At 45.0% G+C, this 69,236-nt stretch overlaps 8 protein-coding genes and 1 long non-coding RNA gene across 14 annotated transcripts; 4 read left to right on the top strand and 5 right to left on the bottom strand.

Annotated features, from left to right (window-relative positions):
• The first annotated feature begins 17,577 nt into the window (after nt 1–17,577).
• On the top strand, nt 17,578–18,796 carry LOC120660496. Its single transcript, XM_039939038.1, has 2 exons — nt 17,578–17,947; nt 18,269–18,796. Exons 1-2 carry the CDS (start codon nt 17,579–17,581, stop codon nt 18,461–18,463), a joined length of 564 nt encoding a protein of 187 aa, XP_039794972.1. The 5' UTR covers nt 17,578; the 3' UTR covers nt 18,464–18,796.
• Nucleotides 18,797–20,287: 1,491 nt separating this feature from the next.
• Nucleotides 20,288–21,720, bottom strand: LOC120660493 (glucan endo-1,3-beta-glucosidase, acidic isoform-like). The gene is made up of 2 exons (XM_039939037.1): nt 21,509–21,720; nt 20,288–21,335 (listed from the first exon to the last, which is right to left on the bottom strand). The coding sequence occupies exons 1-2, from the start codon at nt 21,618–21,620 to the stop codon at nt 20,410–20,412; spliced, it is 1,038 nt and encodes a 345-aa protein (XP_039794971.1). The 5' UTR covers nt 21,621–21,720; the 3' UTR covers nt 20,288–20,409.
• Nucleotides 21,721–34,644: 12,924 nt separating this feature from the next.
• Nucleotides 34,645–36,068, bottom strand: LOC120662622 (glucan endo-1,3-beta-glucosidase GV-like). The gene is made up of 3 exons (XM_039941732.1): nt 36,041–36,068; nt 35,528–35,906; nt 34,645–35,036 (listed from the first exon to the last, which is right to left on the bottom strand). Exons 1-3 carry the CDS (start codon nt 36,066–36,068, stop codon nt 34,793–34,795), a joined length of 651 nt encoding a protein of 216 aa, XP_039797666.1. The 3' UTR covers nt 34,645–34,792.
• Nucleotides 35,911–38,849, top strand: LOC120660491 (protein FAR1-RELATED SEQUENCE 5-like). The gene is made up of 5 exons (XM_039939034.1): nt 35,911–36,394; nt 36,663–36,924; nt 37,033–37,720; nt 37,927–38,384; nt 38,480–38,849. The coding sequence occupies exons 1-5, from the start codon at nt 36,288–36,290 to the stop codon at nt 38,774–38,776; spliced, it is 1,812 nt and encodes a 603-aa protein (XP_039794968.1). The 5' UTR covers nt 35,911–36,287; the 3' UTR covers nt 38,777–38,849.
• Nucleotides 38,850–39,368: 519 nt separating this feature from the next.
• On the bottom strand, nt 39,369–42,070 carry LOC120660492. 6 transcript variants are annotated; one of them, XR_005669625.1, is made up of 9 exons: nt 41,506–42,070; nt 41,236–41,397; nt 40,944–41,081; nt 40,706–40,846; nt 40,416–40,571; nt 40,155–40,300; nt 40,006–40,052; nt 39,799–39,888; nt 39,369–39,709 (listed from the first exon to the last, which is right to left on the bottom strand). XR_005669625.1 is itself a non-coding variant. In XM_039939035.1 (9 exons), the coding sequence occupies exons 1-6, from the start codon at nt 42,007–42,009 to the stop codon at nt 40,275–40,277; spliced, it is 1,152 nt and encodes a 383-aa protein (XP_039794969.1). In that variant the 5' UTR covers nt 42,010–42,070; the 3' UTR covers nt 39,369–39,709; nt 39,799–39,888; nt 40,006–40,052; nt 40,155–40,274. The 6 variants fall into 6 exon arrangements, 2 of the variants coding, with proteins under 2 accessions (XP_039794969.1, XP_039794970.1); XR_005669626.1 differs by having other exon boundaries at nt 40,706–40,843; XR_005669627.1 differs by having other exon boundaries at nt 40,706–40,871; nt 41,236–41,380.
• Nucleotides 42,071–42,104: 34 nt separating this feature from the next.
• Nucleotides 42,105–43,111, bottom strand: LOC120660494. Its single transcript, XR_005669629.1, has 3 exons — nt 43,001–43,111; nt 42,729–42,818; nt 42,105–42,233 (listed from the first exon to the last, which is right to left on the bottom strand). It is a non-coding gene; the product is annotated as an uncharacterized LOC120660494 (long non-coding RNA).
• A 70-nt stretch (nt 43,112–43,181) lies between these two features.
• On the top strand, nt 43,182–48,952 carry LOC120662621. Its single transcript, XM_039941731.1, has 5 exons — nt 43,182–43,342; nt 43,838–44,566; nt 44,675–44,836; nt 46,260–46,566; nt 48,900–48,952. The coding sequence occupies exons 1-5, from the start codon at nt 43,265–43,267 to the stop codon at nt 48,950–48,952; spliced, it is 1,329 nt and encodes a 442-aa protein (XP_039797665.1). The 5' UTR covers nt 43,182–43,264.
• A 695-nt stretch (nt 48,953–49,647) lies between these two features.
• Nucleotides 49,648–50,436, top strand: LOC120662620 (glucan endo-1,3-beta-glucosidase GII-like). Its single transcript, XM_039941730.1, has 2 exons — nt 49,648–49,796; nt 49,898–50,436. The coding sequence occupies exons 1-2, from the start codon at nt 49,724–49,726 to the stop codon at nt 50,434–50,436; spliced, it is 612 nt and encodes a 203-aa protein (XP_039797664.1). The 5' UTR covers nt 49,648–49,723.
• Nucleotides 50,437–51,603: 1,167 nt separating this feature from the next.
• LOC120662619 (amino-acid permease BAT1 homolog) lies at nt 51,604–53,120 on the bottom strand. Its single transcript, XM_039941729.1, is given in 5 exon segments — nt 51,604–51,933; nt 51,936–51,962; nt 52,066–52,195; nt 52,276–52,568; nt 52,641–53,120. Coding segments are annotated over 5 exon segments (1,260 nt in total).
• Between the last annotated feature and the right edge of the window lie 16,116 nt (nt 53,121–69,236).

Below are 69,236 nucleotides of genomic sequence, written 5' to 3'. Positions count from 1 at the left end.
ATCGGAGTCGGGGTGCTCACGGTAGCCTATGGGCGCGTCTTCCTCGGTCTCCTCTTCCTCATCAAAGATCTCTTGGCCACTTGGAGGAGCACGGCGAGAGGAAGTAGAAGTACGACGACGAGGAGAACAGGCTTGGCGACGAGCACGAGGAAGTGGGGCATGAGCAGCAGCAACAGCAGCCTCATCGGCGGCATCCCACTCAACAAAAGGATCATCAAAGTCCAGGAGCTCGCGGTGAGAATCCAAAGGAAGCCCCAAGTGACCCCGAATTTCAATGATCGACCTTGTGTTCTCATGAACATCTTGTGCAATGTTCCTGCACATTCCAAACAAGCTGCGGAGGGCCCTCTTCACAAAAGAGTCATGGTGACGGTGACGAGACGATGAAGAGGCACCCACAGAAGATGGAGCAGGATCATGCCTTGGATTTCTTGTTGCACCGGCATGAGATGGAGGAGGAGGTGGTGCATCACCAGAGCGGGCACGCAGGTGTAGAGGTTCATGCTTGACTGTCTTTGGAAATGTGACCTTCGTCACCCTCTCTATCATGTACATGATGTATGGTGCTGCAGGAGGTGACTTCTTGGCCTCAATCACAGTCCTTCTTAGCTCATTCCAAATGAAGTCCATGATGCAAAAAGGTCTTCCACTGGGCAAAGTATGGGCTAGAAGGTTTACTGCATAGTATCTTAGTGCCACGGAATCACCATCCTTTGCATCAATGGTGGCTCTGAAGAATTGATTCATTGCATAGTATACCGGTAGAAGATGGTTGGCCTTTCCTTCTTGAGCACAAATAGGATTGTAGAACAAAGTAGGTACTTGATATGGCTTTAGTTATTCCTCAACATGAATGGGATCTCTTTTCTCATCCTCAGTGCCCCAAGTAACCTAGAGAAGGTCATGTAATCCACTCCATATTTGGCTCCCTCGGTGGTCCAATAGAATGCAATCTCCCTTTCATCATAGTATAAAGAGGAGTGAAATTGAGCTAGGATCTCTTCATTCCAATCATAGTGAAAACCCATGATATCATAAAGACTCATCTCCTTGCACTTTTCCATAGCCTCATTAAAGAATGGATCCTTCATATTTTCATAATATTTCCAATCCACATACTTGCATGGGACAATGGGAGCACGAGATTTATGCATCACCACTGAGGAATAGAAGTCTTCATGAAGCTTGCACCAAAAGCGCCTCTCAAGACCTTCACTCTTGTCATATTTGTAGACTTCCTCCTTGCGTGCCTAACGAAGTGCTACATCTTGATTGTAGTAATTTCTTTCCATCTTTACGGTAAAGCCAGGAACAATTCTCGGACAATGAAGCCTCGGAATGCTTGGATAGTTACGCTGCTCAGAGGAGTATTCAACTCGCAAGCGAGGAGGGGTCTTATGACAAATGTCATGAGCAATACCCTTGCTTGTTGGAGTTGGACGGGATGGAGGAGCTGTGGGTCGGCTTTGCATAATGTAAGGAGCTTTCCTTGGCTCCTTTCCTGAACTGCTACCGGCGGGTTCCTTGCCCGCACAATGACGTGGATGCAGCTCCCTTGGAGGATTTCGAGGGGGATCCTCCCTTTGAGTGCGAGGATCATGACGCCGCTTTTGCCTTCTTTGTTCCGCATCCTCCAAGGACTCACCAGCACATGGCCTCACCATGCCTAAAGAACAGATAACTGAGATCAAGACCAAGCTGGAAAGGATCAGGAAGAAGAAGATGTGCCAGTGGTGACCTAGTCCGGAGACTCCGGGTATACCACCGGAAACTCCGGGCCAGAGGGTCCGGAGTATCCGGGTGTATATCCAGAGTATCCGGATTCGAGCACCTAAAACCCTAAGTTTCAAAAATCTAAGGATTTGACCATGGGATTTGAAAGAAACTTGAGCCAAAGGTTCCTACACATGCTATGAAGAGATACCCTAAAGATCTTTCAAAGAAACCTACGGCATTGGGAGATGGGGCGATCCGAAGTTCAAAATACCTTTGAGACCGATGAGAGCACGGGAACTTCAAATCCACGGCCTCCCCGGAGTTTCCGGAGGGGAGGAGAGCCTTCCTTCAAAGATTGACAAGTTCGTGATGCTTGGAAGGTAGAAATCTCCCCTAGGGTGAGAAAGAGGGAGAGGAGAAGAGAGAGGGTGGCGTCGGCAGTGAAAAGGAAGTGAGGAACCGTTTACCCTGACCTCCCCCGCGGTATATATAGGAACATTTTACTACCCGGAGTATCCGGCCTCAGGGCCGGAGTATCCGAACAGTCCGGAGTATCCGGGCCCTGGGCCGGAGACTTCGGCTCCCCCCTGAGACTGAGCAGAAAAAAGTTCAAAAGAACTTGATCTAGATGGATTTGGTAGAGATAGATTTTGAAGATCTAATGGTGTGAGAGAAATTACTCAACTCAAGATCAGCCAACAATCAATCAAGGAGAACAATGATCTTAAGTGAGTAAAGTGAAGAACCAAGCTTTTTATAGAACAAAAGTCACCCATTTTTGAAAGTTTTCAAGATCTTTTCATTTTGATAATCACTTAATCTATAATCACTCAAGTGTATGCAGTAATTCAAGCTAGGTTACGAGAATCCAAGATGTTTAGTTCACTTCTCAAAGCACAAAATCTTGACTCATCTAGAGGCTTAGTAAAGATATTGGCAAGTTGCCCGTCGGTGCTTACATGTTGTAAAGCAATATCTCCCTTAGCCTCATGACCCCTTAAGAAGTGATGACGAATATCTATGTGCTTTGTTCGGGAGTGTTGTACAGGGTTGTTTGCTAACTTGATTGCACTCTCATTGTCACAAAATAGAGGAATTGCATCAAAATGACAACCAAAGTCACTCAACGTTTGTCTCATCCACAAGAGTTGTGCACAACATGCACCGGCGGCGACATACTCGGCCTCCGCCGTGGACAAGGCAATCGAGTTTTGCTTCTTAGAGCTCCAAGCTACTAAGGACCGGCCAAGAAATTGACAAGTCCCCGTAGTGCTCTTTCGATCCACTTTGCAACCGGCATAATCCGAATTGGAATAGCCAAATAAGTCGAAAGATGAGCCCTTGGGATACCATAAACCAAGGTTAGGAGTGAAGACCAAATATCTTAGGATTCTCTTAACCGCCATCAAATGACTTTTTTCGGATTAGCTTGAAATCTTGCACACATGCACACACTAAGCATAATATCGGGCCTAGATGCACAAAGGTAAAGAAGAGATCCAATCATGGAGCGATATACCTTTTGATCCACGGCCTTTCCATCTTCATTGATGTCGAGATGCCCATTGGTTGGCATGGGAGTTTTGATGGGCTTGGCATTTTCCATGTCAAATTTCTTGAGCATATCCTTGATGTACTTGGTTTGACTAATGAAAGTGCCATCCTTGAGTTGCTTGATTTGAAATCCGAGGAAGAATGTCAACTCACCCATCATAGACATCTCAAATCTCTTTGTCATAATCCTACTAAAATCATCGCACCAAGTTTTGTTAGTAGAGCCAAATATAATGTCATCGACATATATTTGGCACACAAAGATATCTCTATCAACTTTGCGAGTGAAAAGAGTAGAATCGGCTTTGCCTATTTCAAAGCCTTTCCTTAAGAGAAAGTCCTTAAGGCATTCATACCATGCTCTAGGGCTTGCTTGAGCCCATAGAGAGCCTTATGGAGCAAGTAGACGTGGTTTGGGAATTTTGGATCTTCAAAACCCGGTGGTTGCTCAACATATGCTAATTCGGAGATCGAACCATTAAGGAAAGCACTCTTCACGTCCATTTGATATAGCTTGAAATCATGGTGAGTAGCATAGGCAAGCAAAATATGAATTGATTCAAGCCTAGCTACGGGTGCATAAGTCTCACCAAAATCCAAACCTTTCGATTTGTGTGTAACCTTGAGCAACCAACCTTGCTTTGTTTTTTGTCACCACGCCATGTTCATCTTGTTTGTTTCGAAAAACCCACTTGGTTCCAATTATATTTTGCTTGGGTCTTTCTACTAAGAACCAGACTTTATTCCGAGTGAAGTTGTTCAATTCCTCTTGCATAGCCATCACCCAATCTGGATCATCCAATGCTTCCTCCACCTTAAGAGGTTCCAAAGAAGAAACAAACGAGTAATGTTCACAAAAAGTAGCCAAACGAGATCGAGTGGTTACCCCTTTACTTATGCTTCCAAGGATATTATCCACGGGATGGTCCTTTTGAATTATGTGATGAACTCTTGGATGTGGAATGGAGGATTGATGTTGGATTGATTCAGTTTCTCTATCGTCTTGAGACTGGCCTTGATGTTGAGTTGGTGCTTCAGCTTGAGTTTCCCGGATACTCCGGTCTGGAGTCCGGATACTCCGGTAAAGATGTCCGGAGTCTCCGGCTTCGTATCCGGAGTTTCCGGGTTTTGCAGCGGGTGTAGAGGTAGATGGCCCTTGAAACATCAACTCATCATCATCATCATTGTCCACTTGTTCTTGAGGCTTTATTTCACCAATCGCCAACTTCTTGATAGCTTGACTTGATGATTTTTCCATTCCTACAACATTATCAACTTGCTCCCCTTGAGAGCCATTAGATTCATCAAATGTCACGTCATACGCTATTTCAACACAACAGGAGGTTTTGTTGAAAACACGATAGCCATGAGCATTTGAGGTATAACCAAGAAGAAATCCTTCATCAACTTTAGGTGCAAACTTAGAGTTCTTGGGCTTCTTGTTAAGAATGAAGCACTTACTTCCAAAAACTCTAAAGTAAGACACATTATGCTTTTTACCAAGTAGAAACTCGTATGCCGTCTTGTTCAAGATCTTGTGAAGACATAGACGGTTGATGGCATGACATGCCGTGTTGATTGCTTCCGCCCAAAATTGATCCGAGATCTTGTACTCATCAAGCATTGTTCTTGCGGCCTCAATGAGAGTTCTATTTTTCCTCTCAACAATTCCATTTTGTTGAGGGGTGTATGGAACCGAGAACTCATGACCAATTCCCTCTTCATCTAAAAACTCTTCTACGTTAGTGTTCTTGAATTCGGTGCCATTGTCACTTCTCACTTTCTTGATCTTAGTCTCAAATTCATTTTGAGCTCTTTTTGCAAACTTCTTGAAGGTCTCTTGCATTACACTTTTGTCATACAAAAAGAATACCCTAGTGAAATGAGAATAATCATCAACAATGACAAGACCATATTTGTTACCACCAATGCTAATGTACGCCACCGGACCAAAGTGATCCATATGTAGAAGTTCAAATGGCTTGACGGTAGTGACAATACTCTTCGATGGATATGGAACACCAACTTGTTTCCCGGCTTGGCATGCACTACAAACACGATCTTTCTCAAAAGAAACATTTATTAGTCCTAGGATGTGATCCCCCTTTAGAAGTTTGTTGAGATTTCTCATCCCAACATGAGCTAGTCGGCAATGCCATAACCAACCCAAGCTGCACTTTGCTATCAAGCAAGCGTCAAGTTGAGCCCTCTCTTGAGAGAAATCCACAAGATAGAGCTTTCCCTTGAGCACTCCCTTGAAAGCAACGGAGTCATCGCTTCTTCTAATGACGGTTACACCCTCGTTAGTGAACAAACAATTGAAGCCCGAATCACAAAGTTGTGAGATGGACAACAAATTGTAACTAAGTGACTCAACTAAAAGAACTTTTGAGAGAGTGAACTTTGAGTTTAAATTAATGTTACCGGTACCAAGCACTCTTCCCTTTTGATTTCCCGCAAAGGTAATGAAATGATCTCCACTTGATGCGGTTATAGTTTCGAACATACTCCTTTCTCCAGTAATATGATTTGTGCATCCACTATCAATCACCCAAGTTGATCCACCGGAAGAGTATCCCTACAAAACAAAGTTACTCTTTTCTTTTAGGTACCCAACAATACTAGGGTCCTTTAATGTTAGTCACAAGAATTTTGGGCACCCAAACATGACTTTTTACTTTTGTGTTCCATGTACGACGTCCTACAAACTTGGCAACCACTTTACCACGGTGGTTCCTTGTCAAAACATAATCGGCATAAAATGATACATGAGATGATTCTTGTGCCTTGATCTTGGTTGAGTTAGAGGCCTTGAACTTATCTTCTTTGAATGAAGATGCAACAATCTTAGCACCCTCATCACATGTTGTGCCTCTCTTGATGAATTTGACATGACCACTTTCTTGAATCACATCATTTGTCTTGTGAACGGGAGTGGTCATGTTCACTAGACCTCCTTGAGCACCCAAGGCTGTCTTGTCCTTGTTCTTGGTAAATGGAATGGCATGTGGAGTACCTTGCCCATTCCTACCAAGTCCCTTACCTTTTTCGAACCCAAACTTGCTCATGTATCTTGACCCAAATCCCTTGGTGTGTTTCTCAAACTCACCTACCCTTGTTGAGGGATTTTTCTTTGGGACTTGAGTGTGTGGTGAAGCTTCTTCTTGCAACAAATGAGTGAGTCTAGAAATTTCCTTCTTCATTGCATTCATCTCAACAAGGTTAGTAGCACAATTTTGAATATCAATATTAAAGCACCGTGCACATCCATTCCTTGTAGAAGGACTAGATGAATTAGATGTCTCTCTAGTCTTAGAAGTACTTTCCCAAAGAGTATTAAATTGAACTTCAAGTGCCGTGTGATTAGCTTGTAAGCTTGTCATGCTCTCTTGAAGTTTCTCATTATCCTTCCTTAGGAAAGTGTTAGTGTCATTGACAAAGGAAAATTTTCTAGTCAAATCATCCACTATTTCTTTTTCGCTAGAGAGTGACTCTTTTAACTCAAGAAGAGTGTCATCCTTGACTTTGATTGAGTTCACAAGCATCTTGTTTTCCTCCCTTTCATAGGCGAGGTCCTTTTCAAGAGCTTTGAATTTTTCTCTCTCAAGTCTAAGCAATTCTTCTTGTGTTTCAAGAGTCTCATCCGCTTCGTCTAATTTCATAACTAATTTCATCATTTTAGTTGCGGCCCCTTTACCATATTTCTTGACTAGTTTAGCAACTTCTACTACATTATCCATTTCATCATCCGATGAGTTTAGAGATGTTACCTTGGAGTTTTTAGCCATGAGGCACATGATAGGAGCTTCATCCTCATCGTCAGTGAGATCTTCAAACAAACTTGTAGGATGTGGAGATGATGCCTTGAAGGCCATGGTTGCAACATCTTCTTTCTCGGACTCACTTTCTTGTTGTGAATCCCATTCTTGGCCAAGATGAGCTTCTCCGGCTTGCTTCTTGTACCTTGATCTATCTCTCTTGGATGAGCTTTCTTTGGTGTCTTTGTTCTTTTTCTTTTCTTCCGGGCAATCGGCAATGAAATGCCCAACTTTGTTACACCCGAAACATGGCCTATTAGATCTTCTTATTGGCTCATACTTCTTGTTCTTCCCAAAGTTTCTAAAGTTGCTCTTCTTCATTACTCTTGTGAAGTTCTGGATAAAGAAGGTCATTTGCTCATCATCAAGCTCATTATCATCATCACTACTAGTGCCTTCAATTTTTGAGGATTGGTTTGCCTTTTGACTTAGCTTGAAGTGCCAACCCACTATTCTTGGCTGCTTGTTCTTGAAGCTCGGCTAGATCTTGGTTAATCTTGACTCTCTTCAATTGATCATGGTGAGCCTCAATTCTTCCAAGAACATTCTCAGTGGTGAAGTGCTTGAATCCTATTTCGGCTCTAATCAAGCTAGGTAGAGTAACATCCCTAGCCATATACACGGTCAAGAGCTTGTCCACGATCTCACGGTCACCCCACTTGTCACCACCAAGAGATTTGATTTGATTTGTGATCTTCTTCATGCGGTTATACATCTCTTTCACACCTTCATCCTTCTTCATGGAGAACAAGCTCAATTCATATTCCAAAGTTTTGATTCTTGATTCACGTACTTTTCTTGACCCTTGATGATTCACTAGGAGAGTTTCCCAAGCATCTTTGGCGGTTGATGCATCCTCTATCTTGTCAAACTCTTCGGGACTCACGGATGTGTGTAGGATGTTCAATGCTTGAAAGTTCCTTTGTAGCACATAGGCTTGAATCGGTGTTGGAGTTTCATCTTCATCCGGAATTTCACATCCAACCTCCACAACTTTTCAAAGATCCTTGTGAATTGCATTCATATAACCGAACATCTTAGTCTTCCATTGGTTATATCCGGTGCCATCAAAGAAAGGTGGTTTGCCCATATGAATTGATGCATTGTGCTCACTAGGTAGTGAAAATGTATAGTCATGAGCAACTCTTCGATAGTCACCTTTGCCTTTTGACCTTGATGAGCTGCCCTTGTTTGAAGAACGTGAGGCTCTTCTCTTGGGATCGATATCGGAGTCATCACTAGAATCTATGATAACTCGGGAGCTAGACTTTTTCTTCCTTTGCTCCTTCTTCTTTTTCCTCCATGCCTTCCACTCCTCATAAGACATCTCATCATCGGATGTCTCTTCTTCACTTTCTTCTCCACCATTCTTATAATTTCCCTTCTTGTTGTTGTTGGATGGCTCTACATTCTTGTCTTTGTCTCTTTTATCACTGGGATCACCTTTTTCACCTTCATTAACCGGATTCTCTGGATTCTTCTCATCATCCGACATCTTGACCTCTCCGGACGGTTAAGCCCTTTGAATGGAGAGCCTTGCTCTGATACCAATTGAAAGGATCTTAAGATGCCTAGAGGGGGGTGAATAGGCAATCTGCAATTTAAAACACTTAACAAAAATGTCAGACACAGACCAGCCCAGATACTCCGGGTAAGATCCCGGATACTCCGGGTTTTGTAATCCGGAGTATCCGAAGATATATCCGGAGTCTCCGGGTATGAACGACCTGAAAGAAAACTGCAAGAATCTATGTATTAAAAGTAGATCGAGCTAAAGTGAGAGTACCAGGGGTTCCTTAAGATTGATATCCAACAAACAGAACTCACTAGAAACTCATGAGTGAGTAGATCGAGCTCAAACCCTAGAAATGAAGTCTCACAATCAAATAGTAAAGAAATCAAGTAAACTAACACAAAGGAGACAAGGATTTGTTTCAACAAGTTCACACCTGAAGTTGCTACGTCTTCGTTGAGGAAGGATTCAAGAGACGGTGCTCAAGAACCCCTATTCTCCTCTTCCAAGGGCGAGATCACCTCTCAAGCCCAATGTTACTTACTATGGATTCCTCGGCGAGGAATGGAGCTTACAAACTTCTTGTGTAGCTCACAATCTTGATTGAGCAATCACAAGCATGCCTAGCCATCTAGGAGCACAAGGCTCCAAGAGTAACAAACTTGAATTCGCGGACTTAACCAAAACCAAGTGCTCAAGAGATGGGAATGAGGCTCACTTGCACTAATCCTTGCTCTTGCTTGCTTCTCACTCAAAACCCTCAAGGGAATCACTCAAGAATGGAGAAAAGGGAGTGGGAGAGCTCTTTCTTGGCTTAGGTTTGAGTTCAGCTTGTCAAAGTGGCAAGACAGAGGGCTGAAGGGGTATGGTGGGGGTATTTATAGTCTTTAGCCCAGAAATAGCCGTTGGGCGAAAGGGTACCCGGAGACTCCGGGCGACACAAGTTTTTCAGTCCGGAAATAGCACCCGGACACTCTGGGCAAAAGGGGTCCGGAGTATGCGGCCCTATACCCGGAGTATCCGGGTTAGGCAGGGAAACTTCGATTTTTGCTCTCTTGAATTGTTTTGTGGCTCACAAGTATTTGTCTAGGTTCTCTTGAGCACTAGTTTCAAGTCAACATCTTTGAATTAAGTCCCTCTTGATAGTACGGCGTCTCTATACTCAAATTTCAAAAATAAAATCTAATTTCATGAGTATGCTTGAACATCGCCTTTTTCATTTCCTTTTTGAGGGGTCATACGCCATTACTTAATTCACCTATACATATTCATCACCTGCACACATGCTTAATTGCACAATTAAATATACATGTGTTTTGTCATTATTCACCAAAACCCACCTAGGGGCCTAGATCACTTTCAACCATGCGACTCACCCAACCCGCTAAAGTTGAATAAGGGGGTACTCACGTCAGCCGTTCCCAACAAGGCTCAACCTTTGAGGGTACGCCCAGCTTGCGCGCGCAGACTTAGTTCCACCGGGGTTATCTCTAAACTTTCCTACACATAGGTCCACCTGGGGACGCCATTAAGCCTCCCTGCATAGCCCTTGGCCACGTATCTGGGACCGGGCCCCAATGATCAAGACAAAGAAGGTAATTGGCTCATCCATACCATTGTATTGGATATGTGGTAGCACGGAAAGGTGCTCAAGGCCGATGGCATCCACGGATGGTCCTTAATCGATCCATGCCCATGTGATTTCATTCTCTATGCCCTACCATTCCGCTCAAATCTCGATACTAACATTCCACTTGCCCCAGTTGCTCAAGTGCGATCAAGGATAATCAAGTAAGTGTAACACTCCAAACCATTCCTTTCTAGCAATATTATAAGTACTCTAAGCAGGGCTAAACATCTAGTCAAATTAAGTTATTAACTAACCAACATGTGGCAATGACATTGTTAAACAATTCAAGGAAGGATAGTGCATCAAAGTAGGTGCAAGAATGCAATACATACGTAATATATATAACCCAAGTGAGATAACTAAACTAATCAAATTAAATAGGTGCAAGGGATTATGCTTAGCTGCTTGCCTTAGTTAACTTCGGGCTCGACCACGAACTGGACTCCAGGTTCGGGCTCAAGGGACTCGGTGGGCTCCACGGGTTCGACTTCCGACGATTCGGTCACTATAATGCATGAATGAGATGCATGCATTAGTGTGATGCTATGCTTATGCATAAAATAAAATGCATGAAATGATATGCACGAAAGGATATACATGAAATAATATTTTGGATATGCAACCCTGACAAAACCGGAGGTTCCGGAATTTCAAACCGGAGGTTCCGGTTTTAGGCACTTGTCAGGCCAAAATCGAAAGTTCTGGTTTCTAAAACCGGCAGTTCCGGTTTCAGCCGGTCTTTGCCATGGCGTGCGCGCGACGCCCGAATGGAAGAAGAAATGGCTGGAGAGGTCGAGGGGGATGTCGTGATGCTTACCCCGAGCTCAGGTCGTGCGGAGAAAAGCCGGAGAATGGAGCTCGACGTGTGAGGCAGAGTTTCAAGCGGTGGCGGCCGTGGGGAATCGATTTCGGTCGGGGAACAGCTCAAATGGGCTCCGTGGATGGGTGGAGGACGGATGCTGGTGGGAAGAATCAACGAACGGCGGCCGGAGATGGCTGGAGCGGCGACGGGGTTGCTCAGCTCGGCTTGAGCTCGAGGAAGAAGAGAATGAAAAGAAGAACACGGCAGCTCCACAGGAGATAGGGACGTGCGCGGAATGAGGATGGCCGGCATATGGCACGAGGATGGCCGGCGGCGGTGGCGACGTGCGGCGCGCCGCGATTCGTGCTCTGCCCACTAAAGCAGAGTAAAACCGGTGGTTCCGGTTTTTGAACCCGGAGCTTCCAGAATTTAAATTTTTCCAAAACCTAGGATGTTACAATATGCCCCTAAGAGCAAAAACATCATGAGGGCTCGTGGCGGCACACGTCTAGTGTGCCGATGACGTCGAAATGGTGCGGGCCGTGGATGACGAGGGTGAGGTAGAACTCATCCCACCTGACATTACATACTCTATATACTAGCACTCACCCCCACTGCCTCAAGCATTGCTCCATTGGGTGGGACCAAAAGTCGGGAGAGGATCCGGCGCCGCACCAGGTGGGAAGCTTGTCGAGCCCCGGCCGGTAGAGTCTGGGGAAGCCCGACGCCGCGCGACCTCCGACTCCGCGCGACACGAAGGTGTTCAGGAAAGACCGAACACACCTGTGCCTAAGTGAATAAGGGGTATGAGGGTATTTTGGTTCCGACCACCTCTTGGCGTCGTGTGTCTTCACACGAGAGGTGTGGTCTCGTCTTTTGCGTCTCGCTATAACCTGGACCACTTGTCTCCCTCGTCTTTGTCTGGTCGATTGGTGGCTCTACTCAAGGCGATCGGTGCCACAGGTGTTCAGGGGAGGTTTTGACTCTCTAGTGTTGCTGGTGTCGTGGGAGGTTTGGAAGGAGCGGAACCGGAGGACGTTCGACAACGTCTGCAGCACGCCGGCGCAGCTGGTCGTCGCGATCAGGGACGAAGATCTGGCTTGGGTTGCTGTTGGGTTCAGGCGGCTGGGTGTGCTGCTAGCCGCGGTGCAGCAGCAGCAGTCCTTAGCGCGCTCTAGCTTCTTTAGTAACAAAATTGGTTTAATCTCTTAGTACAACCTCCCAGCTCCGCCGTTAGAGCCGGCGAGTCTTGTGTGTGTTCGTGTGGCCCGTGTTGGCCATTTACTGCCCGCCTTGGGCTGCCCGTGTTTTATGTAAATTCTAATTTCCCTTAATGCAATACGTGCCAATGGCATGATTTAAAAAAAAAGGGTATTTTGGTCTTTTGGCGTTTGGTCTCAATGCTGTTCGACATCAGCCGTCGACGGAATGGACGCGCAACAGCCGATCAATTCCACCAGCGCGCGCAGTGCGGCCCCTGGCCGGCCGGCCCTAGCTACCGGCGCGGCGCAGCAGGCCATTGATAGGGATGAAAGTAGGAACAAGAAAATCCCGTACCGACCGACACCGTATACTATATATACCGATCGTATATCATTTTTATAGAAAAATTCGAAATTCAGAAAAAATCCGGAAAAATCCGGTAAATTCGGAAACGAAATCGGGGGAAGCTTTTTCCTGACCGAATTTTCGGTTCCCGTTTTTTACATGGGAATTCCCGAATTCTTCCCGTTTCTTTCCCGTTTACTCAAACGTTCAACAATTCGGCTAGCCCTCGGTCTAATTTATTAGTTCACAAGATCATGCTGCAATGCTCCGTGACCAAGGTGGGACTAAATCGTCGTGCTGTGCTGCTGCCTGCCGGCTTGCTGCCTGGATGCCCCGCTCCTGCATGCACGTGGGCCAGCGGCCACGGCCTGCTAGCTACGGTAGGTATGGGCCAAATTGTTGGAGCTCGTGTTATGGTTCAGGGTATATGCACGACTATTATATTTCTAAACATACCACCGATATTATTTAGTTACAGAGTACATGCAGAATTTATATTTGCATTGAAATGATTACTGGTCTGTGCTTGTTGCATGTGCCCATAAATTCTAACTGGAGGAATGGAATGGTTTGGCTTACTTTTTCCTTTTCTTTTCATTTTCTATATATATTATGATATTCTATTTGTCCATATATTATGAATAGTTGTGACCGTTGTGTCGAGTTGAATATTCGGAGGGGTTACATGATTCCTCATTCCCGCTTTTGAGCACCGGTTCCCGACTATTATCGACATGTTTCCGATCGGATTGTACCGTTTCCGATATCCCGCATAACCGATTTCGTTTTCCCGACCGAGCTTTTCTGTTTCCGAAAAAAAATATGAAAACGAAAATGATTAGGATATTTTCCCGACCGATCCCGACCGCTTTCGTCCCTATCCATTGATGCGTGCATGATGCATCGGCTGGGCCGATCCTTATCAGGACCCCACGCATGCATGCACCATTGATGCGTGCATGATGCATCGGCTGGGCCGATCCTTATCAGGACCCCACGCATGCATGCATGCATGCCGCTGGGGAAAGACGAAAGAGGCATACAGATGTCGATCAGCAGCGCGCGCTACCCACTACTTGCAATTTCACTGTCTGCCACCAGCTTTCTCTTCTTGCCGCCGGCCAGATAAGTCACTGTCTAGGTCAGGCGTAGCTTAGCTAGCAGCGTGCGAGCAGTGATTTAACTGGGGCTATACATTGGATTATGGAGGCATATATACTGTACATGCATAGTAGTCCCAACATTTTGGAATGCATGCATCGTCATCGTGCATATATATGAAGACGACCGACCACGTACACAACAGTGGAAACAAACGAAAGGTCGATCACCATTCCATTCAACCACTTTGTACTAGTACATCGATCAGGCCTTCCGCAGCGTGAAGCTTCACTGTGCTGCTTGGAACGCCATGTCATAAGCAATGCCAGCGCTTCCTCCTGTAGCTGGACCCACAATATAGGAATAAAAAAATTAACTTGCTCTTTCTTTCTCTTCCTGGCGGCAGCAGCAGCAGCTTTTCAGGAGCAAGCAGTGCTGCTTCAACATTCACCGATGCCAGAAATTTTATTTTGGGCATCACTAGCTGCAGTGTTCAAGCACCACTCGAAGTGATGCCCAAAGACCAAAAAGTGATTTGAAGCATCACTCAGATACTACACTGCGGAAGGCCTCACAATCGGATCACTCATCCAACTCCTGTGTCGCGTCCTGTTGATCTGTTCCCATCCGCCGGTAGCCAATGCCCATCAGCTCATGCATAGTATATATGCCTGCATGCAAATGGCAAGAGTTGGGATTGGGAAGAAGCAAAAGCTAGTGTATCACTGAGCCGCATCAGTAGATATGTCGTGCGTGCGTGCTCGGAACGAAGCATGGGTCGAGGACAGGGATTGCATTATCGTTCGATAATCAACGATTATCGACTCATAATCGAAGCCGATTTTAGCGATAATCGCGATTATCATGATAATCGAAGCCAATATCAACGATAATCTGTATTGATTATCGCTACCGGGCTCCACTGATAAATGTATTCCCTGGTCGAGGATGGCATGGCCTAGCTATTCCTAGCTACAAATAGTGAGCGCCGTTTTTGGTGTGTTGTAGCTTTTTCCTTCCCTGGTGCATGTAGGATGTAGCAAGGCGTGGTGTGGGGCAGGCCGACCGTATCCGCATGGAGGCCGGTCGTCGTTGGTGGGGCCAGCAGGCCCAGCACTAGCAGGCGGCCATGCCGGACAACTTACAGGCATGCGTAGCCGGGCGATGCAACGACCATATATACATGTACGGAGTACACACCACAACAGTAGTTTCTGGTCTTGTTATTTTGGCGCGTTGCACGCAGGTTTTATTTTTTACCGACCGGTGGGACGAAACCGCCGCCCACCGGTAGCGGTAAACCGGTTCGGTTTGACCGGTTACCGGTAAAAACCGGTCAAATTCAAAATCCAAACCAAAAACGGCATTTGAATTTAGCTCAATCGGTTTCCACCGGTTAGCCGACCGGTTAGACCGGTAAACCGGTCCGGTTTGAGTGGTAATCGGTCGGTTTGAGTGGTAACCGGCCAAATTCAATTTTTTTTCTTTTTTGGTTTAAATTCAAATGCCCGCAAAGTATACTAAATGAATGTTTATATGACATGTTTTAGCCTAAATGAACCCTCCAACCCTCTTTTGTACTACTTTTACATTAATATATTATATTTGTATACTTTTGTATGCATGTTTTTTTTCGTTTAACTTCAAATACTCACAAAGTATACTAAATGAATGAATATTTAAAAAAAATTGATACCATTAGATTCGTCACAACTTGAAGTATTTTTAGAAATTTTTTAAAAAAATTTCATTTTTCAAATTTAATTTGGGCCGGTTTGAAACCGGTCCCGGACCGGTTCCGGCCGGTTTCAAACCGGCCCAAATTGAATTTAAAAAAATGAAAAATTCTCAACCGGTCAAACTGGACTGGTTGCAGTCGGGATATTTAATCCTGGTTGCACGGCGCCGCCCGTCAACCGAACTGCATGCATGCAGCGATCGATCGAAACAAAGCCTTCGCCATCACCCGCGCGCTTGGGTCTCCCTCTCCTGTCTACGATCCGTCAGGCCGGCCTGCCCACCCCGACGGGCGAGACGGCCGGCGACGCCTCTGCCACTTACGTACATACAAAACGCTTGTCTAGCTAGCTAGCTGCTAGTCTATCGTGGACTGATGATGACCTGCTGGCTCTTGCTTCTTTCTCTGCATGTACGTGTATATACAAATATACAGTAAGCATTTATATATACACACACTACATATACAAAGTGACATATACTCCGTATACGTATGGAGAACACAGCAGTGACAGATCCGTCGTCAGTGGATCGTATTTTTTTTGACCGAAGTGTGGATCGTATATATATCAGTTGTTCCTAAATCCTAAATCTATGTAGTATATTGTAAACTATAAATTATATAATTAATATAATATATGCTAGCGATATCACTATCGCTCTCATTCCATGTCTTTTGGTTTGGTGGCTCGTGATCAATGTGCTAGCTAGCTGGGGGCCAATGCAGTCGGATATATGGATCGATGGTTGCATATTGCAGCCTTGCAGGAGGGCAGCAGCATGCTGCCGGCTGCCGCTGCGTCCGATCCATAGCTAGCTATCCATCCCGTCGGCCGTGGGCCGTCGCACGTCATATATATGCCGCTGCTTGTGTTTTTATCGCGCACGACCGTCCGGAGCAATGCAACACACATCATCCTTGGAAGGATCCAGCTCGCACGCACATCGCATACGCAGGCACGGTACGTGCGCAACGCTGGATGCTCAGATCGACCACTTGGCATTTGCAGCTGGTTCTGGTTGCAGTGCAGGCGGGCGGGCAGCGTTGGGCTCTGGTCGACCGTCGCCTGACACGCCATCATACCTAGAACTGGGCCTCTCGGGTTTGCTTGTTTCTTTCCGGGGCCACGACACTGGAAAACTACATTTACTTTGACTTTTTTTAATCTTAAATTTAACGATTCCTCTTATTAAATAATGTGTACAAAATATCTTTTTTTTTTGTTGTGACGTGTTTTATTAAAACTTTGTAATAAGAATGACTTAAATTTGGGATGGAGACTACTGTTGATCAACTTTCTTGCACATACTAACGTCAGGGAGTGCGACGCGGTGACTCCACCGGCTACACACACGACCATGCATCACGCGTGGCGCGACCGGTGACGCAAGTCGTACGGACTCTAGGTGGGACTGGCCACTGGAGACCGGCCGGGACAGGGAAAGCGAGAGGCCGCGGGATCGGCGCGCGCGATCTCCACGTCGCCGTCACTCCGTCGCGGCCGGCTAACCGCGCTTTGTTTCGACGGGTTGTTTTTTTTTTGAAAAGAGTTTGTTTCGACGGGTTGTTGTTACTCAGAGCGTGACTGTTTCTCCCTCGTGCGAATTTCTAAGCGGCGGCCGGCGGCGGCGGCGCCATGCATTTCCCTTTCTTTTATTTCTTCCATTCCACTTGATGAATCCATCGGCGCCGGCCGGCAGGAGGTAGTGGCATGGAATGTGCACACTTCACGTGGCACATGTCCTTGCGTGATGCCAATTTTCGCCTGGTTGTTTATTGATTTATTATTACAGGTAAAATATATCGTGACGCCAGTTTTTGTTTTTGTATAAAATGACGCAATTCTTTTTTCTGTTTATAAAAAAAATCCCGTTTTCCGGTGTAGCAGTAGAGATTTATAGTGCAAAAGTCTCGTCGGGCCACTTGTCTAAAGTCAAATGGATTCGGCCCACATATTATTTGTTAAAAAAACACTCCACAGTTGTGCTTCTATCCAAGGGGAACGATTGCTTTGGCAGCCCACCAGCAAAGCTGTTTAATTGGGCTGAACCTTCCACACTGCCCTACGTGGGCCTAGAAAGCCTCTTCGTGATATCCAATCCAGCCCAATCCGCTTCTCTCGCGGTGCGTACATTGTCACTGAAGCACGCGCCTGCCAATGCCAAGTGCTTCCCAACAGCACCACCGGATAAGGCAGCAAGCGCTGCCCGCTGGGAGCCTGCGATTCTGCGAAGCCCAGCAGCCCATGGCGCGGGGCGGCCACGTCGCGGCTCTCTCCCTGCCACCGCGTCTCGCCGCGACGACGACGCCGTACTGCGGCCGCCCTGTCCGAGCCAGCTGCGCCAGGCCGGTGCCAGGAGGCGCGCGGCGGCGGGGCCGCGGACGCCTCATGGTGGTGCGGGCCGGCGGGCCGCCCAGCACCAACCAGCTCATCCTCGCCTTCGTGCTCCCGCTCTCCCTCTTCGTCGGCACGCTCGTCACTGCGGCCCGTGTCGCCGACGACCTCGACGACCGATTCCTTAGGGAGGTACCGTACGATTCGACTACCACGGGCTTCTGTTACTGCTAGCAGCTACTGCGTACTTACAAATCAGCTGTTTAGCTTCCTTGTCAGTAACAGAGATTGCATTGCACATCGCAAACGAGATTCTTCTGAATTTTGTCGATACTCCTATATTAGTACAAGTGAAATTGTAGTTGTAATCTGCGAATAAAATTGTACATCTGTTTGGTTATTCCTTCGTTGTTGGCAACTTGGCATACGCGAGAGATGGAGCATGTCTGAACTCTGAACTGAAGAGACATACAGTGTTAACGCTTGGCCAAACGGCTGTCCGTGCATGCGCAGATGGAGATAAACCGAGCGATACTGGAAGAGAACGAAGCGTCCGACGAGGACGGCGCCGGCGAGGAAGACGACGACGGCGACATTATTGTGTACGACGAAGAGGAGGAGGAAGAGCTGCCGCCGGTACCGGTGGAGGAGAAGGAGCCCGCCGTCGTTGGTCCACGCACCAGGAACAGGCCGAGAAGACTAGTGTAATCAGACGTTCTCTTCTCCGTGTTCAGGTTCAGAGAGAGTTCGATTAGTTTGGTGATTGGCCCTCTTCTTGGAAATATAGCTCGCAAATGCCAAAGTCTGATCAGCAACGCACTGCACGGATGTTATATATAGTTAGCCAAAGCTACAGTCTAGTATTTTTCAACTTGTTATATTGATAGATGAAGCAAGCGCAGAATACAGGTGTTGGTTCTGATTTACTGGCAACAAATACATCGACATCTGTGTACCATTTACCCCTGCAACCTGCAGTGCCGGTGGATGTATGTTTTAGTATGAAGGCCCATGCATGAACTCTCTGCAATGCGTTCTTGATGATATGCATATGTTTGCAGTCCTTGTATGTGTATCTAAGTTTTAGAGTTCTAAAGCGAAAGGTTTACAGCATATCCAGGTGGATAACATCATCCCAATAAACCACACAGCTACAAAGAAGAGTAGAAGACCCCTAGAACACCACCACATTGCACTCAAGGTCAGTTGCATGGCCCATTCAGAACCAACTTCAGAAAACTAATCCATTTCCCCTCTTGAAACACCTCCTGGTACCAGGACTTCTGTCAGCTCCCAATCAGTTCCACTCTGATACAGGAACTTCTCCCATGTCTCCCATTTATCATCCACTTAGTTTAGGCATTATGCCTTTGAGGTCTGAATGTCTGATGGCTCAATGTTCCAGCTTCTCCAACCTTGTATTGAACTCCAGGATCTTTTCCGGCGGGCGGAGTATACTCCAGCTCTGTTAATTCTTCGAAAAAGGGGGGAAAACCTCCAGCTCTGTCGCATGACTGTTATCTTCAGGAGAAGAGATTGCACATATTTTTCCAGACAGTTTCAGCACAAAATTAGCACCTTAACTTTTGTACAAAAAAACATAGTGTACTAAAAAACTTTTGTACACTTAGAAACAACTGTCTTACTGAAAGAAAATCAGCACCTAAACTTTTATCTAGAGTTTCAAAGAGACAACACAGCAACTTCTTAGCAACAACACAGCAAAAGAAGACGTTGAAAACTGATTTAGGTCTGCAGCAAAAATAAGCAGGACTGATCCTCTGCTTTTCTTCTTGTGAAGACTCTAGGAGGCATCTACAGTTAACAACCCTCTAGCAGGCATCTACAGTTAACAACCCTCTTGCAAAAATAAGCAGCCATAATAAAAAAAAATATTTCGCAACAAAATAAAAAAACTCTAGGAGGCATCTGAAGACTCCAAACCGCCTGAACATGTCCAGCTAACAACCCTCTGAAATTAATCACTTTGGTTTTCTAGTTTAGTAAGCTTCTACAGTTTGTTTGTCTGAAACCTTGAACTAAACATACTGACACTCCCAATTTGCAAAATGATAAGTATCTAATTCTGAACCTAATTTTAATTGATTCTAATGAGATACTACTCCCATTCTAATGATCGATGCATAATTTGTCAAGACGAAATTAGGAGAAAGCATACATATAACTACATGGGCAAAGAAGAAATAAATCAAGAATGTACTCCCTCCATTCTAAATTATAGGTCGTTTGACTTTTTTGATATCAAATTTGACCACTCGTCTTATTCAAAAAAATTATGTAAATATAGTAAAATTTAAACCATTTTTCAAAAACTTGTATTAATAAAGCGAGCCACAACAAAAGAAGTGATGTTTTGCGCAAATTTTTAAATAAGACGAGTGGTCAAACTTGGGGTTGAAAAAGTCAAACGACCTACAATTTGAAACGGATGGAGTACTTGTTAGTTATTCATCTTTACGAAATAATCGAAACACTTGCCTTACATGAATACACTTTCATTTTACATGCAGTTTATCCAACATTTTCGTGTGTAGTGTAGGGTATTATCTATATATACCGTCTCGTAATTACAGTATATAATATGTCTTGTTCGCTCGTTTATATATGGACCCGCCGCGCGTCTTACTTGTTTTTTAGGAGAAATTGATGGGGTAGGCCGGCGATTTGTCCGGGTTGAAGAGTCCGAAGTGCCTCTCCGTCTCGGCTCCTTGCTTCTGGTCCTCGTTGAACATGGCGAAGATGTAGGTCTCGATTGGTCCAGGGCGCTTGGGGGTGCCCTGCCCAGCATGGTTGATGAGGTTCTGGTTGTAGGTCTGCGCGTTCCCCGGCGTGGCGGCGTCGCCCCCTGCCGACGGCCACCCGCTCTCGGACACGACGACGCCGACGTTCCCGGCGCCGGCGTTCTCGAGCGCGGAGACGAAGGTGTCGACGAGCGCGTCGAAGAGGTTCTGGTACGCGTTGCTCCCGTCCTGCACGACGGTTCCCGACGAGGTGAAGAGCGCGTAGCTGAGGTCGATCTGGGCCTCGTTGCCCGTGTAGGCGAAGTACGGGTACACGTTGCACAGCAGCGGGGCCCCCGTGCTCTGCAGGTACTGCGCGATGGGGCCCATGTACCCCTGCGAGAAGCTGCCCTGCGACGGCGGGAAGCCCTGCGTCACGCCGCTCTGCACCGCCGTGGACACCTTGATGTTCCCCAGCCCGGCGTTGGCGAGAGCGGAGTTGACGTTCTGCATGGCCGGGAGGATGCTGTTGGTGTCCCCGCCGGAGACCTCGTTGCCGACGGCGATGTAGCGGAAGCTGACTGCCGGGAACGCCTGCACGTTGTTCTGCACCCACGTGGCCGCCGCGTTCGGGTCGGAGGCGAGCGAGGACAGGTCGGAGTTGGGCACGTCCATGATGACCCCGATGTTGCTGCCGCTCAGCGCGTTGAGGGCGTTGGTGTCCGGGAAGTAGATGCGCATCAGGTTGATGCCGTTGGACTGGTACAGCTGCACCACGTCGCTCGCCGACGGCAGGTTGTCGCCGTTCACGCCGTAGCACACGCCGATGGATTGCACTCCTGGAGTGATCTGTGTCAGTCATGCATGCATGCATTGCACCGAGAATACGTGCGTGCGAGGTGTGCGTGCACCAGGTGCTAGTATTATATTTATATTTTTATATAATTAATGTATGATGCATGATTGCCGGCCGTAAATACAATTGGGTACGTATATATCTGACCTGTAGGACTGGCTGGAAATGCTCTGAGAAGCAATAATGCCAGTGCAAGCATGGAAGCTCCAAGAAGCAGTGCCAGTGCCGCAACCGCAAGCATGGAGGCGACGGAACTCTGCTTCGCCATCTTCGAAGGATCAGGATCTTTTTTTTTTTTGAAATTTGAACAATGGAAGGATCAGGATCGCTTGTATTGTAGGAGTACTCGTATGTCTGCACTCTGCATGCAATTCACCGAGGCTGGTTGCCAAGTGGTTGGTATTTATTGCTAGATAGGCAAGGCCAAGGCATGGCAGCCATCACGGTATGCACTATCCAGTTGGGCAGGTCACATCACATAGGTGGAGGTGGACTCACCACGCGGCGACGCGTAGCGACCCCAGCCAGCCGCACGGGGCTCCTTGACGAATACGCCATGAAACGCAACGGAAGTTGTTATTATCCAAAAAAGGGTTTCCTTGGGTCCGCTACTGGGTCACCCCTCACGCGTCACGATAGCAATTCAGCAAGTCTCGTCAACGGTCGTCTCTACTTAGCGAAGCAAGCCATCATGTCACGCACTACTAGTTTTTCTCGATCACAAACATCAACCTCTTTATTGATTTAGTTGGTCATACAAAATACAAGTTTTCGGATGATTGGCTGCAACTAGTACGATACGCCAGGAACGAAAGCCGCGCAGCCAAAGCGCGCCGGTCGCGATCATATCCCACCAGGAGGCACAGATCTAATCCGTTTTTCACCATGGGCGAGCTACAGATTCAACTGATCTGCCGTTAGGCTTGTCTTTCTCGTTTTCCTCTTTCACATTGTTCTTGCAAGGTTTGCTTTTTATCTTTATAGTCCTTTTCTTCTGAGTTCTTTTGGAGGAATCTCTTCCTATGGAAGCTGCGTAAACACCATTAGAATTAAACTGCCAAATGAAGGAGTCTTCTTCGTCAAGCTAACTAAAAAAACTTCTAACCAGAGGTTCATCAACATGTTGTCAGACACACCTTCTAAAGCCTAAAAGGTACATTTAAGATTGTTCCATCTCAAATATTACCTACATACTTTTTCCGAGTTTCCATGTACCAGACAATTAACGTTCCCAACTAGTGATCCTCCCAAAACTTAATCCTTTTGCCGTACCTGTTTTCCACCTAAACAACATTTTCGCAGCAGAGGCTGCCTATATTTAGCTAGCCTTTAAAAAATTGTGAAGTTTCCTAGAGTCGGGAATTACAAGAGATGCTAGGTGATTTCCTGACGCGCGTTGCCGCGGAAATTTAGACTAATTTAACATTTAGCAATTAGACATATTGCAAATTTTTTATATAATTGTGGTGCACATATAAACCCAGTCGTCTATTCAATAAACACAAACAAAAATGCATGTGATGAACAGTTCAAACAGGGTTTCGTCGTCCCTGTGATTAAAATTCAGATACTTCAATCGCTTCTAGATTTTCTATGCATCTTACCGTTGCATATTTCTATCACTTGACCTCGCATCATATTTCAACCCCTTCTTTCAATTTAGGCTTTGTTCGTTTGTGGTGGATTGGAAAAGCCCCAGGACTATTCTAGGCCATGAATGAGTGAATTAAATGGATTCACTTGATCCGGTTGTTTCCATTCCGGAGCTCAAGAAGTGTAGAACAAATCCAAGTCTTTTTTTATAGAAAATGGGGGGTTTCAAAACCAGGGCAAATCAATCCGTCCGGAACTATTGTAAGGAACATGGCCCCATTAGGCCATTTGTTTTGTGATTTTAGTGATTGAGTGACACCGCAATCAATGGGACTAATGAGTTTGTCAAGTGAACAATTATAGATCCCAGGGATGAAGCAAAAAGGCCAAGCAAAGCAAAACACAAAGAAAGAACTCAAAGAAAGATTAAAATGGACGAGTTCTGCAGAAGACAGTAGCACCGGATGAACCTGTGACGTAGCACCGGTCTAACCGGCAGGCCTCGGATGCACCGGTGCCCCATCACCGGAGCAATCTGAAGTGCCAAGTTGAAGCACCGGTGCAATCACCATGCTATGCACCAGAGAGCATGTCAAGTGGCCAAGACGAAATCCTTCAGCACTGGTTGAACCGACGGTGCACCGGAGCAAGCACCGGTGCAATGCCACGTCAGTTGCAAGGAGAGAAGCAGCACCGGTTGAACCGGAGACAAGGCACCGGTCTAACCGGTGACAGCCACGTCAGCTGTCAGAAGGCCAACGGCTACTGACGAGCCGTGTGTGACCAGTTGCACCGGTGCCCCCTCACCGGTCTATCCGGTGCCCTGCGCAGAAAAGGCCCAACGGCTCTTAACGGCTCTATGGACTTGGAGGCCTATATATATGCCATCCCCCGGTCATTTGAATATTGCTGGAGTTGCTACAAGCCTCATACACACCCAGGAAACCCTCCAAGCCAACCCAAGAGCATATTGATCATATTTAAGTGCTAGATTAGCTCCTTAGAGAGTGTGCAAGCAAGGTGTTGTGCCTTGTGACTGGTTCTTGAGTGAACCAAAGAGAAGATTTGGTGTGCCGGCCCTTTGGAGCATTGGTGGTTCGCCGGCACGTCAACGACCCTCCGACTTGGTGTGGAGCGGCGTGGACGATCTTTGTGCGGAGGACATGGAGACCCTCTTTCTTAGTGGAGAAGCTTCTTAGTGGAATCCGGGATCAATGTGACCTTGGACTTGGTGTCCTTGGAAGAGACTTGATTGCCGAGTAGCAATACTCTTAGTGAGTGCTACAACAACGTGGATGTAGGTGTACCTTTGTGGCTAACCGAACCACGGGATAAACACTCGCGTCAAGAGTTTGCCTCCTCCTATCCCGCTCTTTACGTTTCCGCATTTATTACTAGCAATTCTTGTATGCCTTTAATTTCATAGAATATTTTCTCGATAGGAAAGGCTATATGTTTTGCTAAACTCTTTTGGGATAGGAGTTTCACACTAGTAAAGCTATAGTTGCACATATAGATAGCATGTTTTAGTTTAATATTGTGCAATTTAGTTGGAGTCATAGGTCTAAAATTTTTAAGTTGTCTAATTCACCCCCTCCCCCTCTTATGCTAGACCGATCCGGAGCTTTCAACTATTTCTTAACCGAACGCATATTTTATCATGGGGCCGGATTCAAAAAACAGACCAAATTAGTTTGCCCGGAATGGAGCCAATCCGATGGAAACGAACAAAGCCTTAGTAGATTCAACAATGTTGAGAGTACAAGATGGACAGATGGTACCCACAATATCGTTGAAATGGAAGGGCATGCAACTCAACATACCAAAAAAAAAACTGGTACCAACTTGTCAAAAAATATATAAAAAGATTTTAAGATACACCAGGTAAATAACTTGTACCAATTTGTCAATAAAAAGATGAAAGGATTTACACTGCACCATTTACCAACTTCTCATGGCAAAGGGGAAAAAAAGTCACAGGGTTACCTGACTATCGACGAAATTATTGACGGAGAGGGGATCAGATAAGGAAGGAAGGATGCATAAAGAGCTCCATGACGTCATCCAGGCTTAAAAGAGCTGTCGTCAGGGGCATGTTGGAAGCCGCGTTGTCGACGATTTCACAGCTCTGATGCGAGCTACTCCCATGACTTAGCAGTAGTGTAAAGGAGAGGGCTGCACGGCTAAGCCGTACTAGAAGTGAACGAATGGGTTCCTATGGGGAAGCCACGCTTGTGCTATTTGGGTGGTGCAATGGAATTAATGAATCTAGTAACAAATTATTGGTGCCATCGATACCAATAGAGATATGCACGGGCATACCCTGCGGCACTGGTGATTCCATTATATATACTTACTGCATTTGTATTTGTAAATCAAAAGAGAGAGAGAAAAAACTTACATGGAATGGATCACGCCACCACGAAAGACCCACTTGAGACGCCCCACGCATCAAAGACCTCGCGAATGGATCACGCCACGCAAAGCAACGCAGTTACGCACTTATAGGCAAAACTTTTCTCTAATCTAATCTCGATTGATCGGGGTCACGGCGTAGGGGCGAAATCTATTTATCGCGCGAGATGGAACCGCCCCATTTGGGTGCCCAAGGATGTCATCATCAATATAAAGGGGCCTCAAATGGTGTGGGTTCCAAAGGAGATTTGAAGCCCATGGAATAGCTTCGGGGGATTTGGAGGCTTAGCTCACAAGTTGAAGTGAAGGTTCAAACCAAAGAAGCTAAGCTCACAACTTGGACATTTGATTGCCCAAGTCCCCCATAAGGTAATGGTAGCTAAAAGTTTCAATTCAAGCATCATGTAGCTCCATTGCTCTTGCTAGGTTGTTTGCATTGCATCACCTAGTGTAATATATGGTGGGTTGCTTGTGTCATGACTCTAACCCATGAGCAACCTACATGGTTTGATAAGTGTGTAGAAAGCTACACAAGGTTACCCTACATGGTACATGCATCTCATAAGGTATGTATTTCATATGTGTACCATGAACACAAGCTATAGGGTAAACTTCCTAATTGTGTCAAAATTAATGTGCATACATTTGCTTGGTGATTCAAACACTAAATGCACACTTTTAGGGGGAGTTCATCCTATAGGTTGTGATTTTTGAGACTAACATGTTTTCTAGCTTATCTTTTGTAGTCTCACGTGGAGTTAACACTCTAAGAGAATGTTTCTCACGATCAATGTGAATAAACAACTCTACAAGAGTGATTAGATAAATTGTGCTTCATGCATATTGAGTCATGCTCTATTGAACTTAAATGCTCATATCTAAGTTCATAGGCTATGTACTCATACATTTGCTTAACCTTGGTGTACCAAGTGCTTCTTGTTTAAAGACTTTCAATTGATTGCAAGTCACTTTCTTTTAGTACATGCAAGGTAAACAAAGAAACCCCCGGAGGTATGTAAGGTTCTAAACTAATTAAATTGGTATCTTTGTCATATCCTATTTACTTTAGAGCTACCTCCGTGCATGATATGATCTAAGCTTTCTAATTATTACTTCTAGTTGTGCACTTGATTTTCACATTATCATTTTGTGCACATACTTATGGAAAGCTTAGCTCATGTCATGCTAGTTTCGTGATTTTGTGATCCACCATAGTATAGTTTTCAATTGGTATCTTCATTGATATCATACAATTGGATCATGAATCATAAACTAACTCCTTAGGCTACTAATCTTCTCTTGAGCTATATTGTTTTGCAAGACCTTGTTTTTAGGAACAAGACCTTTTAGGTGATTTGATTCCAAAGGGGGAGAAATGTGGATCAAAGCAAGGTATTTTTCTCAAGGAAAAGAAGTATATCCCAAAGGGGGAGAAATACCTAAGTGAATCAAGTCATGATGGAGAAGTATCAACATAAGGGGAGGTTCAAAGGGGGAATCATGGTTTTAGGGGGAGGCCAAGTCATTATTGGATGATGGTAAACATCCAAGCAAGCGTAAGCGGTTCTCAATTGGTTTCAATTGGTATCTAGTGGTTAAATTTGTCAATTTTTGCAAATCTATGCTTGCTTTGATTGTGTTGTCATCAATCACCAAAAAGGGGGAGATTGTAACGAACATGGCACCATTTATGCCATTTCGAGTGATTTTGGTGATCGAATGACAACACAACACTTGGACTAATATGATTGTTAAGATGATCATTCTCAGACTTTTAGGTTCAAGTGATGACAAAGAGAAAGAGAAAATAGGCGTAGCAAGGCCCGAAGGGCAGCCCCTACGGGGGTTCCGCAGGGCATCGGAGCATCCGATGGTAGTCGGAAGAACCGACGCCTTGATACTTTGGTGCAGAAGGGAATCGAAGCCAAGTCAGCCTATAGGCACCGGTTGAACCGACGGTCTAAAATAGGGCATCGGTGCAATGGCCGTCCTTTGTACCAGAGACGATGTCAAGTGCCCAGAAGAAGTTTCTTCAGCACCGGTTCAACCGACGGTGCATCGGTGCATACCACCGGTGTAATGACGTCAGCGTCCAGGAGAAGATTCCTTCAGCACCGGTTGAACCGGTGAGGCATCGGTGCAAAGCATCGGTTCAACCGGTGGTCTCTGCGTCAGCCATCAGGAGTCCAACGGCTACTTCGTGTTATGAGTGACCGGATGAACCGACGCTACCCTGCCAAGAGGCATCGGTTCTTCCGGTGGTACGCAGATTTTCAGCTAACCGTTGGAGCAACGGCTACAAGACTTGGTGGCCTATATATACGCCTCACCCCGGCCATTTGAAGATTGCTGGAGTTGCTGGACATCCCACACACACCCAAGAACATCTCCAAGCCATACAAAAGCATCAAGATCATATCCTTAGCCCTTAGCACACTTTGAGAGTGTTGTGTAAAGGATTAGCTCTTAGTGAGTGAGTTTGCAAGGCTTAGAGCCTTTGTGCTGTGGTTCATTAGTGAACCAAAACAAGAGCTTGGTGCGCCGGCACCTTGGAGCGTGGAGCTCGCCGGCAACGTCATCGACCCTCCGACTTGGTGTGGAGCGGCGACGACACCTTTGTGCGGGGGACGTGGAGACCCCCATCCTTTGTGGAGAAGCTCCTTAGTGGAACCCGGGGCCAAGGTGACCGTGATTGTGTTCACGGAAGAGACTTGGTGGCCGAGTAGCAATACTCTTAGTGAGTGCTACAACAACGTGGATGTAGGTGTGCCTTTGTGGCTAACCGAACCACGGGATAAACACCCGTGTCAAGAGTTTGCTATCTCCTATCCCGCTCTTTAAGCTTCCGCATTTCATTCTAGTAATTTGTATGCCTTTACTTTCATAGAATAGTTTCTTGATAGGAAAGGCTATAGGTTGCTAAACTCTTTTGGGATAGGGGTTTTACACTAGAACAACCTAGTTGCACATCTAGATAGCTTGTTTTAGTTTAAGCTTTGTGCAAACTAGTTGGAGCCATAGGTCTAAGTTTTTATTAGTGCCTAATTCACCCCCTCCCCCTCTTAGGCTAGAGCACCCGATCACTTTCACATCTTCTTCCCCGAGCTAGGGGTGGGGGTGCGCGGCCGCCATCAAACTAGGGGAGGGGGGAGGGGAGGGGGTGGCCGGGGAGCTATGGTTGGTGGGCGGAGCGGCCACCGGCGAGGTCGCTGGCGGCCGGGGTGGTGGAGGGCAGCGGCGGCCTTATGATCCCGGGTTGCTGGGGGTGGGGCGGCTCCATGGCCGCCGGCCATAGAGGAGGGCTCAGCGGCAGCGGCGGCCCGGCGGCGAAGGCGATTCGGCCGGCGGAGGGCGCGGCGGCGCGGGAGCGCCGCCGGCCGGCCGGGGCTGGACCCCCAGTGGGCGGTGGGCGGCGGCGGGGGCGAGGAGAAGGTGGCGGCGCGGCGGAGGGAGTGGTTAGGGATGGCGGCGGTGGAGGGCGGCGGCGGAGGTGCCGGGAGCGGCGCCGGAGTGGGGGGAGTAAGGGGCGGCTGGGGAGTCGGGGGAGGAAGAAGAAGATCCAGCCTTCTGCGATGGGGTGGCTGAAAATCGCAGATACATATGTAGACCCACTCCCCCCTAAGGCGCCGCTGGACAACGGCCTGACGCAGGGCACAGTCGCAGAGACGCGGTGAGTACGCCACACTTTCCCAGTTCCGCTGATCAAATCCACTTGTGCTATTTGAATTAAAAATAATAAATGGTTCAATTATTTAGCATCGTTTTTTAATATTTGTGCATCTATACTCTATCTAAAGGCTCCAAGATTTGGAGCAACGCCGTGAGACGTGGCCCCACGTGGGATCCATGTACTGTTCATGCAGGACCCACATTCTATTTAGGTGGGACCCACATACTATTTAGGTGGGACCCATGTACTATTCAAGTGGGACCCACGTACTATTCAGTTGGGACCCGCGCAAATTGTTTCATGAGACCCACCATCGGTCCCTTTATTTTTTAAAAAATATGTTTCTTCTATTATTTTAAAATATAAAATATATTTAATTACTCCCTATATATAAACATAATTGTTAGACTTTGTATACTACGTTCGCATGCGGTAGCTCTACTACTTTTTGAACTTTGCTTTCACTTCATAAGTTCGAAAAATATAATTGAATTATTCATTCGTCGCTAATCTTATCTTTTTTCTCTACCAAAACTAATAATCAATGTAAACCAATCCATTAACTATACCTATTAGCACAAAAAAATAGTGAACTCCTAAAAAAAAGCTATATGTACCTCTTCACTAAAATGTTTGGGACTGGCACCCTCTCAGACTCTAAACTACTATGCTAATTTAATGTAATTTTTATATTTGATTCAATATGTCAATATAATATTGTCTTGAACATAATAGGGGATAATATTTTTCCATTATTAGTTTAGGTCAATTTTTTTTAATAGGAGCGCATAGGGCGCCAACCTGACTAGGTTATTATAAAGAGAGAGTCGTACATTGCATCTCTATTTTTTTTCAAAAGCATGAAGCAAAGGCCGCGGAGATGGCTGCTACTTCTAATCGTTTGCGTGATCTGGTTAAACCTATGGTGGAACTGTGGAAGAGTAGAACCATAAGAGAGTAAATGAGAAAACTATAAATCCTATGCCACAACTGCCGTCGTAGCCGTTTTCACCGGTTTATGACATCAATTGTCTATTCACTTTCACTGAGTGGCATACTTTCTTTAAGGTTGATAAAAATGATATAATTAGGATATTTATGTCTCTTCGAAAACGTAGAATAACTCTTGTACTCTTTGTTGCTTATATTTTAATTATCAATATATGGTTTTTGAATTATATTTTTAGGAAGCTTTTGAATTATTTATATTGTATTTAGTGGATACGTTCAATTTAATCCATGAATTTCAACCTTATTGCATTACTTAGTGCATATGTATATCGAATCACATAGTAAATTTTCCAATTATTACACGTGCGTGTTGTGGGCGTCTTTGTTGTACTGTGTGATTCTCAAAAAAAAAAATTGATAATATGGATTTATCAAACTAGAAATGAAGCTTTAAGGTGGTATACCTTAAGCCAAAATTCTAGATTCACCGATCACCAAGGGTGTGGCTGGTGAGTTGTTTTTGAAAAGTTTGCCAAAATTAACTTGGGAAATCTTGTGATTTGGCAACTTGCTAAAATATATGCCAAGTCAAAAAGAAGGCTATCTCCAAGAGTTTGTCATTTGGACTTGGTAAAACTAAAAATCAGGCCCACCAAAATTACCGGATCAACTACTGTCGCTTCACATCCCGTCGCCGTTCTGTCTTGCGCCGCGCGCCACGCCGTCTTCCCGTCGCCAGGAGCCGCGGACTCCAGCGTGCCGGTGGCCATCATCTACTCTGGCTGGCCATCTCCTCCTCCCATCAGGTCAGCATCTGCTCCTCCCATCAGGCAATCATCTACTCCAATGCCGATTGATCTCGTTCTTTACAGAAAATCGTCTTGATCTCCTGCCTCCAGCCGGCAATCACATTCTTTACAGCACGCCATTGATGAGAGTAACAAAGCGGCACGATCGGTTTTGCTTCAATGCCTCCCTCGATCGATTTCTTTGACGCTTGCTCATAATCAATTAGAAGACAGGAAATGGAAGGAAACGATTCAGGCTAGTTGGCACCTGAGCGTTAGCCGGCCGGCCGTTGGTTGAGTGGATGGTGGCGGCGGCATCCCCATGTCCCGCGCCGTCGCGAACCCCCTCCTAGTGGAGGCGGAGGCGGACCCGTACGCCGCCCTCCGCGCCGTGCCGTTGAGCTTCGTTCTGCAGCGTGTTGTAGAGGCTGATCTGGCCGATGTTGGCGGTGGTGGCGAGGAAGTGCTGGCCGGAGAATGAGTCGTGCAGGAGAAGGACAACGGGGAGACGCGCGGGAGAAGGATGACGGGGAGACGGGCGGGAGGAGTCCGCGGCGCAAGAAATGCCGATGGGGAGCCGGATACGCGCGCGCATATTTGCGCGTTAAGGACCTCCTTTTGCCAACTTCCCAAAATTTGCCAAGTAGTATGCAAAACTGTTGGAGACATGTTTTTTGTGTTTTTTAAAAAAAACAAGAATGGCAACCTAATTTGACAAACTGTTGTTGGAGATGCCCAGCATCTCCAACAATTTGGCAAATGGAGTTGGCATCCTTAATTTTTGGTAAAAACGCTTAAAACACCTCTTGAAAGCATTTAGGCCCCTAATTCGAGTTTTGGTAATTAATGACAACGGTTTGTGGATTAACGATTTCATTTGAGATAATGAGTATAGGTTGATCCACGGATGAAAGAGATTTTGTTGTGAACGTATGGAGTTTTGGAGATGATGAGCAAAGCTCGGGCTCAAGGCAAAGGTATAAAATAGGGTTTTTGTATTTTACCAGTCACAAGGCGTTTAGTGGATGAAAAGTGACCGGATTTGTTGGATAGATAGCCGTACTATCAAGAGGGGTTGTGTACTCATGCTTGACGGGTCCTTAGTGCCATTTTGCTCAAAATGTCTAGTTGCATGCATGAGGGCTAACGGCGTTTTGAAAAGATTTGAAAAATACTAAGTTTGAGAGCTGACTGAGTAACGGCGGATAGTCCGCTCTCGTTCCAGAGAGCTTGCAGAGGCTCTGGTGGGCTGGCGGACGGTCCGACCCAGGTGGGCGGACGGTCCGGCCCAGGTGGGCGGATGGTCCGCCACTATATTTCAAAAATGTACCAGAGAGGGTGTCTCTCTGGTGGGCTTCAAAGTTGAACGGAGGACAGTCCGCCCATGGGGAGCGGACGGTCCGCCGGCTAATCTCAGATTTGTACCAGAGAGGTTGTTTCTCTAGTTTGGGCTGAAAAGTGAACTGCGGACGGTCCGCCCTTGGGGCGCGGACGGTCCGCATGCTAATTCGTTTTTGCACCAGAGAGCATGTTTGTCTCTGGTAAGTCAGATCTCATAACTGCGGACAGTCCGCCACTGGGGCGCGGACAGTCCGCCGGGGCTTAACGGCTAGTTCTGACACGCATTAAATGCACTCTGACTCAGTGGTTTATAACGGCGGACGGTCCGGTTTTTGAAACGCGGACGGTCCGCGACTTCGCAGAAAAGAGTGTAACGGCTAGTTTTTTAAGGGATGTCTATATATACCCAATGCCCGGCCATTGGGTGCCTCTCTTGACCATTTGGATTGCATACTTGACATCATAGAGATAAGGCATCCCTCTCTCACACATACTTGCTTAGAAATTGCATTCTTGAGGGTGTGAGAGCTTCCTAGTGCATTGCATCAAGTGTTTGAGCTTTGTGGCATTAGGGAAACTTCAAGCAAGCGTCATCAACTTGTTACTCTTGGGAGTTGTCGCTCCCTAGACGGCTTGGAGAAGAGGATTTCGTGGAGCTCCTCCAAGGAGATTGTTGAGGAGCTCTGATTTCGGTTGTGAGAGGTCTTGTGCTCACCTCACCGGAGTGGTGAAGAGCAACTCTAGTGGAATCGAGGTGTGGAGCGGTTCCTTGATTCAAGCCGGCTCAAGATCAAGAGGTTCTTGATAGAGGAGCGGTTGATTCTTGGAATCCATCTCAACGTGGATTAGGGGTGACCGGCAAGTCATCGACACCACGGGATAAATTCTTGTGTCAAGCTTGGTTACTTCTCTTGCTCATTTTAATTCTTGTTTTTACTTTGAGCAATTTACTTTACTAGAGCTTGATTTGTATCTTATCACCCTAGGTTGCAAACCCATCAAGAGATAGCAATAGCATGACATAGGGCTTTTCTTTGTTACTAATTAAATTTCTCTAGTGTTGTTGGCTTTAGATTTTAAACCGCCTATTCACCCCCCCTCTAGTCGGTGTTTTTGATCCTACACCTCTCCAACAGTTTGGCGAACGACTTGGCAAAATATGGCAACTTGGCAAAAACCCTCCCTCACCGCGCATATATGGCAACTTGGGAAAGGGCTTGACAAATCCTCTCGCTGCTTGCATGCTGCGTACTGACCATGAAAATAAAGTCTTCTCCTTGCTTGTATGCTGCCTATTGCCTTTTTTATTTTGCCAAATCTGAAATAGCAAGCTAATGGAGATCGAACTGTTTTTGACTTGACAAATAGTTTTGAGAGTTGGCAAATCACAAGATGAAGCGTCCCCTCATAAGAGAAGACTCAAATGTGATATAAATATCAGTCACAGGAGGCTGATAATACATTTATTACATCAGATGGTACATCACCGTACAACTCTACGCGGTAATGGGCAATGAAGCGCCACTATCACGAGGACCACAACTACAACCCAAACAAGTACATGAATCACGAAGAGGTCATCAGAGTCTTGCGCCATACGGAGCTTCCTGCGGGTGACCATATCCACAGGTAAGGCTGGGTGCAGAACGGTACCCCTACTCAACGTCCTCGGGAATAAAGTATGGATCTTCCTCTGTAAAAATTAAGCAAAGGGTGAGTACAAACGTACTCAGCAAGTCCAACCACACCCACGGAGGAGGTATAAACAGAATATATGCACATGATAAATCAAGGATAAGGCTAGGGTTTAATTTGCAGAAAGCTAATTTTTATGCATGGGTTTGTTTGAAAGAAAAGGATTTTCAGAGAAATTATCTTGTACCGAGTAACACGTAGGGTTGATCCACCCAGGATCCAAGTTTATGAGTTGCTACTGGACTCCTCATCCGCCGTAGCACACGGCACAGCTGCCGGACATTTTTCCAAAACAACTCACGCCAACCCATCCATTCCCCGAAAAAGTACTAGTTGTGTGACCAAACCATAACTCACCCAGTACTGTGGGCACGGCTATTCGAATAGGTTTTAACTCTGCAGAGGTGTGCAATTTTACCCACAAGCGGGGTATCACGGCACGATCACCTTAGTGTCGGTGCAGATCCCAACAAAGCCATTACCCACCTTAGCTAGACCTGACTAGCCAAAACGGAATCCATCAAGAGGCCATTGACCTATCACCGAGGTTTAACCGGGGCATAAGTCACACAGAGCTTATCCCTTCTCTTTGGTCACCAGTTGCTCTCAGCCCTCCTCATGGCTATCAGACTAACTAGTGGTGTGAGCCAAACAGGCTCTTACTCTTTTAGTGATTAGTGATTATTGGCAATATACCCCTGATAGTAAGACAGTAGTATGTACTGAGTCTTTGCGTCCATACGTTCTGAATTTTGCGGAAAGAAAACAAGAACATTGACTTGTCCTCGTCCATCATATCATCAGCATAAAAACGTCTTAGGAACAACCATCAAGTCTAGTTCTCACAAAATATTGATGATGTCCTTCGTTTGTAGATTATTGTTCACTTTCTTTCATCTCGTTATTTTATTTATAGCAAGGAGAGACAAAAAAGTATTTATATGTAGTATGTACTCCTGCGTAGTACAGTATATGGCTATGCTGTACTCAGTTTCCTGCGAAATTAATAGGGTAAACAGGTGTCTTGTCCGGATTGAAGAGCCCAAACTTCTTTTCCGTTGGGTCGCCGTCCTTCTGGTCCTCGTTAAACATGGCGAACACGTACACCTCCATAGCTCCCGGCTTCCTCGGTGTGCCCTTGCCGGCATGGTTGATAAGGTTCTGGTTGTACGTCCGCGCGTTGTCCACGGTGGCGCCCTTCCCGTCGGCGGACGGCCAGCCGCTCTCCGACCAAGGAAAAATTTCTCGGCGAGAATTTTCCGAGAAAACCGAAAATCCTGTTTCTCGGCGGGGTACGGTTTTTTTACTTATCGCCCGAAATTTTCGGCCCTTTTGAATATCCGCCCAAACCAAATTAGTGCAGCCAAATATCAGACCACCCCGCTACCTCCTAACACTAAATCTTATTCATATTCCATTCCCCATCTCTCTCGGTCCCTCCACGACTTCATAGGAAGCCATGACGATAGCGGTGGCCATATTAAACAGACTCTTTGTTGTGGCAAGAAAGTCATATTTATATACATTGTTGTATCTTGTTTATACTATTAGATTGTTTGGAAATAATCTAGGTTACTTCCTGCATAAATTGAGAATTTTTTTCTAAATTTCATCCGAAATCAAAATGGCAAATCCGATAATTTTCCGAGAAATCCGATAAACACGTTTCTCGCTAACCTCCGGTTTTTTTTTCTTACCGGTAAGGAAAACCCTGTCTCCGACACCACGACGTCGACGCCGCCTCCGCCGGCCTTGTCCAGCGCGGCGCGGACGGCGTCCACCATCGCGTCGAAGAGATTCGTGTACACCAGCCCGTTGGCGGGGTCCGTCACCGTCGTGGAGCTCGGCTGGAACAGCGCGTAGTTCAGGTCGATACCGTCGCTGAACTCGTACGCGAAGTAAGGGTACACGTTGGCGAGCAGCGGCGCGCCGTTGCCGGCGAGGAACTGCACGATGGGCGACATCGCGGCGGGGTCCTTGAACACGCCGCTGGACGGCGGCGAGGTGTTGTCAATCGCGTCCATCTTCAACGCCGTGGACACCCGGACGCTGCCGGCGAGGCCGGCGGACGCGAGCGCGGCGTGCGCGTTCCCCAAATGTTCTGGTGTCCTATGGTGGACGTACCCACCGTCATCGACGATTCATATAGATGCGAAGAGATTCGTGCCAGTCCTAATCGCGGGTGGAGAAGGTACCGTCTTTATGGTGATGTGGAGCTAAAAAGTCAATAGTTACGCAGTTGACCACAGCCCCGTTCACACATAGCAGCTATTGTGGTAACTTGTAGAAGGGGAAAGGTTGACGGCCGGAAGTGATTTTCTGAACGCGGTAGTGGAGTAGTCTAGAAGCTAACTGGTCAATATATTACAGTTGGCTGAAATCAGGGGATATATGCTCGGTGGTAATTCATCGGGAAAGCTAGGCATACACTGTCCCTCTTGCGATTCAACTCCTTTTTAGATTGGAAGATTTGAATCTAGTCATGGAAATTGAAGAGCTAGAGGAGGCGGAAGGGGATCACACTGATCCCGTCGTCGATTGTGAGATTGCCGCTACGGGCAATATTTGTGTAATTAAACAAGCGAGGAGGTTAGAAATATATCTATGTTTAATTTGTCTGCTTTCAATTTTATTGGAATGTGGTTGCTATATCTTTGTATCTCTGATTTTGTAAGTTATATCCGCTCTGCTAGCTCAATGTTTTGTATTATCCAGGATTCACTAATTTATCCCCTCAATCCATCTTGCTAATTTGGCACTTCTTTGTTTGAACAATCCATGTTTGCGACCGCGGTAATTTCGTAGATATCAGTTACTTTGTTCAGTATGTTTATCTTTTTCGAGTTTGGATATGTAGAAAAATTGCAAGGGACGGGCCGAGTGCTCGAATAGCTCCCAATGAAGAGAGCGCAGTTGGACGTGCGCTTCGTCAAGCTGAGAGGCATCCTGGTCAGCCAATATTCTACCCACATGAAGGAATAGTATTTAGTAGCTGTGAAGAGGCTAGAGATTTTTTCAACTTGTACTCTTGGGAAATCGGGTTTGGAGTTCGGTTTGGACGGAGTAACAAGAATAATAAGGGATATACTACTAGACAAGATATTGTATGTTCATGTGAGGTAATTTGTCTCTTTCTTTATTTAGTTTCATGCAATCCAGAACGCTGTCTAAGATGTTTTGTAGGTTTCTTTGAAATTATTATCTAATAATGCTGCATCGAACTGAAGGGTTCTCCTCGGCATGATAATTCTGCCTCAGTAAGGACTGGTTGCAAAGCAATGGTAAGGTTGCTTAGAACAAGTGATCACGGGTGGTATATTAGCAGAGTTGATACAAATCATAATCACAAGTTTTCAGAAGGATATGCAGAGAAGAAGCAATGGCTGTCACACAGTATGATTGATCCAACAACGAAGCATTTTATTAAGAAATTAAGAGATAACAATATCACGATTGGCAGGGTGTGTAGCATATTAGGAGTGTGTAGCAGCAGCCCTATGAATCCAGTTAGGAAAGAAACAATTAGGTCGCTTTGTGCTAAGGTAGCACGAGAGAACATGGCTGATGATATTGGCAAAACGCTGAAGCTGTTGACTGAAATGAAGAGCAAAGACCCTCTAATGGCTGTTAGGTTCAAGCTGGATAATGAAGGCACAATTATATCCATGCTCTGGTGTTCTGGGAAGAATATAATTGATTATAAGAATTTTGGTGATGCGGTGACGTTTGATACGACCTATCGAACTAATTTGTATAGTTTGCCATTTGGGATTTTCATAGGTGTGAACTCACATTTTCAATCAATTATATTTGGTGGTGTCCTTTTGACAAGTGAGAAAGCCGAAGATTTTCAATGGGCATTCGAAAACTTTGTGGATATAATGGAAGGTTTAGCGCCGACGACAATATTGACTGGTTAGAGTACTATACATGTTTTCATAGTTAATCGATTTTTGTGTTAATCATCTGGCAATTTGATTGATAACATTTTCTTCACTTTTGCGCGTGTAAATTTGATGTTAAGAAAGCATATGCAATTTCATCCTGTTGTTTTATTATAAAGTGTGATATTTAATTTGATTTATGTGCATGTCTAAAGTTTTCTATATCGTGTGTTTTAGATCAATGTGCGGCAATGGCCAAGGCTATCAGGGTTGTTATGCCTGGGACACGTCATCGATGGTGCCGGTGGCATGTGCTTAAGAGTTCTAAGAAGAGGCTAGGTAAAGTCCATGGAAAACATAAGAAGTTCAAATCAGACTTTTATAATCTAATCAGTAACGAGTTGTCTGTGGAGAAGTTTGAAAATTCGTGGAACAAACTTATTGAAAAGTATAGTCTTCGCAAGAACAAGTACATGCGGCGGTTATATAGGTATAGGGAAAAATGGGCAAAACCGTACTTCATGGGTGTATTTTGTGCTGGAATGACAAGTACGCAAAGGAGCGAAAGTGCAAATCATATGCTCAAGCGGTATATACAAAAGGCAGCTCCTATGCACTTGTTTGTTAGTAAGTTTAATGAGTTTTTATCTGACCGAACAGAGCAAGAGGCTCGTGAGCAGCACGTCACAAAAATGGTATGTTTTTACATTTTTTTTGTGATTTCTCTTATGAAATTGTCATTACTCATAAATAATGATGCTATTTTTATGATGTTCTATGTTATTGACAGGTTTCTAGGAAAATGAGAGTAGGTGTTCCAATTGAGGAGCATGCAGATCGTATATATACTCGGGCCATGTATGAGAAATTTTATGATGAGTTATTTGAGGCTGGCAAGTTTCGTGTTTTGCGTGAGGAGGGAGCGCAATGTTACACAGTTGAAAGAGCTAGAGTTAATAGTGTTGATGAGGATGAAAGATATGTTGTATATGTCAATGGAGAGGAGTCTATTTCTTGTCAGTGTGGGTTCTTTGAGCACATTGGCATGCTTTGCCGGCATGCTATCAAGGTTTCAATCTCTACTTAACTTTTTTTTAGATTAGTTGCAATGTACAACATACATCTATATCTGGATTTAATACATTGTTTGATCATTGTCATTGTAAAATGTACTCTGAGTTTTCACATGGTGTTATATGTCAGGTCCTTGTTTACCTGGAAAGGCAAGAGATACCAAGATGTAATATTATGTGTAGATGGACAAAGGAAGCTATTGTACATAAACTACATGAAATCGAGACTTCAGTAGGTTCAGATGTAGATGAAATGAGGAAGAAGGCTCTGCTGCTGCAGACTCTGCAGGTAGTTCATTCAAATTCAGGTATTGATGAGCAAATGTTCAGGAATGCAATGGATGCATTGAGGATGATGCCTGCGCTTCAAACATCTGCTGGCACAATTATGCAAGAGGACAGTAACTTTTGGTGATTTGGAGACACCTGCTGCATGCCCTCCTAGGACAATGAAGGGTGGTCGTCCAGCTAGTACTGGACTCAAGGCATGGTTGGGGAGGTCTCAGAAGAAAAGGAGTGCCGGGAGGCCTACTAGGGACGATGAAACTCAGGACTGGCCAGAGGAAGAGAGGCCTGCTAGGAAGAAGACAAAGCGTGTGTCTGATATATGACAAACTGATTATGTTATTAGTTATGAATGTCTCTTGTTTAGCATTTGTGTGTCTGTGTAAGCCAAACTGGTGGCATATTTGTGTGTATGTGTAAGCCAAACTGAAGGCATATTTGTGTGTATGTGTAAGCCAAACTGATAGCAGATTTAAGTGTCTGTGTAAGCCAAACTGATAGCAGATTTGTGTGTCTGATGAACAAAATTTCCTATGTGTTCAACTCAATATATGTTTCCTATGTGTTGTGCCAAACATATGTCTTTTTCTTCTGGTTGCTGATTGAATCGTCGAAGATCGGTGGCCCCCTCGATCTTGTCTTGTCTCCTTGGCTACTGTTAACTGCAAGGATGAATAAGCTTAGTTATAATTGCTGCAGTTTGCAGGACTTTTGTTCAAAGTAACGTGGATGTATATGGAGATGCTCATACCGGTATCTGTCTGCAGATCAAGAGTGCCTGAATCTTTCTGTGGCAATGGTGTAGTGTCGAATTGTATGTTCGGATGATAATCCTTGAGAGCTGTTGTTAGCTTACCATTAGTTTGATCCATTGTAGACTAAAAATGTGCAACTACGGATGCTGCGCAATGAATCTCTAGTTGTATATTGCATCTTTGGTGTCAAGTTGGAATTTTACCTTTGAGTAATGTCCCAGTTGTAGATGCAGAATGTGGGATAAACTCCCTGACATTGTATTTGGTATTAATTAATAACATTGCCTCAGTTGTGAACAATATTAAAGCTGACTCCTGGGGAATATAAAGTGGTATAGTGATGAGCAGATACCTTCTTATGGTTGCATCTTCATCCCTTGTTATGGTTGCCTGTTCATCCTTGCTTAAGGTGCCTCCTGGGGAATATAAAGTTGACATTTGGTTTTGTGGATTGGTATGATGCACGTGCTGCTTAATGTTTTCTGCTGGCTGCATAATCTGGGGGGGTGGGGGGACATTGATGAAAGAACAGTGATTAATAATGTTTTCTATCTGACAAACTGGTAATAAGTAGATGTGTCTCTGAAATTTTTGCCAATGTTTTCAGCAGTACCTCTCGGCCTCTTCTTACATTTGCAGCTTTCTAGATTGGCTGACTCAGCAGAAATGGTGGATCTTGCTGGCTGGATCTCGTATTCACATATTCTATGTTGCCATTTAGAGCAAACAAACAATGAGGCTTCATCCAGCATCTTTGAAATATCACACTCTGGCATGACAACAATAAATTTATGCAACCTTATGAGATAATTTTTTTGACATATGCAAAACACAATCAAATTGGCTGAACTTTTCTTGTTTTTTTTTCAAAGCTTTTTGTTTGTTTTTACGACAATAACATACCTATCCATCCTATTGCCAGCTCCCTGCATGTTGTGTAGCAGAATCCTCTCGTGAAAGGCTCGATTATTGTTGATAGAACTGATGCGATGCTTGAAGAGTGGTTGCATTGATTCCTGGTGCTTAACACCTCAAATTCAGCTACTGCAAAAAACAGAGCCCCTGCAGCCTAATACACATGGATTTGCCATAAGTACTGTTATTTATAGTTCTATATTTTAGATTTTGTTCATTTACATACCTTCATATGAACTCCAAGTGCACGTGAGAAGGAGCATGCAACTTCCCATAGGCCTGGCAAAGTAGTGCCTATTTTTCCTGCACACGCGCTGAAAGACTGGCATGCCCAAGAGTAACATATTCCAGCGGCCTCACGCAGCTGTAGGCATTATTTGTTTTTCAAGTTTGTCAAATTACAGATTCAAGTAAAGAAATGCTGCAGGAACATTTTGTTTTTTTTTCATGAAGGCTGGCAGATCTAATATGTATTATTTATGGAGGGGTATAGATACATCTTTTCTGGTTGTACTGACCTGACTTCTCCCATACTCAAAGTCGAGGTTGTCTGGTTTCCTGCTTAAGCTGTCAGCAAGAATCATTGATTTCAGCTCTTCTGCTGCGAAATGCTTGATTCGCGGGAATGATGAATGCTCCATGTTCATTACTCCAATATCTATACTGTCCAGGTACAGAATCTGTTTGTTGTTATTTAGAATTATATTCAACATCATCAGGTAATGATATGACATTTAATTATACTGACTGCTAATTTATAACTTTGGCAAAGTTAGTGTTGTAGCTACCTGTAGGAAGACAGAGCACCCTGTAATATTGGAAACCTTGTTGCCTACTTGTAGTTCATTCTTCAGCTTGACAACTGCTTGTAATAATTTTCTGAGTACATACTCGCACCAGTCGAAATCTTTGATGCTTGCTGGCTCAACCAGAGCGCCCCAATATTCCAAAGAGACATAGTCATACTTTGATCCAGGAGCTAGTAAAGTTGACATTAGATATATTACAAATGCAACTTTAAATGCATCCTGTTCTGTATCTGTCATAGTGCCACTACACTGCTTCTCTACTACTTCTTGTGCTGCCTTTATACTTCGATTCTCCCTTGCGTCTGTTCCCGGGTAAGACTTTTTGACCGTAGGAATTATAACCTTTCGTGGCATGTTACAATCCGATACAACCTTACCATGGCAAGGTATTCCGAATACTTTCTCCACGTCCATTTTGTTAAACTTGATTCTCTTACAGTTATTAACTACAATTGTCTGTGACAGAGGATCTACTCTGCTCATTAGCCACACTGCAAATCTGCGATTGATATTCTTCAGCGGAGGGAATAACAGAATCCCTCCGAAACCATTGATCTGACCAAATCCCTTTTTTGTTCGGTGAATGATGATATCACATCGTACACTTGTTTAATTGATGATCTTGTTGAACTGACAATGTAGTCGTCTTTCACGGCTGGGTGGCGAACCTCAGTGGTATCTGTTTGACATCTTTGTACAGGGAAGAGCTGTGATTTTCAATTGTTTAACTGATCAGTCTGAATGCATATGGAACTTAGTTGATCGTGCGGCATGAACTGCTTTCGCCACAAATATAACTAACAGGGTGTATTGGTTGTAGGCAGTTGAAGTATATAGCTGATAAGTATGTACTCTAGTTGGATTATTGTTAAATTCTTTTATGCCCTTGGGGATTTTACACATCATATACTTTGTTTCGAGGCGTTTCATGGTGGCAGTATATGTGGATGTTGCTAGCAACCCTTGTCTCGAGTAAACTCGATTTGCTACACATTATATTTTACTTGAAAGACTCGTTACAGTAAGAGAAGCATAATATTTTTGTAAGCTCCCACATTTAAAGGCACATGAATGTAAGATAAACACTCCCTTATCCAACATACTCCCCAAGTCCAGCCCATCTTTCATCTTCTACTCTATCAATCAATATGATGGATATACATATTTTTTTAATTTCAACTACAGGTACAAATATGACTAACCTCGAGAGCCTCATTGACCTGGTCTGCAGCATTTCGGCGACTTCCAGATCCACGATTCCGTGCAGCATCGTTCCTCATTACTGCAGAAGCCTAACAAATTTGTGCCTTAGTCGCGCGCTTTCAAGGAATTACCAGTCGATCTGGATTGGTAACCATATTAATTTCATGTTTTATGCGGAATAACACAGAGAATCATTATGGAGGGCGGTTTGCCCCAACCGAAATCTATTTGGGCGGAGAACAGAGTTCGTGAAGAAGTACAGTGCTCTTACCTCCTCGCGAGGCGATGGCGTCGCGCTTCTATTCTTCACAGCGAACTGATCTGAAATCAATTTTTCTAGTTTTTTTGGTAATCCTAGGTAGCCTGTACGGATTTGCAGGGCAAATAGATTTCGGTTGGGGCAAACCGCCCTCCATAATGATTCTCTGTGTTATTCCGCATAAAACATGAAATTAATATGGTTACCAATCCAGATCGACTGGTAATTCCTTGAAAGCGCGCGACTAAGGCACAAATTTGTTAGGCTTCTGCAGTAATGAGGAACGATGCTGCACGGAATCGTGGATCTGGAAGTCGCCGAAATGCTGCAGACCAGGTCAATGAGGCTCTCGAGGTTAGTCATATTTGTACCTGTAGTTGAAATTAAAAAAATATGTATATCCATCATATTGATTGATAGAGTAGAAGATGAAAGATGGGCTGGACTTGGGGAGTATGTTGGATAAGGGAGTGTTTATCTTACATTCATGTGCCTTTAAATGTGGGAGCTTACAAAAATATTATGCTTCTCTTACTGTAACGAGTCTTTCAAGTAAAATATAATGTGTAGCAAATCGAGTTTACTCGAGACAAGGGTTGCTAGCAACATCCACATATACTGCCACCATGAAACGCCTCGAAACAAAGTATATGATGTGTAAAATCCCCAAGGGCATAAAAGAATTTAACAATAATCCAACTAGAGTACATACTTATCAGCTATATACTTCAACTGCCTACAACCAATACACCCTGTTAGTTATATTTGTGGCGAAAGCAGTTCATGCCGCACGATCAACTAAGTTCCATATGCATTCAGACTGATCAGTTAAACAATTGAAAATCACAGCTCTTCCCTGTACAAAGATGTCAAACAGATACCACTGAGGTTCGCCACCCAGCCGTGAAAGACGACTACATTGTCAGTTCAACAAGATCATCAATTAAACAAGTGTACGATGTGATATCATCATTCACCGAACAAAAAAGGGATTTGGTCAGATCAATCGGTTTCGGAGGGATTCTGTTATTCCCTCCGCTGAAGAATATCAATCGCAGATTTGCAGTGTGGCTAATGAGCAGAGTAGATCCTCTGTCACAGACAATTGTAGTTAATAACTGTAAGAGAATCAAGTTTAACAAAACGGACGTGGAGAAAGTATTCGGAATACCTTGCCATGGTAAGGTTGTATCGGATTGTAACATGCCACGAAAGGTTATAATTCCTACGGTCAAAAAGTCTTACCCGGGAACAGACGCAAGGGAGAATCGAAGTATAAAGGCAGCACAAGAAGTAGTAGAGAAGCAGTGTAGTGGCACTATGACAGATACAGAACAGGATGCATTTAAAGTTGCATTTGTAATATATCTAATGTCAACTTTACTAGCTCCTGGATCAAAGTATGACTATGTCTCTTTGGAATATTGGGGCGCTCTGGTTGAGCCAGCAAGCATCAAAGATTTCGACTGGTGCGAGTATGTACTCAGAAAATTATTACAAGCAGTTGTCAAGCTGAAGAATGAACTACAAGTAGGCAACAAGGTTTCCAATATTACAGGGTGCTCTGTCTTCCTACAGGTAGCTACAACACTAACTTTGCCAAAGTTATAAATTAGCAGTCAGTATAATTAAATGTCATATCATTACCTGATGATGTTGAATATAATTCTAAATAACAACAAACAGATTCTGTACCTGGACAGTATAGATATTGGAGTAATGAACATGGAGCATTCATCATTCCCGCGAATCAAGCATTTCGCAGCAGAAGAGCTGAAATCAATGATTCTTGCTGACAGCTTAAGCAGGAAACCAGACAACCTCGACTTTGAGTATGGGAGAAGTCAGGTCAGTACAACCAGAAAAGATGTATCTATACCCCTCCATAAATAATACATATTAGATCTGCCAGCCTAAGAGAGGGGGAGCGAAGTCTAAGAGTGGCTGATGGCAATGAAGTGAAGGTTGAAGGCATTGGGAGCTTCAATTTGGAGTTACCAGGCGGCTACAACCTTAGTTTGCATGATGTTCTTTATGTTCCCAGTTTGAAGAGAAAACTTATTTCTGTTTCGCGTTTAGATAAGTCGGGACATATTTGTGAGTTTGGCAACTCTGTGTGCAACATTAAATTTCATAATTTAAGTGTGGGCCTTGGTCATTTGCAAGGCGATCTTTATTTGCTCTCTCTTGATAAAGTTTATTCTGCAATGAATGTGGATGATGTATCGCATAAGCATAAGCGTGATGATGAGACTTCTTCGAAATTGTGGCATTGTCGTTTGGGCCACATTTCGAGGGGGAGAATTGAGCGTCTCATAAGAGAAGAGATACTCCATTCATTAGATCTCTCAGACTTAGATCAACAATGCGTTGATTGTATTAAGGGGAAATTCGCTAAGACAATTAAGAAAGGAGCTACTCGGAGTTCAGGCCTATTAGAAATATTTCATACTGATATTTGTGGCCCGTTCCCAGTAAAGTCTGTTGATGGTTTTGACTCGTTCATTACTTTCACAGATGACTTCTCTCGTTATGGTTATATTTACCCCATTCATGATCGATCCGAGTCATTAGATAAATTCAAAATATTCAAGGCTGAAGTGGAAAATCAGCATAATGTCACTATTAAATTAGTGAGATCGGATCGAGGTGGTGAATATTATGGGAGACATGCTCCATTCGGCCAAGTACCCGGACCATTCGCTAAGTATCTTGAAGAGAATGGTATAAAGGCCCAGTACAGTATGCCGGGCGAACCACAACAAAACGGAGTTGCTGAGCGTCGTAACCGTACACTAATGGACATGGTACGCAGCATGCTTAGTTATTCTACTTTGTCTGTGGAGCTGTGGATGGAAGCATTAAAAACAGCTGCACACATACTTAATCGTGTTCCTTCCAAATCCGTGCCAAAACACCTTATGAGTTGTGGTTTGGGAAGAAACCATCGCTTAATTATTTGCGTGTGTGGGGCTGTCCAGCCGAAGCTAAGTTATTTAATCCACAGCAAAAGAAATTAGATGATAAGACGGTGAGCTGCTATTTCATCGGATACCCTGATAAGTCTAAGGGATACCGATTCTATTGTCCTGATCGTTTCACTAAGTTCGTTGAGACCAGGCAGGCTGTATTTCTAGAGGATGCAGAAATCAGTGGGAGCTTTCCGAGGAGGGAAATTAATCTTGAAGAAATACGGGCTGAGCTTCCCATCCCAGTGATTCAAGAAACAGTAACACCTCAGTTAGTGCCGCTGTTTGTTCCTTCCGTTTAGAGTACACCATCTGTTCAGATTACGCCTCCTGTTCAGAGTACTAGCGCTGCTCCGCCTGTTGAAGTAGCTCCTGAGCCTGCGAGCGAACAACAAGCTGAGCAAATGGCGCCAAATGCTGAAGTTGAGAACCCTGTCGAGGTGCCTCAGACTGCACCTCAACCAGCACCTCAGCCTGTTGAACCATTAAGAAGATCACAGTGGGCTAGGAAACAGACAGTTTTCCCTGATTATGAGACATACTTAAGTGAAGACATGTATGATATTGGGAAAGCTGATGATCCTAACTCATTTAGAGAGGCAATATCATGTGAGAACTCTACCAAATGGGTTGAGGCCATGGAAGAAGAGCTTAAGTCCATGAGTTCCAATGATGTTTGAGATCTGGTAGATATTCCTAATGGAGTCAAACCAGTAGGCTCTAAATGGGTCTACAAGACTAAACGTGATTCTAAAGGGAATGTCGAACGATTCAAAGCAAGGCTTGTAGCCAAAGGTTTTACACAAAAGGAAGGGATTGATTATAATGAAACTTTCTCCCCTGTGTCTAAGAAAGATTCATTCAGAATCGTTATGGCGCTAGTAGCTCATTATGACTTAGAGCTACATCAGATGGATGTCAAAACTGCGTTCCTTAATGGTGACTTGGATGAGACCATCTTCATGGCACAACCGGAAGGTTTTGTTGTGAAGGGCAAAGAACATTTAGGATGCAGACTTAAGAAATCCATTTACGGGCTTAAGCAAGCGTCAAGACAGTGGAACCTTAAATTCGATCAAGTGATTAAGAAATTCGAATTTAAGGAGAATGATGTAGATAATTGTATCTACACTAAGATAAAGGGTGGTAAATTTATAATTCTAGTGCTTTATGTGGATGATATCCTATTAGCGAGCAGTGATAAGCGTATGCTGCATGAGACAAAGGGATTTCTTTCATCCAATTTTGATATGAAAGATCTTGGTGAAGCCTCTTATGTTCTGGGCATTGAGATACACCGAGATAGGACCAAAGGAGTACTAGGATTGTCTCAAAAAGCATATATTGAGAAAATGCTTAAGAGATTTAATATGGATAAGAGTAAGGCCACACTTGTTCCATTAGCGAAGGGCGATAAGTTTAGTGAAGCCCAATGTCCTAAGAACCAATTGGAATCAGATGAGATGAAGGACATACCTTATGCTTCAGCTGTCGGAAGCCTGATGTATGCACAAGTCTGTACGCGTCCTGACTTGGCATTTGCTACCGGAATGTTTGGAAGATATCAGAAAAATCCCGGAAAGGTCCACTGGGTTGGTGTCAAGAAGGCATTACGTTACTGACAAGGCACTAAAGACTTCATGCTCACATACAGAAGATCAGATAACCTTGAAGTTGTAGGTTATACTGATGCTGACTTTGCTGGATGTGTGGATAGTAGAAAATCTACATCAGGATATATCTACACGTTAGCTGGTGGAGCTATATCATGGAAAAGCTCTAAGCAAAGTTTAGTTGCAGCGTCGACGATGCAAGCTGAGTTTGTGGCATGTTATGAAGCAACTGGACAGGCTGTTTGGCTTAAGAATTTTATTCCGGGCCTCAAGGTAATTGACAGCATTACGGAACCTATAACGTTATACTGCGATAATCAGTCTGCAGTATTCTTTTCGAGTAACAACAAGTCAAGTGGTGCTTCCAAACACATTGACCTTAAATATCGTGTTGTGAAAGAAAGATGCCAGGATCGAACCATTAAGATTGAGCACATAAGAACTAATTCTATGTTAGCGGATCCGGTCACTAAAGGCTTACCACCGAACGTGTTTAAGCAGCACGTTACTAATATGGGTTTGGTGGATAGTCTTTAGGTCCTGGTTTAGGGCCATCATGACTCCCAACTAACGAATAAGCGTTCTACTGAGGTGTTTCAGTGAGACTGTGGGTAATGGGGTCCCAGTAGTACATCAAGCTACTGACGACGCATTGGTCCGGTACTTTCTGTTACTACTAAGGGTGAACATTAGTATGATACGAACATTAGCCTTAACCGTTCGATCAAGTGGGAGAATGTTGGAAATATTTCAGTTAAGATATATGTGATCTTCACTGTTAAGGAAAACGTTTAAACCACCTAAACGTGATTAAGGAAACCTAATGATAAAACCCTAATGGGCTGTGATCAGCAGGCCCATTAGGCCCGTTTCCATAGGCTGGCCCCCAGCCCCACAGTGCCTATAAATATAAGGCCGTGGTTGGCACCTTAAACACCCATTCACGTCATTCTAAAACCCTAGCCACCGCTAGTCTGATCGCTAAGGGCACTGGAGGGGTTTGGAAGGCCAAGCACTCCCGTTTGGCGTCCGAAGGACGCCGATTCGCTGCTGCATCTTCTACACCGACAAGAACGCCTACTTTCTCTACGGATCAGGCGTAAATGACTGCTGCAACCGCTAACGCTGGTATAATGTTTACCATGCATTCCGCATTAGATTGATTTGTCATGAACTAGGTTATGTTAAGATCCTGGGTAACGTGCCACTAATATTAAGTTTCTAATATTAAGTTTTGGCAATTCTAACATCCTGATCGTTTATTTCATGCTAATAACCTGCCTAGATTTTTAAGAGGACATGAGCCTCTTTCCTGATCGTTTCTTTCAGGGATGCTTCTTCAGTTTATTAAGATGTTGTCTGATGGTTTATTCCCTTCATGAGAGGCTAATGCATTGTCAGTCGGTCTGTCTTGATCCCTTCATGAGGGCAATGTTGTACCATCATGTATTCGTAGAGCATCTCTATAGGATATTGCCGTGCCTGTTGTGTAACTTTGACTTGGCAACAGTTAATTGAGTTTAGCAGGGCCATTCCCTCCAAATCGTCAGGTTCTCTGTTGCTAATTAAATGTGAACCAATTTGTCCCGAACTTGACCATGTCGCCAGGAATTCATGGCTGAGTTCGGAGTTCCTGACTTCCTGTTATCACGCGGCTTGAGAGCCTGGAATTCCAAACTCTGCGTGGATACGTGTTCTGTCCACAAGAAGTGAACTGACGTGCAAGACTCGTCGCCGCATGCATCGAACTGCTTCACGCGTGCCACCTGCGACGAAGTCCTTCCTGGTCAGTGTTGGAAAACATGTGCAGGGGCTCGCAGAGGTCTTCGAAGTGTGCGCCTTCTCTTGCGCGTCCCTGTCCTTTCTCGCCGAGGCTGCAAGATCTGTAGACCGATGGCTGCTTCGGTGGCCACGGCTGCACCACACTCTGCTCCAAGCGTACGCAGGACGGCGAGATTTTCTTCCATCAGCTGATCTTATCCGGTCTTTGCGGCCAATTCTACAGTACTGACCAGCAGTCTGATTTGCCTGCCGGGACTGAAAATTCCAAGCTCGATCAGGTCAGCGTCAGGCATGGACTCGGACGGGTCACGGGTATAAATCTCTGCAGGATCACGTCGTGATGAGCACTGCAGACGCCGGCGTCGAAGAAGATGGCTGCTAGAGGCGTCGCTCCCGTGTTCGCAGCAGCAATGTTCGTTGCCGCATTTGCCGCTGCCGCTACAAGTATATCCATCTTCATGAGCTCAGATGATCGAAGAACCATGCGCATTCATGCATCTAGCTTAGAAGAAGCCGCCGATTCACTGATGAACCTATGCGTGCAGGTGTGCGAGCCATCGGCGTGTGCTACGGCGTGATCGGCAGCGGTCTCCCTTCCAAGAGCGACGTGGTGCAGCTCTACAAGTCCAACGGCATCGCTAGCATGCGCTTCTACTTCGCCGACCAGGACCTCCTCACCGCGCTGCGCGGCTCGGGCATCGCCCTGGCCCTCGACGTCGGCAACGACAAGGTCGGCGAGTTCGCCTCCGACCCCGCCGCCGCCGCGTCGTGGGTCCGGGACAACGTGCAGGCCTACAACCAGGACGTGGACATCAGGTACGTCGTGGTTGGGAACGAGGTCCCCGGCGCGGCGTCGGTGCTCCAGGCCATGCAGAACGTGCACCAGCTTGATGACGGTGAATTTCGCAGGCGAAGCGGAGCGGCCTGGCGGCGGAGCAAAAGGGAATGGCGCCGGGGAGTTTTAAGGGCGAGGGCGACTTGTCCGGATTTTGACAGCTCCTACTTGTGCTCGCCACCGAAGCAGCTGCACGCGGCCACCGACGGCAAGCAGCTGCGGCGACACTGTCAACCGACTGAAGTTTGAAGCCCCATCTTCAGAGCCTACTAAACTATCAATCCCGTATAACAAATAGTTGGATCATTCACAAGAGATTAATGAATCATCACCCATAACAAAAAATAGTTAACAGATCTTGATCTCCAACTTTGCTTAATCAGTTTACTGAATTCAATTTACTCCCCAAAATTTATAGCAGCACATTGGGTTTGCGTCTATTTACCTATAGAAAGACAGCTGCTCTGATATTCGGATTCTGGAAGATGTTGAGGGTAGCCGGGAAAAGAATGTTCCAGATAACTTCCAGGATTAGAGGAGGAACATCTCTGAAACCTCAACCAGCACCCCTATGTGTCCGGGCTCCAAAGGCAGCCCAAGCATCTAAATGGGTTCGAACTTTCAATACTTAACGACAGGAGCAAGCGGGAAGGAAAGGGCAGTGATGGCGTAGACTCTCTCAGTTCCAGGGGGGCGGCGGCATGCATAATTTCTGATTTTATGAATTTCTTTTGCAGGGTGACTCCAATTAGAATCTCCATGGTCTAAGAGGGTAGTCACATCTATTCTGTTAAGAATGTCGCATGCTATCTTTTATTTGTCTAAACTTTTTGCATGGACTCAACGCAATTGCTTTGCAGACATCTTTTAGTACCATAAACTTGCTTAGTCCAAGTCGTATGAATGTAGTGCTGATTCTCACTATCTGCATCACAACAGGAGAAGAATAGAAGAGGAAATGGGAGGTAGTTTATGGCCTAACAGATTTGTTCTTGTTCCTACCTTCTTTGGGTGAGTAATCTCTTCTAGCTTTTTAAAACAAAATCAAAATAGATGCTATTTGGCCTGTGTAATTAATACCAATAATATATACTAAATAGAAGTATCTAGGGATAAAACGGTCTTTTTAACCCTCACTTAACGCCTTCAAGTGTCCAAACCTGACGGAAGGCCATAGAGCCAAACAAAATTCGTTTAGGGGCCAAGGGCCACACAGATAAGATGCGTTTTTTGAGGGTGCAGATAATTCTCTCAAAATAAAAAAAATGTTCATACGGAGAGGAATTTGGAGAAGAGAAAAAAAAAATCCGCATGCAATTCACACGTGCGACACGACGATCGCAAAGAGTAAACGGGATAGTGTAGTACTGCTTCTGCTTATGCCCACCCAAACGATGGAGGCCAAGCCACCACGCTTCAGCCGGCGGCAACGTTTGTGACGGGCCCATGGAACCAGAACCGGGCGTGGAGCAGCCACGCGCCGACGCTGAGGACCAGCACGCCGCCGACGGCGACGGGCGTGTAGTTGAAGTTGGCCTCTGCGACGGGGTACGCCACTGGCAGGGAGAAGAGCACGGTGAGGAGTGCCACCCAGGCGACGGCGACCCAGCCGACGACGAGGCTGCACCGCGGCCCGAGATGGAACGGCCCCGGGACGAAGGATTCCCTTGCCGTCGTGACGCGGAAGAGGATGGGCAGTGCGTAGGCGATGTACAGCCCCGTCGTCGCCACGGAGACCATCGCCTAGGCTGGAACGCCACCTGGCTCCCCAGCGACTGCAAGCAAGAGAGAAGTGTCGTCATCGACGATGCAGTGGAACCAGTTGGAGTTCAGAGAGTACAGAGTAGTGTGGATCGCCGTCGCGATGCACGCACGCACCGGAAGGCCTATGACGAACGCGAAGGCGACGGAGAACCAGACGGCGTTGAAGGGCACCTCGTGCCTGTTCACCCGGTGCCAGACACGCGAGAACGGCATCGCCCCGTCCCTGGAGAAGGCATACGCCATCCTACACGCATATGCAGCACAGCTTTGAGAACTCGAGTGTGGCGTGAAGCGTAATTGCTTGTTAGCTTGAACGACCTCGACCTCGAGTCGCTGGTCACGTTGGTGGAGCCACAGATGAAGACGGCGACGGCGACGATCCCCATGCAGACGATCCCTCCGACGCCGCTGCCGAGCCTCCTGCGGAAAGCGTCGTACAGTGCCTGCGCGACGGCGTATCCACCGGCGTCGATGCCGGCGTCGAGGAGGTACGGGATGTCGTCCGTCACCGCCGAGGTGAGCGCCACCAGGTAAACCCATCCGAACACGCTCGCCAGAGCAACGGAGGCGACGATCCCCATTGGGCCACTCCGGTCCGCGTTCTTCGTCTCTTCTGTCTGCATGATCAAAGATGAGACTTCGTTTTTGGTCTTTTAGCTGAAAAAACCTCTGCTGCTGAACAGAGTTACCATGTGAGCAGATGTGTCGTAGCCTAGGAGAGAGTACTGGCTCATGAGCAACCCCATGGCGAAGATGTAAGCTCGGTCGCGGATCCCCACGCCATTGTCGGTGTTGAAGTGGGTGAAGATGAACTCCGTGGCTGCTCTCTCTTTGGAAACCGCTGGAATCAGGATCACCAGAACAATGACGCCTGACGTGTTCCAGAAGACTCCGAGCTTGCCCAGCCAGTACAGGCGCTGGATGGGGAGGCTGTTGATGAGGCCGTGCACGACCAGGATGGCGGCGTAGATGGCGAGCAGGACGTACTTGGACGCCATGTAGCCGCCGCCGTTGGCTCCCCCGGTGCCCAGCAGGACCATCACTTGGATAAGGTGCCCCAGCGAGAAGTCCACGCTCGCCGTACCAGTCCACTGTGGAATTAGGTGGAACAACAGCTTTTGTTTATTCAGGAATGAAATTGAAGCAGGTAGATGATTACCGATTACCATTTGTCACTTGTCAGTCAACAAAACTGATTACTAGTTGGAATACTATACTGTAAGTACAGATGTGAGATGTGTAAACTGTAACTTCAGTTTCAGGCTACTGAACTGATGATGACCAGTGTGTGGTCAGTTCTGAGCCAGTCAACAATCTAATAAGGCAAGAAAGAGACTACAATTCCACACTACTACAGAAAGCTTGATTTGTCCCGGTTGGGAAACCCCCTATTGTCCCGGTTTTCCAACTGCCAGCGCCACGTGGCTGGCGCACCCTTTTGTCCCGGTTGGTGTTACCAACCGGGACAAAAGGTTCTTTTTTCCCCTGTTTTCCTTTTCTCCATTCTTTTTCTATTTCAATTGTACTTTTGCATTTCAATTAAACTTATGTATTGGAATTCAGTGGGTAAGATCTCCACTAATATACACACACATATATATAGTTATTTATATAATATTTGTCCTAGATAGTTTTCATATATAAAGTAATTCACTTATATATATGTATATGTATACACATATCTATATGTGTGAATTTCTTTACATATGAAAATGTCTAGGACCAATATTATATATATATACATATATATTATTGGAGGCCTTATATATATAATACATACATACTCATAAATAGATATATAATACATACATACACACATATATATTTACATAGGTATATTCGTTCTTAATTACATATATACGCGTATATGATCATATTTGCTGCGATTGTTAATGTGGGAATGTCCATCATAGTAGAATTCGCCTTTTGGGTCGAGGACTTGCTCAACAATAAATCCGGACAATTGTTCTTGAATCGCGATAATCTTTTCCTCTGGTATGAGTTTATCGCACATCACCTCGACCTATGGAAAAGGGGGATAATTAATTTCGACTAATTACAATACGAGTTCAAACATTAACAAGTTTTTTACTTACTTCGGCCTCCCAATCTTTCATGGCCTTCTGAGGACCTACCATAGCGTGGATGTTCTCGCAAATATAGTATGCGCATAAATTAGTGCCTGGTTTCAGCCTCATACACTTTAAGAGAAAAGAAATTATCAGGTATTTACATGAATATATAATAAAACTAATAAAACATGCAAAGAATCATCGAAGTGCGTACCACAAAATTTGTCTTGATCTTCAATTCCTTGCTGAATTTACCTGGATGATTTTTAACGAATTGTTTCCAAACACTATGCATGATTAGAACAATTATAGTCAAGTAACAGAGCAATTCAAAGTACCGGTGATCGAGGGAGTAGTGGTAGAATTACTTTTTCATCATGTTAAGAAGATCATTGTATTGTTCTGTAGGTCTCCTTAATGAGTCCATAACCACCACCATCTTCTGTTTCGGGCAAAAGAAGGCCCTACGTCCAGAGGGGGGGGGAGAAGACTTGTATTATCTTGCACCTAAGTGCTCATAGTAGGGGATACAAGCAGGTCGAGAGAGGGAGCAGATCCCAAGTCTCTATGATTGAGGCAAGTGCCAATATTGGTGGGAGTGAATGTGAGCAAGCGGCGAAGTGTGGAGTGTTGTTTGCCTAGTGCGCATGCCTTGGGTAGGACCCCGGGCTTTCCCTTTTATAGCCTTAAGAGGAGCCCTAGGGTTACTTTGGTAATTGATGTTGGTAGAGCGACTGTCAACGAAGGTGAAGCATTCGTGTAGGTGAATTATTGGAGAAGTCGAAGCGTTGATGGAGATGAGACGACGTTCGAGGCCCTGTAGCCCCATGGCGGTTGATAACATGGGTGTGGTACTTGGCTTGATTTCTGACGTCCCTTTGGATGCGCGAGCTGACATAGGAGAAAGCGTTTGAGGCCTCCCGTGAAGATTTACTGGGGGCCCCGCGTCCTTCGACCACGCGCAGAGAGCCGAGGCTAGAACGGGGCTGTATTGGTCCCATCCGAAGCCTATGGTGACGGACCTCGGAGGCGACGTATCATGAATACGTGGAGCGAAGTGGTTGAAACAATGTTTGGCGTGGCAGGAAGCATGCCTCGTAATCCTCCCGCGATGTTTACGAGCCACTGACACAGTCGATTTGACCCTCGCTATGCCCTGAAATGTCAGGTAGATATTATGGGCGTGGCGTACTTTCGTATTGCTTGAGTACGTCGAGAATCGTAAGCGCCGCGGGGGGAGTCACCGAGGCTCTTCTTGACAAGACGGGGCCCCATCCCGAGGTGTGCGATGCAGAGGCTCGGATGGGACGTGACGACAACGTCATGATGAGGGCGATTGAAATAGTGCTTGGGATGGTAAAACAGTGGAGACCGTCGCGGTCCTGTCGTCATCCATGTGGTAAAAAGTAGACGAGACACGGGTCACATCCATCCCAGAGTCGTCGAGCGCTAGCAGCGGGGTTCGCGTTGGAGCAGGCGGCATTTAATGCGCGTATACCATCGGTCGGAGTGGTTGGCTGAGGGGCGGCCCACCGAGGCCACGGCCGGCGGAGCCTCGGGCGAATGGGATGTTTGCCCTGAGGTCCCGCCGGGGCTCGGACGATGCGAGGCCTCGGGCGAATCGGACGTTTCCCTGAGGCCTTCGTGGACGAAGCGGAGTTCGTGGGCCGCGTTGGCCTAGCTTGGAAGCAACAGCTCTTGGTCCTGTGGGCTTTCGGAAGCGAGGATGGTCTGCTCGTGGGCAATCCTTTTTCCCGTTAACTCTGGATGACGTAATTATGAAGATAATCGAGGTACCCCAAATTATGGTACCCGATAGTAGCCCCCGAGCCCTGAGGGAGTGATAGCACTCGTTCGGGGGTTAGAGCTAGAATCCTGGTGCCAGGAGTCTTCCTTTATTTGAGTTTTGTTTGCTCCGGTGTGTACGCGTGAGCGCACCCGCCGGGTGTAGCCCCAAGGCCTCGGGGGAGTGGGTTACTCCTCCGAGGTCTTTTAGCTTCGTGTCCTGTTTGCGTTGCTGTTGTTTGTGGGATGAGCGTGAGTACAAGCCGTGTAGGCTCGTCTTTGTGTGCGAAGGCAGCCCTCGAGCCTGTGCTCGGAGTGCGAGGTCGATCCGAGGCGTCTCTGTCTTTCAAGATACGCCCCTCAGTCATCCTTTTCGCAGGGAGGAGGGGGTAGCGCGTCTCACTACCCTCGGCGGGCGAGTGTGGTATTTCCCGGTGAGCTTTTTAGCGGGTTGGTCTAAGTGGAGGCCCGTGCCCTATCCGATTAGGGTTGGCTTGTGGTCATTGGACGCGCTCCATTGAACCTGCAGATTGTCTAGCGAATCTCGGATCCCTCCGACGGGTTCCGAGGGCTCGGTGCCTCCCTCCGATGGGATTCCCTGTGGATTATTTCTTGTGGGTCTTAGACATGGTTCGGGAAACCCCGAGCCCTCAAAGGCTCGGGCTTGGCCGTATTCGGGCGTCTCCTTCTCATCCCTGGCTCGGTATCCTAGGGCGGCTGTCGAACCCTCTGGCAGGCCAGCCTTCGTACCCATGGAACGTATCGGGCGCAGGGCCTGTTCAGCCCTTTGGACGTTTGTTTGGAGTGATGTACTCCTATCATGTCTGTCATGGGCCTCATTGATGAGGCGGCTGGCTGACGTGCACGCCTCCTAATTGGATGTGACGGGGGGGTGTCGCCTTTGCGTTCGTGGGCTTGGCAGTGCTCCGGTTTTCTCGCCTAGATTCCTTGCGGCTGATGGGCGTGCGTAGTCACGTGTGCATCTTCCTTGGGCCATGTTCCTAAATCCCGTGTGCCCCACGACCACCTTGGGCTTGAAACGTGGAAAACTGAGGCGTCGTGGGGCTGTTAGATTCTATACGTGGAGAACGCGTGGAGGGGCCCTTCGCATGAACCATCGTCCGTCGGTTGGATTTCCGGTTCTCCGGGGTATAAGTCTCGGGCCGTGGGGTGATTAGGGATCTACTCTTTTGCTCCCAATCCCTCGCCTTCCTTATCCTTTCTGCCACCGCCGCACGAGCGTTGCCGGGAGAGAGAGAGAGAGAGAGAGAGAGAGAGAGAGGGAGGGAGAGAGAGAGAGAGAGAGAGAGGTTGTTACCGCACCATCTTCTTACCTCAGCTATGTCGAGGGTGGACATCGTCGGTACCGAGGAATGGGAAGCGAGTGATGTGATGCGGGAGAAGCTTGAGGTGCTTGTCGATGTGGGGCTTCTGCGTCCTATCACAGACTCGGAGGCGCCGGAATGGATGGTGTCGCCGCCGGAGCACTGTTGGCGTTTGTTAACGCAAACAGATAAATCCACAAACGAACAGATGGCGTTGTAGCTTTCACCCAAGAGAAATCCAGGGTAACGTATTTATCCTCAGGAAAGCAATGGTTAAAGAAGTTGATAATTAACCATCATGTATCTTCTAACTAGTGTACCGACTAAACTAATGTGGGGGTAAAAGATATGATTGGGGTTTTGAATAAATGACACACACAGGAGAACATCATAGAAAGATAGCAGAGTAGACAAGCTAAGCTAGGAGAACAACAGGAGAGCACAAGGTTCCTAATTACTTCTCTATTACTATGGTTCTATTCTAGTTCATACCAAAGGGATTAATAAGCAGAGTCAAACATAGCGATCACACCTTGGCACTTCGGAGCGACGGTACCTTTCAGGTTCTCGAAAAGACTGGGAAGGGGTAACTGGGAGAAGGCCACCAACAGCCCTACGAAACACCAACCTAGCATGTGGTGGAATACAAAGTCCTGGTCGGAGCGTCACCTCCAGGGCTACCACAACTATCCGTAAGGTTGGGCGCAACCTCAGGTAACCGAAAGTTTAGACACCACGTCTACACTATCGATTACTACTCTAGCCACATATGATAACTAGAGCATTCGGTTGAACGGAGATCCCATGCCAAAACGTAAACACTACACTTAACCATGATTTAGCTAAACCACTAAGGCATAAACTAGATAACCAGGTAAAGACATTTCAATAAATAGATAAGATGAATATATTAAAAGGCTCGAGTCTTACAAAGGAGCGATACAAGTATACCGAACCTCCGCGGACTCCTCCGGAACTTGAGCATCTCTCCTAACTCCCAACTAGACTAGTACTACACTACTACATCTTTGGAATAGTGGTGTTGCTCCTTGGTGGTCTCTTTCAATGGAGGGAGATGGCCTCCTTTTATAGGTGGAGGAGAGGGGGGGTCCTTGCAAATGTGTCATCCCCATATGGAAGGCCAAACCGACCTCAAACCGCCTTTTAGGTACATTGAACCTGGCATGCACCTGCGGAACCATCATGTGAGAGGCGGTATCAGCCAACCGACTAAAGATGGGGCCGAACGGGCCGACTTTGGGTGGGGGCGCACCCCAGGGTGCGGGCGCACCCTGAATGGCTCCGATCGAGCCCATCTTTGTTGGGCTGCCTCCAGTTGTCCTCTAGACTTAGTCCATGGCGGTGCTTCGTGAAGTTGAGGTGATTTGCTTTGGTTATGGGCTTGTTCTCCTCATCTTTGGGCCCTGGTTTTGCATGGTAGGGCCTCTCCCCCTTGGACTCATGTCGGGTGTTTGTTTTATTGTGTTCCTTGTGTACTTTAAACAATTTTCCCATGTATTTACGACATGCCCTCCAGTAAATGAATAATCACCAAAACTCGTGGAATGCGTTAGTATATAAACCCTATCACTAAGTTTGATGATCATTTGAGTAGGTTTTATGTAGGATTTGGCGGTTAAAATTATGCAATAAGAACCGCCAACAAGCTCCCCCACACTTGTTCTTTGCTTGTTCTCGAGCAAAGTTATGATGTAACTATGAAGCATGACTTCAAAAGATATGATGCTAGTATAAAAGTTATTCCATGTCATTCCTTATACCTGTGGATCTTTGAAGTGTCTACCATATCGCCTTGAGCGGTTGAAAAGTGGAACGGCATAGACATTTAGGCATCACTACCAAACTATGAAGCATTCTTGGAGTTTTTTGTAATTTTTGCAAATAGAAAACATAGCACAAACTTCTCCTCAAATGGTACTCTCAAATCGCTCAATGGTGTTTGTATCCTCACCAAGGCATTGATGCTTGCCTTTCTTTCCTACTTCTAATAGGCTTATGTAGAGCTCTGGGTATGGAAAGAGTAAGGCATACTTGCATTGCATGTTTTGCTATGTCAAACAATGGATCCAAGGAGAAATATGTCATACTCTTAGATCAAGATGTGCAAGTGTATGGTTCTATGGTGGAATAATTGGTGGCTAACCTAATTCTACAATGCTCTTTGAAATACGTCTCTCTCCTTATTGAGACCTTGAAGAAACTTTTTGTGAGATCATGGGCTATCTTTTATTCTCTTCTTTTTTTTCTTTTTTTTCATGACTCTTTTTTTCATCTCTTTTCCTCTTTCTCTTTTTTTTTCTTTCTTTTGATGATAGCCTCATGTCTCTTTTTACAAAAAAAAAACATTTGAGAGAGATCATAAATATTTGGAGCATTTATATTGATAAAGCCTAAAAAGATATTTTTGTTTTCTCCCAGTGCAGGAGAAGAACATATTTGGGTGGATCCTAAGTGGAAAGCATGTTTTTGTGACTACTCCTAGTGTAGGAGTAGTGCATGTATTTAGTGGAGTGTACGTGATCTTGATCTTGAGAGCATGATAAATTTCTCAACACGGGTCAACAAAGTTTGACAAAGCTCAAAAAAGACAAGTAGCATATGTGGACGGTTTTTTATCATGAAACACATTTGGCCTTGGTAGGAATTTTTTCACCAAAGAGGAGAAGTATGGCTATTAATTTTATGTTTTATCAAAAGATAAATCTCCAAGAGTTTACATAGAAAAGATAGGACTTCTTTAGTCTTACCATATCTCACTTCACAACAACTTAGTTGACATGTTTTTTCTAATAGTGATATATCCACAAGTAACAAAGTGTATGAACTAGGAATAAAGTTTATACTAGCCAATCTTTATAAAGTCAAGTTCATTGTTTGGCAAGATTTTATTTCAAATTGTAAGTTTGATTAACATGTGTGGTATTTTAGAACATATCAAACTTATAGGAGCAAAACATGGGTGAAGAAATGGAGTGCAAACCAGCATGCCCGAGAGATGGTGTGGAAGGGTCGGGTTTCCCCCACACTTTGATTTTTATGTCATTTGACACAAAAATCCAAGTGTGAATGTTGAAGCATCTCCTTAGCATGAATTGTTGCACCCATGATCCTAGACATTGTTCATCCTTCGTTCCTGTAACTGTTAGTGGCAACGAATACCCGAAGGGAATTTTGTCTAGCACCAAGATATTTTTTATTATTACGGGAGATAGGGAGGTTATTTTTTTATTATAAAGCAAATTTTTTTAAGTCTAAATCTAAACAAGTTTATTATGCTAAGAAAATATTATATATATATATTTTCATTAGGAAATTCTAGTGAAAAAGTGATACTCATTTTTTTATTATCAAAACATTTTTTTATTTTCAAGGTAAGAAGATTTTTTTCCTTATATATTGATGCATTTACAAGAAATAGAGATTTGAAATTAAGAATGCATCAAAGATAACTACCGATTTACCTTCGGCAAGGGCTCACCGTTTTAAGTCCATTGAGCAGGACTTCTCCATTGCGATTGAACTCGAAATTGCATCATCTCATCATGGAGATCGATGAGGATGATTGCACTCCTTGTTGTCACCGCGCCATTCGGATCTTTATATGGTTTTGGCTTGGCGAGCGTATGATTCATCATCTTTTTTTTGTGATCAAGGTTCATTCAAAGTTCACAAAATGAGCTGTGATTTACCTCCGTTATGAATTCATCTCAAAGACTTACCCTTATGGATTTGTGAAATTCCTGCAGGGGTTAGTCCAGGCATACAACCGAAGTCTATACTAGCAGTTTTGGTTCAATAATCAAACTTGACTCCATGTCTAATTTGATTAAGGTAGGATTTTTAACCTAAGCACCATGCTTAATTTAAGAAGCCTATGGAAATATGATCGATCAATACTCCCAAACAAAAACATACTAGCATAGATAAAGGTAGCATGAAAATGATAAACTTGAGGTTGATTCAAACGGATGTGCGAACATTGAATGATGAAAGGAGAACCATTTTGTTTTTATATGCAAGGCAATGCAATGGGGTGGATGAATGCATTTAAACAAACATGCCATGATTTTTTTGAAAAAGAAATTAAATGAATAATATGCATGCAAATCTAGGCTTCAGCTTTTGCTCGTAGCATCAACCATCAAGCGAAAACATCATATAGACTAGCAAAGCCAACATATGAAGTCGAGATGGTCCCGTTTAACATCCGTCTACTACGAAGCTAGACTAGGAGCATCGAATAGATAGATAACAACAAAATTGTCATCTACCAAGACTAGGCATGGCGCCCGAATATAGCTCAAAGACTAGGAGCCACCCAAGGAAAGCACTAGATATATGATGAATTAAGCAAACATTCAGTGGTGAAAATAAACTTGGAAAAGAAAACAAATGTTTTTGGATTGGTTCTCTTACCTTGATCGATTCATCACTCACAATTTATGATTGAATTGTGAGTGATACAACGTAGTCTTTCCGTCATCTATGTTGATTTTATTTGCTCTTGACGACGACATTCTCTTCATCCGCATAGAGTTAGTGTACATGTATATATATTCCTATCTATGCAATGGCAGGGTGGTTGTTTGATTATTCATGAATGATCGGGCACACTGGGCTCGTAATGATACTCTTTTTTATACCCACAAAAGCTAGTGGTAAACTAGATTAACAGATATCAAGATAAATATCAAAATCTTTACGCCGATTACTTCCCTGGCAACGGCGCCAGAAAGCTTGTTGGCATTTGTTAACGCAAACAGATAAATCCGCAAGCGAATGGATGCCGTTGTAGCTTTCACCCAAGAGCATTCCAGGGTATTGTATTTATCCTCAGGGAAGCAATGGTTAAAGAAGTTGATAATTAACCATCATGTATCTTCTAACTAGTGTACTGACTAAACTAATGTGGGGGTAAAAGATATGATTGGGGTTTTGAATAAATGACACACAGGAGAACATCATAGAAAGATAGCAGAGCAGACAAGCTAAGCTAGGAGAACAACGGGAGAGCACAAGGTTCCTAATTACTTCTCTATTACTATGGTTCTATTATAGTTCATACCAAAGGGATTAACTAAGCAGAGTCAAACATAACGATCACACCTTGACACTTTGGAGCGACGGTACCTTTCCGGTTCTCGAAAAGACTGGGAAGGGTTAACCGGGAGAAGGCCGCCAACAGCCCTACGAAACACCAACCTAGCACGTGGTGGAATACAAATGCCTGGGAGAACCATTTTGTTTTGCTATGCAAGGCAATGCAATGGGGTGGATGAATGCATTTAAACAAACATGCCATGGTTTTTTGAAAAAGAAATTAAATGAATGATATGCTGTTGGCGGTCCTTAACTCATATTTTGTACCGCCAATATTTATAATATTTATATAAAACAAACATCAAAAGCTTAGTGATAGGGCTTATAACTAATCAATTCCACAAGTTTTGGTGTTTTATTTGTTTTGCAGGATTATTGTGGAAATACATATACAGTGGGCCAAAAGCATGGAATAGAATAAGAAAACAATTAAATATATTTGGGCCCAAAAGCAGAACAAAGGCAAAAATGCAAACAACGTGCAAAACGGGTCGAGCTACCGATTGGGCCACAACCAGAGCCCAACCACACGCCAGCACGCCAAAGCCCAGGCCTGGGCTCACCCGGCCTAGCGCGCTCGCGCCAGCCTGAGCGTGGCTCTGGCCCCACTTCTGCCAGGTGGACCCTGCTGATGTGCCAAAGGCAAAAAGGACAACCACACGCCAGCACGCCGAAGCCCAGGCCTGGGCTCGCCCGGCCTAGCGAGCTCGCGCCAGCCTGAGCGTGGCTCTGGCCCCACTTCTGCAAGGTGGACCCTGCTGACGTGCCAAAGGCGGTTGCGATGGTGGCCAGGTGCATTGTACCTCACAACCGATGTGGGAGGTCGGTTTAGGGGTGGAATTTGGCAAAGAGCCCCCTCCACCTCTCCTATAAAGGGAGGGCTTCACCCCTCTCACTCACACACCCACTCAAGGAAGAGCTCCCTCTCTAGAAGCTCCTCTCCTTTCTATTCTAGAGCAACTCCACTCCAATGGGCTTAGGCCCTAGCTAGATTGTAGAGATTGGTAGTGGAGAGATGCGAGGAGTGAGAGCGGGGAAGTGCCGGGATTGTCGGTGTCTCCCCGCCTTGTGCCTCGACGGGCAATTGCTTTGTACCTTGACGGGATTATTTCAAAGTAAGTGTTTGTGGTTCTTTTGGTAAGTAAGTCTTTGTTTAGTTAAGCTTTGCTTATACTTGCTTGCGGTTCGTTAGTCCGTCCTCGGGCGGAGCTCTAGTAGAGGAACCTCTGGCGGAGGATCCTGGCCAACACTAGGGTTGTAGTTGCTAGCGTAGACGTGGTGTCTAAGCTAGGAGTTATCTATCGTTTGTTCCGTTCCCTCCGGTTGAGGTGGTAGGCGGTAGGTGCTGACAGTCCTGTCTGTCTCTTGTAATCCCCCACGTTCAGGTTCAGCATAGAACCATAAGCCGGGTTTGTCTACGTACGTAGACGTGTATCAGTGCCCGAAGTAAGTTGGTATAGGTGGAGTTTAGCTATCCATAGATCCAAAACCACAGGGTTCCTTCTCTTCATTCTACCATCTCTACCCTTGGGTTGTCCTTGGACAAACAAGCCAGGAGAAAGTACTACCGTTCCTTGGGAAATACGATACCCTGAATACCACCGGGTGAAGTGCTACAACGGTACTTTTCGTGCGCTTGCGGAACTCTTTTGCTTACGCTAATAAATACCAACAAGCATTTTTGGCGCCGTTGCCGGGGAACGGTTGCTATTTCCTTCGATCCTAGTTTGTTCTCGTATTTGTATCCCTTATTTCAAAAACAAAAATAGTTATTTCTTTTGCTTTTTTTTCAATATGAAGCCAACTCCAATTCCCCATCCTTCCGCTTCAAAGGGGGAGTTCACAGAGCCAAAATCTTTTTCCAAACCAAGATTTTCATCCGGCTATGAACTCCACCCTAGTTTAAAAGCCATGGTTCAGGCACAACCCTTCTCGGGTTATGATAATGAAGATCCTTTTAACCATCTGTGAGATTTTGAGGAAATGTGTTCATGCCTAAGCATTCCTGGCGTGACACAAGAACTTCTCATGTGGATGTTGTTTCCCTTCTCTCTCAAAGGGGAGGCAAAACAATGGTCCGCTAATGCCGTAGAGAGTGCAAATGGAGACTGGGATGAACTTAAGGACAAGTTCTATCTTGCTTTCTTCCCCATGTCTCGTATTGCCTCTCTACCAAGGGCAATCCTCGATTTCAAGCAGAATGAGAAGGAATCCATAAGTGCAGCCTGGGCTAGGTTTTCAATGTTGATCCCTGCCGACCCATACCTGTCATTACCCAATAGTGTGCTTTTGCATCTCTTTTGTTCGGGTCTTGACAAAGAAGCTGCCCTATGCCTTGACATGACCGCTGGAGGGTCATTTTCACATCAAACTACGACGGAACAGAGGAAAATCCTTGATCACATCCTAGAGAAGCATCCTTCTCCCATCGTAGAACCCAAACCTCTCCATGACAAGGGCATGTCAAGCTTTGAGGAGCCCTCATCAGCCGAATCCTTACCCCTACTATCCTTAGATTCGACCATTGAGCCCTCACCCGAACCACAAACACCGAAGGAAGGAATGTTTCATCCTTCGGAGTTCTTCATCGAATTCGAGGATTATGGCAGAACCTCGAACCTTCTTTGGCAAGAAAGGAGTACATTCCTTTCTAAGGAACTTTCCTCTAACGCTGAACCATCAAAGGAATTGTTGATGGAGGTGAAACGTTCTTCTGAAGCAATTCAGATTATTTCACCTTCCACAACTATGTCTTGTTCGTTACAAGGAAATTCCATAGATGCCCTACACAACCCCACAGTCGAGACTAATATCATTTCACAATTCCTTGCGGAAACCCTTTTGGGTAATTGGCCGCTATTCTCGACTGACAGACTCTTCAAAAGTCCGTCAAGGCTCATCTTTGAGTGTTGTGGGATTGCGAGGGATGTGCCACTTGAAATTCATGATACCGAGGTTCCCTTAGACTTCCATATCTAAGCCATCCTCGATTTTTATCTTCTCATAGGCTACCCTCTTGAAAAGATTTTTCACAAAAAAACTTCCCATGGGAGCCTTAATGAAAAGTTGGGAACGATAGCTTCTGCCTCTCACCTAGAAACCCCAAAAGCAAAGCATCTTCCCAACCAAAACCTGTTCGAGGAGGCGAAGTTCATATCCCCGTTCGTTTCACCCAAGCTTCCCTTACATCCTTGTGAAACGAAACATTTATCGCCCTCGCTCGAACCCAGGTCATGTCCCTCTGGCTGCCAAAACATTGTTCTGGATAGTGGTCGAGACTCAACGTTTGTCCTTCATGACACATTCTGAGGATAAGCACACCAATGCCATGGACATACCCAAAGCACAAACTCTAGAGATTGAGATGAAATCCTCTTTTGAGCATGAGAAGTTTTCTTTTGAGATCCCTCATGTTTCATGCTCACCTTTCGGATGTCTAGTGTTTGTTTCGCTTCTCACCACGTGCCTCCATGAGAACCAACACATCCTCTTGATCTTTGTGCACAAACTCTTTAAGAGGTTGGTTGTGGATGCATATGTCTATCATAAGCATTGCAGATCTCGCTTTGACATGGTGGCACACCTTGCAGCTTGATCATAAACGGTAGATGTTTGGGGGTGAAGCTGGGAACTACACCACCATTGTTAAGCTGCAAGAGCATGTTCCCAAGGTCAAGCTTATGACCATAAACAAAGCACTACCGGGAGATACCCCGAACTATCAAAAAAAATCTCTCCCTCTATAATAATTATCTAAAAAAACTCTCTCTCACTATTATTTTCATAAAAAAAACAACCCACCTTATTATATATAAAAAAAAATTTATTAATAAAAGCAAGAACATGTTATCAAGTTAGTGTGCACATTCGGGTATTCTCATCGCTAACCATTTCAGGTGGAGACTGAGAAGCACAAGGAGGCATGCGATGCTCGAAGACATGGGGGCTACATCATCCACAAACTTTGATGCTCTTGGGTGATGGAACACACTCAAAAGGAGACCTGACCTTGCACACTTGACTTCTACACAAATGTCTAAGTGTGTGGGGGGGGGGGTGGAGGATGGTGAGAATTCTGAGTTCCACGCACCCCAAGGGGTCAATAAAAAATGGAGAAAATATGATGTTGACCTTGTCTTGCTAAAAAAAAGAAGAGAAAAGAAAAGAAAGAGGAAAAAAGTTTGAAAAAAAGGATATAGATGAAAAAAATAGAGTGAAAAGAAAAATGTGATAAAGTGTTAAAAAAGAGAGATAAAAAGAAGAGAGAGAAGGAGGATTCTCCTCTTCCAGACCTTTGCTATCATCAAAGCTTAAGATCTACACACACCACATATGTGAGTGGCTTAAGCTTTGCTGATTACCTGAGTCATGAACATCAAGCCACCGATGCAGCAGTTACAAAGTTTCCATCCACATAGGTTGCCGGTACTTATACTTAGGTATGCAAAGGTAACATTCACCAACAACTATGCTCATTCTTATCTCCATATGACCATACAAACTCATGTTTTTCCTTGTTTATGTCATATGCTCTGGTTTGGGTGCATTCACATGAGTACTCATGTGGTGCATCTGTAGGTCTTTTTAAATTAAGCATGGTGCTTAGGTTAAATGACCTTCTTTAATCAAATTTTGCATGGTGTTAAAATTTTGATTAATGAACTAGAGTAGTTGTCATAATCAATGAAAGTAATTTATGATGGAGAGAAATCAAGGCTACGTTTTCACTGCTTCTTTATCTTAGTCTTGGTTGAGCTTGAGTAATAAGTTTGGTGAACATGTTTTTAGCAAAATAATAATAATAATAATAATATAAATAAAGTAAATTTGAGGCTCCCTGGTGTTTAAGCCGGTAGAGCCCTTGTTTGTTTCTTTTGGTTTTTGTTTTTGTTTTTCAAATAAACAGGTACAAAAATAAGTGTGGGGAAGATCTCTCGACTACCACAAAAAGCATTTGAGATCTCCCACCATCACATTGCACAACCTCGAATACTCCATCATGCAGAAGGGCAAAACGAAAGACTACCTCTAACCCCTTCATCTTCAAACGGTGGTTTGTGCAACTCTACCCTCACATCTCCCAAAGGTTTTGATGTTTAAAACTGAGAAAATTAGAAAGACAAAACTTTTGAAGCCCCATCTCCATGCTATCCTTTGATAAAAATTTGCATACTCTTTATTCCTTGCTAATATTCCTATAACTTGTGAACTATCTATCATAGGGAGCCCATGTTATCTAAGTAATTTGAATATGTGATATAGCTGGATGATATGAACCTTGCTCTTTTATATGGAGAACTTGGGATTTGTTTTCAAAAATCAAAATTCAAATAGCATGCTCCTCAATGATATGAAAATTCCTACCAGAGCCATATCAAGTATATCAACTTCAAAACCTTCACATATATGCTACTTATTTCCGCATTGAGTTTTGTCAAGTCTTGTTGACCCTTGTTGAGAAGGTTATCATGCCCCCAAGATCAATATCACGTTCACGCCATACATATCAGCTATTCCTACACTGGGAATACGATAAAACATGCTTCCATCCACCAAAAACTCTGCTCCTACACTGGGAGTAGACAAAAAAATAGGTCTTAGAAATAAATACTCCATTCACTACATGTAAGTGATCTCTCTTTATATATGTGTTTCTAGAGACATGGCTACAAAAAATGAAAAAAAAGGGGGACACATGAAGGTCCCACAAAGAAAAAAAAGAGATATAGGGACACATAAAAGTCCCATAAAAAGAATATTGGACACATGAAGGTCCAAGTATAGAAAAAACAAATGATGAGCACATGAAGGCTCATGCAGAGTGATAGCCATGTTCTCAAGTGCAAGGTTTTATATGAGAGATCACTCATATCAAGGAGTATAATATAGGTTAGACTTTGCTCATCCACACACATGCACTTCTTGATCTAAGGGTATGGCATCTTTCTCCTCGGATCTGAGCTTTGACTTAGCAACATATGCAGAGTAAGTGTGACAGAACCGCCTAAATTAAACCGGCTTAAGTGTGCTAACTATCATCTTAAACATTAATCAAGTAGACGCGCACTTAAAATGGTGTAATCTGGCAGCCTGTTGGGTTAAGGATCGAAAACACTGGAAGTCTCACCCAAAGGTGAGCGCAGATGATTACAAGCAAAAAGAAGTTTCTCAAATTTAAATTAAAAAATAGAGCATAACAAAATGAGTTTATCTTAAATATCAGAGTTCAAAATGCAGTGGAATTTAAATAGAAGTTTGATTCAAAAACCACGATACTACGAAGACGTGAGGATGTCACATCGAGCCCACCGACGTGAATCCTGGTCAGCTTCAATCAACAGCAGCTACCTGAAAACAGGGTAACAACAAACCCTGAGTATACTAACACTCAGCAAGACTTACCCGACTAGTGGTATATACTTAGCCGACTCCTAGACATGCAAAGCTGTTTGGCTCTAGAGTTATTTTGCTAAAAAGCTACTAATAGTGGATCCTTACTTTCAGTATTTTAGCTCGAGTTTATTATACAAATACCGACTAGGTTTGCACCAACAACTAGAACAAGCATGGTGGACTACATTAAGCCTTCAACCATAACATCATCATATTCATCTCATCATCATTCCATTCTCATTCCAATTTTTACTACGATGTGACAAAGAGATCAAGGCTCTCATATCCGCGAGTCACGGCGAATCGATCCGATTTAACCTTGCAAGGTGGACCTAACCAACACGACACATGTAAGCCCCGTCGGGCCACACGCATCAGCTGTTTCCATCGTTACCACGACATCTAAACCATGCCTGCTAAAACCCAGGTGTTGGGCCCCTCACGGGGAACTCCTAGAGAACCCGAAGGCGGCATCCATCCAACACCCGCCAACTCCCACGCCCAGCGTAGCAGGTAGGGATTCATAGTATCGTTGTAAAGCGGTACACAGCTTATAGGTTTCGACTACCTCCTACTTCCGGCATGTGGT

The sequence above is a fragment of the Panicum virgatum genome, chromosome 2N, assembly GCF_016808335.1.
Source record: "Panicum virgatum strain AP13 chromosome 2N, P.virgatum_v5, whole genome shotgun sequence".
Classification (NCBI taxonomy): domain Eukaryota; kingdom Viridiplantae; phylum Streptophyta; class Magnoliopsida; order Poales; family Poaceae; genus Panicum; species Panicum virgatum.
This window is presented reverse-complemented; position numbering and strand designations above follow the sequence as displayed.

Excerpts from the sequence above, each read along its gene's own strand:
- LOC120662621 (XM_039941731.1), top strand. The coding sequence starts at position 43,265 with ATGAGGAACGATGCTGCACGGAATCGTGGATCTGGAAGTCGCCGAAAT. Across the intron at positions 43,343-43,837 it reads AGGTCAATGAGGCTCTCGAG|CTCTTCCCTGTACAAAGATG; the intron begins GTTAGTCATATT and ends TGAAAATCACAG. Across the intron at positions 44,567-44,674 it reads GGTGCTCTGTCTTCCTACAG|ATTCTGTACCTGGACAGTAT; the intron begins GTAGCTACAACA and ends AACAACAAACAG.
- LOC120660492 (XM_039939035.1), bottom strand. The coding sequence starts at position 42,009 with ATGAGCAGAGTAGATCCTCTGTCACAGACAATTGTAGTTAATAACTGT. Across the intron at positions 41,398-41,505 it reads GGTGCTCTGTCTTCCTACAG|ATTCTGTACCTGGACAGTAT; the intron begins GTAGCTACAACA and ends AACAACAAACAG. Across the intron at positions 40,572-40,705 it reads GCTGGCAATAGGATGGATAG|AGTGTGATATTTCAAAGATG; the intron begins GTATGTTATTGT and ends TTGTCATGCCAG.
- LOC120662622 (XM_039941732.1), bottom strand. The coding sequence starts at position 36,068 with ATGTGTGAACGGGGCTGTGGTCAACTGC. Across the intron at positions 35,907-36,040 it reads ACGGGGCTGTGGTCAACTGC|AACATTTGGGGAACGCGCAC; the intron begins GTAACTATTGAC and ends ATAGGACACCAG. Across the intron at positions 35,037-35,527 it reads GGCGGCGTCGACGTCGTGGT|GTCGGAGAGCGGCTGGCCGT; the intron begins GTCGGAGACAGG and ends AATTTTTCCTTG.
- LOC120660491 (XM_039939034.1), top strand. The coding sequence starts at position 36,288 with ATGGAAATTGAAGAGCTAGAGGAGGCGGAAGGGGATCACACTGATCCC. Across the intron at positions 36,925-37,032 it reads ATATTGTATGTTCATGTGAG|GGTTCTCCTCGGCATGATAA; the intron begins GTAATTTGTCTC and ends ATCGAACTGAAG. Across the intron at positions 37,721-37,926 it reads GCCGACGACAATATTGACTG|ATCAATGTGCGGCAATGGCC; the intron begins GTTAGAGTACTA and ends CGTGTGTTTTAG.
- LOC120662620 (XM_039941730.1), top strand. The coding sequence starts at position 49,724 with ATGGCTGCTAGAGGCGTCGCTCCCGTGTTCGCAGCAGCAATGTTCGTT. Across the intron at positions 49,797-49,897 it reads ATTTGCCGCTGCCGCTACAA|GTGTGCGAGCCATCGGCGTG; the intron begins GTATATCCATCT and ends CTATGCGTGCAG.
- LOC120660493 (XM_039939037.1), bottom strand. The coding sequence starts at position 21,620 with ATGGCGAAGCAGAGTTCCGTCGCCTCCATGCTTGCGGTTGCGGCACTG. Across the intron at positions 21,336-21,508 it reads TCTCAGAGCATTTCCAGCCA|GAGTGCAATCCATCGGCGTG; the intron begins GTCCTACAGGTC and ends AGATCACTCCAG.
- LOC120660496 (XM_039939038.1), top strand. The coding sequence starts at position 17,579 with ATGCCAAGTGCTTCCCAACAGCACCACCGGATAAGGCAGCAAGCGCTG. Across the intron at positions 17,948-18,268 it reads ACGACCGATTCCTTAGGGAG|ATGGAGATAAACCGAGCGAT; the intron begins GTACCGTACGAT and ends GTGCATGCGCAG.